Below are 71849 nucleotides of genomic sequence, written 5' to 3' on the forward strand. Positions count from 1 at the left end.
AGGAGGAACCTTTCTTGCGTCTCTAACCGACGGCCAGCCAGTCGTTTTCCCTTCCCAGAGGAGACATCCTAGCGTTAAAAGCATTTCCTCCATGGAGGTGCCCTCCAGCCGTCGGTCACGCTCCCTGGATTGCAGGAAGGCTCTGGCCGAAGCAGCCCCAGGTTGCTGGATGGGGCCTCCCCGGGCCACTCCAGGCCAGGCCTGCAGCTGCGGCTCTAGCTAGCTCTGCCGTGCCGGGAAGCCCAAGAAAGGGGGTGGGGGAGAGGGGACACAAGCCGCGGGGTGGGCCTAGGGACACGGCGGGGGGGGTGGCTTTGAGAGGGCTGGGGATTAGCTATTGGCATGTGACGGTCAAAAACCAAGTGTGTGAGAGAAAAATCAGCCCGCGTGAGGCAGCCAAAGCATTCCGAGGGGCGCGTTAGAAAAGGTAAAAGTTGGCATTTTATCCCGCTACTGTTATCTACAGTACGACTGCGGCCCACAGCCTCACTCAAGAGGTTAGGGGGCAAATCTTTTCCCTGAGCAACATGAGCATTTTTTTTCCCTTTTTTAAATTTTAAATTAAAAAAAAATTTTTTTCCCTTTTATACTCATTTTAAAAAGTATTCTAAATTTCTAGTCTTAATTGTTTTTAAAAGATTTTATTTATTCATTCATGAGAGACAGAGAGAGCGAGGCAGAGACCCAGGCAGAGGGAGAAGCAGGCCCCATGCAGGGAGCCCGACGCAGGACTCGATCCCGGGACTCCACGATCAGGCCCTGGGCCCAAGACAGGCTCTCAACTGCTGAGCCACCCAGGGATCCCACTACTCTTAATTTTCTAACTGAACACACTTCTCATTCCTTCAATTAAAAATGGGGGTATGTCAACTGAATTGAAATTGCCATATTTTGGGGGGGGGGTTCAAATTATAAACTATAAAAAGTGTTAAAGTATCAAGGGCAATACAGGCTAAGTGCTTTGAGCTTCACCTGCAATAAAACATTAAAATATTAGCTGATCCACTTCAAGACAAATACAAAAGGTAGACAGAACAATGATAAATTTTACTTTAATCAAATTAAAGTCAGGAATATAAAGACTCTGGCTCAATTTTTCTTTAATTTCCCAAATATCACTTATTTTCCTACTGTCATAGCTTAATTGTAATAGGCATACTATAATACATTTGTTCCAGAAAAAAAAAATTGATTACAAATAAAAAATGCATCCAAAAATCCTTATACACCATTTAATATACCAAAATGTCAATGCCAAATTTCTGATTTTAATGAAGAAAAGTCTTATCATTAAAGGAACATTGCTTCATTTATACTGTGGACTTTTAAAAGATATCTGAATATGAAAAGTAGTATAATTATTGCTTCCAAAGTTGGCACAATCTATACAAGACAGAACTGAAAGAGGAGCAAACTGCACCGAAGCTGCCACGGGATCCGTCCTTATCCCTTCTGACATTTTGTACAGCTTCACAAAGCTATCGTTTTGTAGTTTTTACCTTGAAAGGGATGTCTTGCCATCTGGATACTTAAATTCTATACATGTTAAGATATATCCTGAGGATATTAGTGTGTTTAAACACAGGAATGTCTTAAATTTTCCATATTAACCAGTACAATAAATGCTAGACAGACGTTACTGTGAAGTTCCGTAGGTATATTACTTTGCCAGACAATACAAAACAATTCGCAATGCAAAACCGAGAGTATTTTAATCATTAAAAAAAAAAATGCAAAAAAAAGCAACATTTATTTCACCATCCCTGGAACTGGAAAATAGCTATTCTTTTAATTTACAGAATCTAGGGAAGTATTTTAAATGTCAAAATGCACGCGCGGAATGTGGGTTAGCATATAAGCACCAGGAGTCTGAAAAGTTCACAAAAATTCTTTTAAATGTGTAAGGTGCATTTATCCTTGAATTACATTCAGTTTGAGAGAAGAACCAGTACCCCAAAGTTCATTAATATTTAAGAAATAGCTGAACAGCTTCCAAGTTGGTTTACAGCAAAATAAAAATACTGCCTTTAGGTTTTTTTATACAAGTTTTCTAAAATTTAGATTCAAAATTTAAGTGCTGCCTTTTATGGTGAGTAGTTTGATCATTAATTTATGTTCCAGTTTAAGATACTTCATACACCGTAGGTATTTAATGCCCCAACAATAAAACAAAACAAAAACAAAATAAACTAGAGTCATTTAGTGAACATCTCAAATGAACAAAATTTTATGCAGAACTGGGTATGAAGTCATCTGGAGTCAAACAAAATCACTTTTTTAAATGTTATCAGACCACTCAGTAATGAAGACTTTCCTACATACGTCGTCGTATCTTCAGGCAAAAACTATTACGAAATTAGATGAAGTAACTACAGAATTGTGTTTCTTGGTTTACCATCAAAATGATGGTGATATTAAAGCATGCCTCTTTCCAAACCGCTTGGCCAATGCTGATAACAAGCAGGCAAGGAGACATCTGCCAGCGTTGCCCCACGGCCCCCACCGCGACTGTCCCCCAGCAGCCGGTCCGGGCGGGGAAGCCAGGCGGCCGCTTCCCGGGGGGGTCCTGGGGGCCGCGCGCTACGCAGGTCTGTAAAATCCAGTTACTCACGCTGCCCACTCAAAACCCAGACTGCGCCAGCCCTGAACACCAGCTACCTCTACAGAGTTCCTTTTTTACTGGGTACGTTAAAAAAAAAAAAAAAAGAAAAGAAAAACAACAACAAAAAAAACATGTTGTTGTGCTTTTCACACATCTGATACAGGTTTTCATATCATTTACTCTTAGGTTTTTGGGAAGAGAAGAGAAACACTAAGAAAATAGGTATGCCAGAGAGTCAGACTGCAAAATAACGCCGCACACACGCAACTAGCCAAGCATCTTTTTAATTTAAAAGATACTATCATTAAAAGGCAACATACATATATATATATATACATATCTATACACGAACGTATATATATATATACATATAGAAAAGAAAGTCTCCTCCTCAAAATCCTTATTACTCGACGATAGGTTTTCACAGCAACCAGTCTATGTATCAGTATGTTTTTCACCCTCTGTTCAGGTGGCACCGGGTACGCCTCCAGAATAAAGGCCGTCGTTCCTGCAGGCGTCTAACACTCTACTATTATTAGGGAAATGTGCTTAGAAATGGTTCAGTGATTTGCTCATTATGATGACTATTTACAAAGGCATCTATTTACGTCAGCAATAAATAATCCTGATATCAAAAGGGATGATGCTCATGCACACATCGAGATGGCTGCATGCTCCGGGAGTATTTACACGTGGCTTCTCCGTCTCAGCTCTGCCAGGAATAGTGAAAGTGCGTTTCCCTCAGCGTCCCCGGCGTTAGTCTTGCTTCTGGGGGATGCATCCTTCCATTTCGACCACCTCGGGCCATCCTTCGTATTTGTTTGTGTCCTTGTTGTTCTTTATGTGCTGTTGGAATACAGTAATACACACGGTTTAAAAATTTTTTTTTAATTTTTATTTATTTATGATAGTCACACACAGAGAGAGAGAGAGAGGCAGAGACATAGGCAGAGGGAGAAGCGGGCTCCATGCACCGGGAGCCCCATGTGGGATTCGATCCCGGGTCTCCAGGATCGCGCCCTGGGCCAAAGGCAGGCGCTAAACCGCTGCACCACCCAGGGTTCCCAATACACACGGTTTAAAGGAAGAAAACGCTTTATGAACAGTTTGCCTCCTGTCACCGGCTTTGGTGAACTCGCTTCTGCGACACCCGTGGCCGCGAGGAGGCCACACATGTTACGGCGCCAGACAGGCAACGAGAACCCTCGGGCCGGGCAGGCTTCCGAGGAACAGCCCAAAGAACAACACAGCGGTCAGGCCTACATTCGACCGCATTCTGGAATATTTCTAAACTTAGCAGATTATAGAGTCAAAAGCCTGATTGGACTCGTTAGTGACGAACGCTTCCTAAATGGCCCGTGACAGCAGCAAACATATATGCCGGGAACTGTGTCACAGAAGGGAAAAATTTCCCATGCAGAACAGAATCGGACTATTTTTCAGGTTTGATTTTAAAACAGGGCCATGGGCATTCCAAATACCTGATTACCAGGAGCTTCCGAAAAATACGTGAACACACTTAATGGCTGCTTTGTCAAAGGGCCAAATAACCAGGAGAGGAATATACACGCCACACGGTTTCACGCAATTTCCTTTTGTCCGTTAATTGTGAAAGTCTAAGAGAAGACACTAACCTGTTCAAAGGGGCTCTTTGTCTTGATGCCTTTCCCACCACAGAAGACCCAGTTGTCTCTAAAACCAAGGTTAGTAATAGACGTACTCCCCAACTCAGCAATGAGCCGTCGTGCCTCATCGTTGAGTCTTGAAGAGGAAGAAAAAAAAATCATCAACACAGAGCACTGTATATTATCTAAGTAATACTGACGCACCAGTAGGTTAACATGCACCATGAGATAAAATGAGAAAATACCAGCTTAAATAAAGAAGAGAACATTAAAAAATACGGAATTTCTTTTCAGAGCACCATTCCTATTTGAGTTCTCTACTGACAAAAGACGTGAAATCGAGCATTTCCTTTTAAGTTTATTCTATCAGGAAACACCTTTTGGATGTCTTTGTCTTACAATGATTCACTTTCATCTACATCCACCAAAAGATAAGGGATGCCGCAGCTAGTAGGTGCCTACCTCGGCGAATACAAGGTCTTAAAGCCACCACTGCCTTCTTCATGACATTAAAAATCACTTTGAATTTCCACTAATCCCTTGGTAAGTTACATTTGAATAAAGGTAGACGCTGGCAGAAATACAGGTGTTTCTAATACTATGTTTTATTTACATGAGCCTTGAGAATAGGTATATAAATTATACTTCAGTAATAACTGTCGAGTGGTTACTTAATAAAAATGAACGGAAACCAGACAGCGGTGAGGTACCTGCCAACGAGGAAGGGCAGTGGCTAAAGTCATGTGGTGAGGAAAGAGCTAATGAAAAATGGCATGAAGACATTTTGTGGGGACGCCTGGGGGGCTCAGCGGTTGAGCACCTGCCGTTGGCTCAGGTCATGACCCCGGGGTCCTGGGATCGAGTCCCACATCGGGCTCCCTGCATGGAGCCTGCTTCTCCCTCTGCCTGTGTCTCTGCCTCTCTCTCTGTCTCTCTCATGAATCAATCAATAAAATTTAAAAAAGAAAAAAAAAAGAAATCTGCGTCGGTTATTATCCTAATGCAAGTATTCTCAATCTCCCCTCTGTGTCACTCACAAAAGAGAAGTTCAGCAGATACATGCTAGATGGAGAGGGGGGAAAAAAAAGGCAGTAAATCCTATGTATCTCCCAAAAGACGGCAGTTACAGGTCACTTAGGTTTATTCTGCTAAAATCTGAGGCAAGGTAAGTTTTATATTTGCAAACAGCTGGGGGATCGTTAAATGCAAACAGCACGAGGGTCGGCGAGGCAGGCGCTCCTTATCTGAGACAGCTCACGCTAACGTCAGTCTGCTCCCTTCCTCGTGAAAGAAAGAAATGCTACACGTAAGAGTTCTCATTTAAGCAACTTAAAGATGAACAAAATAATTTATATTTAAAAAAAAAAAAAACTTCATAAAGCAAGAAAGAACAGGCTACGTGGTAGACTTCCACAATTCATGCGAATCACATCCACAGGCAGTGGAGCTGCTTTTGAAAAGTCTTTTAATTTTAATTCCAGTACAGATACCATACAGTGTTCTAGTAGTTTCGGGTGTAGATATAGTGATTAACACTCCCTACGCCCCCCCCCCCCCGCGCCTCCTCCATCCTCATCGTCCAGCTCCCCATGGAGCCGCCCCTCTGGTGACCAGTGGCTTGTTCTCTATAGTGAAGACTCTGTTTCTTGGTGTCTCTGTCTCTCCCCTTCCTGCGTGTGTCTCCTAAATTCCACCTGAGTGAGATCATACAGCACTTGTCACCTCGACTGACTTAGCACTGTACTCTCTAGCTCCACCGACGTCGTTGCAAATGGCCAGATTTCATTCTTTTTTTCTGGCTGAGCACTATTCCAGCGCGTGCGTGTGCACACACAGATACACCACCTCTTCTTTATCCGTCCATCGCCGGATGGACACGCGGGCGGCCTCCGTGGCTTGGCTATTGCAAATAGTGCCGCAGTTATAACCACAGGGGTGCGCGTGCCCCTTTGAATTAGCGTTTCTGTGTTTTCGAGGGTAAGCACCCGGTCACGGAGCTGCTGTAACCCCAGCCGGGCGCTGCTGTCCTCCTGGACCAAACTCCCTAGGATCGCTGAGAAAACCAGCTCCAACCCTAGAACACTTAGACCTGACTCAGACTCAAGTCTATATAAAGTGATGCACTTATGACCTGGTGAAATAAAAAGAAACAAAATGGTTGTGCAAAAGGACCCTTGAAGTCCTGGCCTCTGAAGATTTTGAGTCCCCCGAGAGTCCCGTGTACCCGCTTCCCGCGCTCTCCCCGCAGTCGGGGGCAGGGTTTCCCCGCGCCGCGCTCACACGCAGTAGCCACCACTCTGCACCTGTCGGCTCACTCGGTAAGCGACCTGGGTGTGAGAGGGACACCCCTGAACGCGCTGCCTGGCCCGACTTGTTGTTTCCAAACGGTGTTTGCACGTCGAGGATCTGGAAGGTGGTCAAATCCCAGTCTTCAGTTGATCCAAATGTTCTGTTTCCTGGATACGTTCTTACAATATTTTATTTGCATCATCAACACTACCAGGTGAGTCACGCTGCTATCAGGGGAGTAAAGCCAAAGCGCCATCCAGGTGGGCGGCAGGGTCACCAGGCAGCAGGCCGAGGCTCTGCGGCTCCGAGGGGAGGGGAGCAGGGCTGCAGGCTGCGTGCGTCCCGAAGTCCTAGCGAACCGTCAGACCTGGGGTGGTGTGGGGCACCCCGCCTCCTGGCCCTAGGTGCATCTCACTACAGTTTTATAACAAGACAAGTTTCTCAACACTTTCTACAGTTGTCTGCTCCGCTTATGTAGAATTTGGAGGATTTCATTATTCCTTTTCGACATCGTTAAGTAAAAAAACGATTTGCTTCAAAAAGAGGTTTAGAATCATGCAACGCGGCCAGTACTTTCAATATTTTCATCATTCAATACACATTCGATATCAAAATATCCTCCTTTCTTTAAAAGCCAGTGTAACTAATGTACACAGGGTATAAATTCTAAAGACACAAGCTTTTATTCTACATAGGAGCACGTTAAGTTTGTTACATATACTTTAATCTCTATTAACGGTCTTAACTAGCTGAGATGCTGGGGCGCCTGGGTGGCTTAGTTAGTTAAATGTCCGACTCTTGATTTCAGCTCAGGTCGGCCCTCGGGCTCCACACTGGGCCGTGCAGCCTGCTTAAGACTCTCTCACTCCCTCTGCCCATCACCCCCGCCTTGTGTGCACTCGCTCACTCTCAAATAAATAAATAAATAAACAAATAAATAAAATGCTATTTATAAACTAGCTGAGACGATAAAAATTTCTATGGAATAAATTCTTTTAGCTAAGAATTTTCTTTAAAACGAATCAAAAATTATCCTGTGACAAACAAGAAAGCAGACAGGGACCAAGTCTTCCTAGAAGAGATTCTACAACTGCACGGAGGCCATCTGCAGCAGCGACGGGGGACGTGGGAGCGGGAGGGGGGTGGGGGGCGAGTCAGAGATCTGCCTCCATCTTTGCGGCGGAAGGTGCAGCATCTGAGAGCCCCACCGCCACGCCACCACGACGGGCCGATGCTCCCTTTCTTGAAAGCCAACACGGGAGGATTAATAGTCTGATTAACAGGGGAGGACCGCTTGGGGAGTAGAAGCAGAGGTGTCAACAGCTTTGGAAGGAAACTGCCTTATTAATTACTCCAGGACACTGAAGAATAAGCAACGCTAGGCACAGGTGACCATGTAGCCTAGACCTTAACGAGAGCACATTACAGATAGTTCAGGTTAGAAACTGAGAATAGGACTCTTAAAAAACAACCCAAAACCCCTAATAAGTCTCACTATGCAATTGCTAACGACCCCAGGAAAGAGGAGGATAGGTTCTGAACCAGCGCTGCTGGAGGAGTGCTCTGTGTCGGGCTCCAACTGAGAAAAGTGTCCAAAGATCTACAGCAAATCAGATTACTCGCGAGGAAACTCTGACTACTACTACCGGCGGGGCTCAGGGTAACACGAGACTCCCTAAAACTAGTACAGGCCACACAGGGAACTTTCGCTGCTACGCGGAAACGGCGAAGGGAGCCGCTGTTTCACAAGGACGGTCTGAGATCAGAGCACGCCTGCCTTTTCCAGGGAGGCAAACACTCTGATGGACATAAAAAGGGAAGAGTAGCTCAGGAACGTCCACACAACCGCTTGCAAGTAAACCGAAGCCTCCGGGCCCACACACATCACACAGTGAAATTCTAAGGAACTCTAGTAAAATCTTCAAGGTGGTGTCTGCTAGTTTAGAAACATGGAAAATGAAGAGGATGCTAAGTCATTAAACGGAATAGTCCACGCTCCAAAAACGTCAAGGAAATTTTTAGAAACGTTGGGTCGATAAAGCTACCTCCAGTTCTCAGCGAATTCTAGAACGGATCACACCACGGAGATCCTGTGAACAACAACGACCACCACGGGTGGGAGGAGGAAAAGAGGAGGAAAGGGAGGGAGTAGTGAGAAGGAGGGAGGAATGAATCACGCCACGTTGCGGTCATGTCAGCTACTTCAGCATCTGGAGAGGTCTGCGGGCAGGACATCGGGGCACTGCAATTAGCAGAGCCCATGGATTTCTTTTTTTTTTTTTTTTTAATAAATTAATTTTTTATTGGTGTTCAATTTACCAACATACAGAATAACACCCAGTAGAGCCCATGGACTTCAAGTGAGCATCTGAGAGTCTCAGAAAACAGCCTCCATGAATAAAATAATGCCACCGCAGCTGGACGGCATGCCTATCAGGGAACGTTGGCAGCTGTTTAAAAAAACAGTTTCCGTAGTTGATTAATAGAGGACTCCCTTGGAAGAGGCTCCTGGTGAGGGTGGCACGCTGCCCCGGGGGAACATTTTTATCAATGTCTTCGATTTGGACACAAGAGAGACTTTGGAGACACTACAAAGCCTGGATCATGGAAATCTTGTAGGACGAATGTCAGAATCATGACCTAATGGGCCCAAATCAGCAAAATTAAATTTAACGAGGATAACAAGGATAAATGACTATAAAGTCCTTCATTTAGATTAGACAAAATCAAGTCCTGAAAGAGGAGGAAGACCTGACTTGGCAGTGGTTAAAAACAAAAGGGAGGGGGGGGGGAAGAAAAAAAAAAAAGTCTGAGATCAAACGCAACGATCTGAGAATCTAACTCAACCAAAAATTCAAGAGCCAAAAACGTGATGTCACCTTTTAAAGAAAACTAATACAATACCAGTCTGTATAAATGTCTAGAGAAGCGTGTCTCCAAGCTGCCTAAGAGCTCGCGTCCGCACTGCACCGTGACGTGGCCAGGCCGCCTCGGGAGCCCTGCGGGCCACTGGGCACTCACGTTAGGAGCCGACGGTCAGCCAGGGAAGCAGGGGCCAAGAGGTGCGGCCGGGAGGGTGCGCGCACCCACAAGCTGACCGCCGCCGAGGGTGACGGAGCCCTGCGTACTGGCAGGGAGGGGGAAAGAAGGAGAAATGCTACTTCTTAGTTCCAAACACGTCGAGCATCACCTGCCCCGGGGAGCGGATCCATGGTTCCCGCTAAGACGATGAGGCCTGGCAGGTGGCGGGGGGGGGGGGGGGGGGGGGGGGGAGGGGGAACCAGCGGAGAACAGGGGGTTCACCTGAGGATGGCTCTGGCCCTGTGCCGTGTCACCCGGAGAAACGGCGAGCCACTGGCGCCCTGCGAGGTGGCACATATGCGACATTCCGTGCACTTCTGCCCCTGGCAGGCGTCCGGGATGCCTCACCTGGGGCCACCCGCCCTCCCACCTGTCCGCAGCCCGAGGCGACCCGCCCACCGTGCTGTGACCAGAGGCAGGACACTGGAGCAAGGTGGCCGGCTCGCTTGGTGATCATCCTCCCGCCTTGGGGGAACGACAACCAACTTCCTTAGCAGGCTCTGGCTGGAAGGGAGGCACCGTCGGACACCTGCCCTCTCCAATACGTAGGTTCTCTTCAATACAGTTTGTGGTTTTGTTTCTAGAACAGGTTTTCAGGGGCACCTGGGCGGCACAGCTGGTAAGCATCAGACTCCTGACTTCAGCTCAGATCCTGAGATCCTGAGATACTCGTCGGGCTCCACACTCCACGGGGAGTCTCTTCTCTCCTCCTCCCTCTCCCTCTGGCCCTCCCCCTGCGTGCTTGCTCGCTCACTCTCAAATAACTATATTTCAAAAATAATACATTAAAATGGGCTTCCTTGTTAAGATCAAGAAGTCCTGGAATAAACAAAGGTAAAGAGGTTTCCCAAGAACCAAACTTCAGGGCCGTGCGCTGTGAATCCCCGGAAGAGGCGAAACGCAAGGTGCCGTCTCCAAACTTCTTCACCCAGCACAGGCCCGAAGGACTGGCATCCCCCAGAACACACGGAGACCAATCCCAGACACCCGCTGAGGGTCAGAGCACAGCCAAGGGGCTCACTGCAGGCAGCAGTGACCGGGACCAGACCGAGTAACTCCGGGGAGCCCATACCAGCTCCCTGTCAAGGAGAAAGCAGGCGCATGCGTTTCGTATTCTAAACTCTCCTGGGTGTAAGTGGGAGGACAAACCACTCCTTAGGAGGTGAGCAGCCTTATGTAAAGAAACCCCCAATGCATCAGTCGCAGCAGAGCTTCTGTTCCCCTATAAGCCTACGTCTCCCGCAGCTGAGGCGTCCTTTCAAACGTTCCACGACCAGATACCTGCCAAGGTGTACGCTTATATTTTGTCACATTTGATAGATGCCGATGGCCGTTTATAATGACCGTTTGTCCATTTTGTATAAAGGATATGACACAATTTATTTCACGAGTGTTTAGATGAAGGAAGCATTCGACATACAAATCTGTGTGCCCCAAACTGAAAAATGCAGACAACTGAATTCGTTTTAAATGCACAGAAATTGAAACACATACTGACCAAGTGTAAAGACGTTGAAGTTTAGGGTTTCTATTTTGCCTTACAGGTTGGACATCTTCTGAAGCTACTTTTGGTATATGTGATGGGCACTAACACACAGCAGTTAAAGGATAAACATCTTGCCTTAGTTCTTAGATTTGGTCACAATCTATTATTAGAAGAAGGGAAACAGGGGTGAAGCCAAGAAGGTATAATAATGAAACAACATGATGCAAAAAAGAGGTCCTGTGTGTCTATTCAGAAAAGCAGGGTGCTTTAAAATTTTAAAACCTCAAATTATACATGTAATATCCTATTCTATCAGCAAAAGCAAATAGCAAGTTACTTGTTTTTTTTGAAAATGAAAGCCTAATTACCCTGTTTAGTTCTACCCAGCTAAACGGCAATGGATGCCTTTGCCAGTCTTATTTAACCCCAATCTGTGGATTCAACACATCCTTAGCTGAACCAGGTAAAATGCATGTCAAAGAAAATACTTCACTTTAAAACATTTACAAAATAGCACTGTTTTCTTAGTGCAAATCTGCAATAAGGTAGTTACACATTAAATATGTGTGGGAAAAAAATCAATAAATAGAAAGACATGCCATATTCCTAGGTGGAACTTCAAGCCTTTTCAATTAAAATCTGTAGAGAATGCTTTCATTCTTGATAAAAGTATCAAACGTTTCATCTGGATAAAATATCATAGAAAGGATTTGAGAAACACTACAAAGGGGGTCTTAGCCACCCCAGAAAGATAGTAAACTTAATTTTTATAAAATACTTATAAAAAATTGTAATAGTGTCTTGTTGGGGCTGGAAAAAAATCGATGAATGGAACAAAACTTTTAAAAACAAAGTCAAATATACTTAAAAATTGGCATTATAAATCACTGAAGAAAAAATGAATGTATTTTTTAAAATACATGAAAACAGTAAAATCACTGGAAGAGTAAAATCAACTAAGTATTCAATTTGGAGATGAGAAAATACTTCTCAGGTACAGAAGTAGAAAAAACTAAAATGAAATACATAAATAAGAATTAGTCTAAACTTGTAAAAGTCAAAAAGCACCAGAAATTAACAAAAATAAATGCAAAATAAGGTATTTTTACGTGAGAAATGATTAATATCCTTAACAAACCAAGGGCCCTTCCTTACACATTGTCCTCTGTTGAGTCAACCTAGGAGTCAACCTAAATGGTCAAAAGACACTTTACAAGAGAAAGAGCCAAGAACACTTGTGAAAAGAAATGCAATCTCACCAGTAACCAAACAAAGGCACATTAATAAAATCCCTTTCCAAAATCTTTAGAATTAGTAAACTTCTTAACAACAGTCAGCGTCCTGGAACTTCTGAGAGTCATGTTAAATTGGTACAAACTTAAAAAATCCTTTTTAAAAAAACATACACATCCTTTAATTAAAATAAAATTGTCCTAAGGAAACAGAGACGATTGTTCAAAAACTTTTAAGACAGTACATTTTTGCTAAGTATGAAAATTTGGAAATAGCCTGAGGGTCCAGCAGTAGGTATTAAGTAAATTTTAAATTATGACACATGTTTGAGAACTATACGAGGCAGACATGAACAATTTTGTTATGAAAACTATTTATTGTTATGGGAAAATATTCACCACATAAATAAGTAAAAGAAACGCTATAAATACTAGTATTCCAAATGTTTAAGATGAAGAAAATACGTGTATTAAGAAAACCGGAGATGGAAACCAAATTATCAATGGTTATCACTGAGTAGATGAACTATAACTGGTCGTCTTCTTTGTGCTTTTCTCTATTTTCCAAATTTTACAACATAGACAATTTGAAGAAAAAAAGTTTTAAATTACCGTGTATTAAATATTATGAACAACATATCACTTATTCTTTCACAGTTAACTCCACTTCTAGGAACTTACCTACCCTAAGGACATAAGCAAAAGTGCTAAAACATCCATGGAAAAGGCTGTTTATCGAAATGTTATTTATAATACAAAACATGCGGCAATAATAGGGAACTGTTAAATAATGGGGGGGGGCATACGGTCAACTGTTGGTGGGCCATGAAAAATGCTACTGAAGAATAGCAATGTCAGAGAAAACAAGGTTGTTAAAAACAGAAGAGTATAACAAACTTTAGGTACGTGGCTCTAATTTTATGACAAGAGATGTATGATAACTAGAAGGAAGCAAATTAAAAAAATTTTAATAGTGTGTATCTGGAATGTGATTACTTGGCTCTATTTTATAAATTTTTTCATTGAAAGTGAATTGCTTTTATAATTAATCATAGTTCCAAGAATAATACAAGCTTTTAAGTTTACGTACTTGGTCGCTCCATCATCATATGTTCCCATTAAGACTATTGTTCCATCTTGTATGGACTTGAGAAACTCAATGAACGGGGCCACATCTGGAAAAAAAGAAAGGATTGATGGGTTTGGGGATAACTAAATAGCTGTCATGATAATTTTTTACAGGTTCATATTAATGAAAATAGAAAGTATTTGCAAATCAGTAATGATTTACTGATCAGTAATCAGTAAAAGGAGACAAATCTTATAAATAGGTCAAGAATGAAGTTTGTCCCTTACTAGGATCCCATCATCAACTTAGAACTTCCCAATCCTTTCATCCTACATGTCTTTTGTCCTGATACTGCAGGGGCTAAGGGAAAAAACCATAGCAAAGCTGTATTACAAGTAGGACTTAATGATGTGAAGAATGAAACTTGACAGGGATGGGGAAGGGGGCAGAAGAAAGGCTCACGGAGTCTCTGAGCGGATGTAAAATTGTTTGTGTGGGTACTTATCTAAGAGGAGGAGACAGAGCCTTTAATTCATAAAAGGTTCTGTAAATTCTTAAAAAGTTAAATATATACACGCGCGCACACACACACACACGTATACACTCTGATTTAAGGGATCCGGCGGGCACGTCTAATCACTGTAACCTGGGGGAAGGAATGGAGGTTCTTCTCTAATTACGGCAAACCCGGCTCTGTGCGCTTCACCTGGTGAACCAAGACGCACAGGAGCTGACAAGAGACCACTGCGGGGACTACGGGCTGGCACTGCCAGAGGCACGCACGTGTCACCCATTATTTGACGTCTCGGAGTCTGACATCAGGTCTGCCTGTAGTCCCCACATCTAACCACTGCAGAGCTGGATCACTTCGAATTTACTCAGGTTCTTTCCACAGCAAAAATTCCAAAGCTGTCCCCAACTGAATTCTGTTTTACGCAAATAGCACTTCCAATTCTGAGAAAAACGCAACAGAGCAGCTAATGAGTCTCCTCCTTCCCAACGCAAAGAGGGACGTCAGCTGCAACGCTCTTCACTGGAGGAGACTTTTGGCCTAATTAATCAACCGGTGATGAGGCAACAGAGCTTCTGGTCACGTGGCTGATTTCCACAAGGGTTGTGCGAGAGTATTTCCACGTAACAGGTGCTGGGAGGGCCGCCGACGCCGCTACAGTCTCAGGGCGACGGCAGCATTTAAGTTTACGCTGTCTGACCGCCACGAGAAGTCCTCCGAGCCTCAGGTGAAAACTAAATAAAACACTGCATCTCATTACAAGCTGAAGAAATATTAGAAAAGCTGAATGGTCTGAAAACTTGGGCAGCCTGGGTGGCTCAGCGGTTTAGTGCCGCCTTCCGCCCAGGGCCTGATCCCGGAGACCCCGGATCGAGTCCCACGTCGGGCTCACTGCATGGAGCCTGCTTCTGCCTGTCTCTCTCTCTGTATCTCTCATGAATAACTTAATAAAATCTTAAAAAAAAAGAGGAATATAAAAAGAAAAATGAATGGTCTGAAAACTTGACAAAAATTTCAAGAACAGCAGCTATTGGCTTCCAGGAACTATATAAAGGGGATGGAAATGGGGAGGTGCAGGGGACAGCCTCATGCTGATAAATATCCCCAACCGGCAACTGAGAAAAGAACCCAAAGATAAATCAGTGTTGGCCTTGCTCAGATTTGAGGAAGGAATTTTTTCCAGACACACTCTTGTTTAAGATGCTAGGTCCTTGTTTCTGTCTGTGGGCGACGGACTCACATCTGTTCCTCCAGGAACATCACATGAGGAAGAGACCTGCGAATTGCTCTAAGTGCCCTAAACTATAAAGAAAACTCCTTCTCTCAAATATTCATGTATTTTAATATTAATCCTAGTTATATTTTACTTTTGAGATGAACAAATCATATGCAAAAAAATCATTTAAGTTAAAAATGCTTAAATGGCTTACATCCTTCTCCAAATGACTTATTTATTTTTATTTATTTATTTATTTATTTATTTATTTTTTACAAAATTTCAGTTAATGACTTAAAGGATCCAAGGCTTTCAATTAGTTGTCCTGCAGAAAACAGGACTTGGATTTTTAAGATCTCAATTTTGATATTATTGCTCTTAATTACACACAAAATTTCTACAATAAAGCAAAGCACATGCAATATGACCAATGACTTAAATATAGCTGGATGTTCAGTGGAAAAGAGAAAATGAACTAACACAAATACACTATCGATCTCTCATTAATGGGCCACATTATATTGAAGAGGCTTAAAAAGTAAGTTGGCGCTGGCAACAGAACAGTTATGAGTTATTCACACTTACCTCCTCCCCACATGTCAAAATATTTGGTGTCCAATACTTCTCCTGTTTTTCCTGAAAGGGATGGAATTCATGTCAGAATATGCAATTGAAATATACAGCGTATATGACAAGTGATCTTATCCAATGATGGATGTAGATCCCTTAGCAGAGAATTATTTTAAGACTTAAAATCTGAATTGTATAAAATCTAAAATATATTTCTAAGAGTAATTTTTAGAAAAATTAAAATTTTTGACTTTCTCACAAATCTTTGAATCTTAAAACTGAGTGTAGACCACTCAAATTCAGTTAGGTTTCATCCTTTCATGTTACCACGTTTTCTAATTTAAGAATTACCAAAAAACACGTAAACCTTTTACAGAAAGATGAACTGATCTTTTTTTTTGAATTGATCTTTTAAAATGTTTTCACTTACTTCTCTTTTAAAATGTATTTTTTTGCTATCAATTAGAAAAATATGTAAAGAACCTTTTACTTAAGAAAACAAAGAAAGCAAAAATGCGGAAGCTTATTTTTTGTTGTGAAAGAAATAAAACACATTTTCCTACACTGTGAACTGGGTAAGGTGGCTGTGGTCCCTAATCGCACTATACAGCCTTACAGGGTTATTGTACCAGGAGGAAAAGACAAGCATGCATGCAGTTAGGCCTTATTTCACGGGTTCATATGTTCAGATTTGATTCTGCAAGAATACTTGAGACCTTCAGGATTTGATAAACTTATTTTCACTAATGAACTTGGGTGACAAATGCAGACGATACTGAAAAGTTACAATTAATTCTTATCCTTTAATCCTCTCCCTACTCCTTTCATAGTCTATCACCCTTTGTCATTTACACACCCTTATGTCATTCTATCTTTCTATTGTTAGACTCTAACATCTTCAGAATTCATCAATTTAATGTTAGGCTGGTTTTATCCTCACGACCTCATGGGAAACTCTCCACACACTACACACGTGGGAGGCTTTCAAGAAAGGATGCTATAATATGTAGACACCCAAGTTTCCACCTCCAGTTAGTTTTTAGGAGGATGTGAAGAAGTTGGACAGAGGGGTTTAGTGTCAAGCATAGCACTTTCTGACCTGATCCCTTGATATCAGAGTGCATTTTACTTTGGGCCACATGAGTATCCACTGACCACATCTGTAAGCTAAAATAATTATTCTTACCATTTACCAAGGCAACATTGATCCCTCTTCCAACATTATTCTTAACTCCACTCATTAAACTGAAAGGGAAAAGTCAAGACAAATTTAGAATTAGATTTTGTGCATATACATGTATCAGACCAATAAAGCTATGCCCCCCCCCCCCAAAAAAGTTGGGAATATTATATATACACACGATTGTTTAAGAACTGCAGTGGAGATTAAAAGATTTGTACCACATCACAGAAGACAGTCTACTATTAAATAACTTTAAAGCAATGTCCTTAAGTAAGATTTCACAAATCAATATATTTAAAAACATCAGGGCCCAAACGTCAGACTATTTTTAGCTACTCCTCTGTGTCAGGTTATAAAATACCATTTTAGAAAATCCGTAAAACATGTAGACATTATGCACATATACCGTCTGCACTGTTCTCAAAGGATCAAACAACTGATCATCTCTTTTACTTTCTGTGATATCCATCTGACATGAAACAGAAGTGAGACGCTCTTATAATCTGAAAGCAAGAAACGTCTCACCTACTTCACCTGTGAACATTCTCTCAGTGATTATCAATGTAAAATTCCTCTATACTCAGAAAAAGGAATCTTGTATTCATTTAATTGCTGCATCTAAGCACCATCACTTGTACTGTTACACCTGAGGTAATCACCATCCAGTGGCAGCTTACAGACCACTATGATTCTGTGAAATAGAAGGTATGAGGGGAATATTTGCTTCTTTCGGTTCAGTTTGTTGAACCAGAATTGTAGGTACCTGCAATTCTAAAAATGCAAGGTCAGTAAAGTTCTTCTATAAAGAGTCAGATGAATGAATAACATCAAGAGCAACCACCAAAGAAAGCTATACACGAAATACACTCAAAAAACAATATGAATAAATCAAAAAAGAATTTTTTTTCTTTAAAGATTTATTTGAAAGAGAGAGAACGAGTCAGGGGGAAAAGGGGAAGGGCAGAGGGAGAGGAAGAAGCAGATTCCGTACCGAGTGGGGAGCAGGATGAGGGACTCAAAACAAGAACCCCGAGATCATGGCCTGAGCCAAAGTCAGATGTTTTAATGGACTGAGCCACCCAGGTATCCTCAAAAATAAATTGTTAGAAATGTTCATGAACTCACAGATGCCAGTAAAAGAAAACGGGGGGGAAAAACAAAAACAGAAAGAACAAAAAATAATAAAATGGCAGGCTTAAGCCCTACCATATCAATAATTACAACAAATGTAAATAGTGTAAACATATCAAATAAAGACAGAAATTGACACAGTGGATTAAAATATGACCCAACTATGTGGTGTCTACAAGACATTCTTTCTTTTATTGAGGATATTAACATATAGGTACACTAAAGTGTATCTTTAATCACAAAATCTGTATATATTTAAGTGTATATTTGATAGACATTGTGAAACAATCACAAACTAATTAACACATTAGTTACTTATATTGTGTGTTTTTATAGTAAGAGCATTAAGAGCTACCCTCTTAGCAAGTTTCAAGTATATAATAAAGTACTGTAATACAGTCAAATCATCACATATTAGATTTCAAGAATATAATCATCTTGTGTAACTAATATTTAGCACCCAGTCACCTGTATCTTCTCCATCTACTCCTCCCCTAAGCCCCTGGGACCCACTGTTCTACTCTCTGTTTCTATGAATTTGAATATATAAGATTCCACATAAGTGAAATCATGTAGTATTTGTTTTTCTACAGGTGGCTTATTTCACTTGGCCTAACACCTTCCAGGTTCACCCATGTTGTCCAGATGGCAGTCTCCTTTTAGTTGGCTCAATCATATCCCACTGCACATATATATACACATATACCACGTTTTCTTTATCCATTCATCCACTGATGGACATTTAAATTGTTTCCATCTTATCTACTGTGAATAATGCTACAATATACATGGGAGTAGATAGTTCTGTAAGATCCTGGTTTTAATTCCTTTGGATATACACCCAGAAGTGGGATTACTGGATACGATAGTTTTATTTCTCATTTTTTGAATAAACTCCACACTGTTTTTCATAACGGCTGTATCAATTTATAGGCCCACCAACAGTGTATAAGGGCTCCCTTGTCTCCACATCTTCAACACTTGTTCTCTTTCATCTCTCTGAACACTGCCATTCTACCAGGTGTGATGTGAGGGGATTATCTTATGGTGGCTTTGATTTGCATTTCTCCAGTGATTAATGACATTGAGAACCTCTTCATATACCTGTTGGTCATTTGTATTTCTCTTTTGAGAAATGTCTGTTTAGGCTTTCTTCTCAGTTTTTAGTCAGGTTATTTTATTTTATATTTTTTTTGCTAGAGTTGAAGGAGGTTCCTTATCTATTCTGGATATTAATCTATCACATACATGGTTTGAAAATTTTTTTCCCCATTCAGTAGGTTGACTTTCCATTCTCTTGATTGTTTCCTTTCCTGTGCAAAAGCTTTCTAGTTTGATGTAATTCCATTTTTCTACCTTTACTTTTGTTGTCTTGGTTTTGGTGTCTTATCCAAAAAATCTATTGCCTAGACCAATGTCACAAAGCTTTTTTCCCTAGATTTTCTTGTGGTTTTATGGTTTCAGGTCAAGAAACTCACTTTAAATATAATGATATAGGTAGGTGAAAAGTAAAAGAGTAGAAAGAGACAAATCCTGTAAACAATCAGAAGAACACAGGATTACTACTCAATAATAAAGAAACAATCCAATTTAAAAATGGGCAGGATTTGAATAGACATTTCTCTGAAGAAGATACACAAATAGCCAATAAGCAAATGAAAAGATGTTAAATATCATTAACCATCAGTGAAATGAAAATTAAAACCACAATGAGATACCACTCAACACCCACTAGGATGGCTGTCACCAATAAGTCAAATAACAAGTGTTACGTGGAAAAACTGGAACCCTCATACACTGCTGTTGAAAGATAAATTGATGCAGCCACTTCAGAAAATAATCCGGCAGCTCCTCAGGTAGCTATACACAGAATTACTATATGAACCCAAATCCACCCCTAAGTATGTATACAAGAAATATAAAAACATGTCCATACAAAACCTATATACAAGTGTTTATAGGAACATTATTCATAATAGCCAAAAAGTGGAAACAAATCAAATGTCCATCAACTGACGAGTAAATAAACAAAATGGGATCTATCTCAATGGAGGATTACTCTGTCAGGAAAAGGAATGAAGTACTGATACATGCTACACGGATGAACTTTGAAAACACTATACTAAGTGAAGAAGCTGATGACAGAAGAACCCCTACATACTACATAACACCTTATATATGATATGTCCAAAATAGGCAAACGTCTAGAGAAAGTAAAATAGTGGTTACTTTGGGCTGGTTGGGTGGGAGGGGCAGGGGAGAAGGGAGTGGGATGGGATGGGAATGGGGTAGTAGGGTAACAGCTAAAGGACACAATTTCCTTTTGAGATCTAAAAATGTTCCACAACTGACTGTAGAGATGGTTGCACATATTTGTGGACATACTAAAAACCACTGACTGTATATGGTAAATGAGTGAACTGTATGGCATGTGAATTAGATCTCAATAAAGCTGTTTAAACAAAAAGAAGTAGGAGGGGCTATATTAACACCAATTAAATAGACTTCAGAGCAAAGAAAGTTACAAGAGGGAGATTACATAATAATGATCAAAGGGTCACTTCAGCAAGATGGAGTAAACCGAAATGTGTGCAGATCAAGTAACTGAAGTATAAACCATGTGAATCAAAACCAGATAGAACTGACAGGAGAAACAGACGAATGTACGATCACAGCTGGTTATGTCAACAGCCCCCTCTCAACAACTGATAGACAGAAAATTACCAAATGTACAAAAGAACTCAACAACCATAATAAACAACAAGGTCTAACTGACATTTAAAAAACATTCCACCCAACAACAGCAGAATACACATCCTTTTCAAGTGTCCATGGAGCATACACTAAGGGCAGACCATGTCATGAGGTATGATAATAAACCTCAACCTTTTTAAAAAATTGAAATCACACGAAGTGTATTATTCTCCAACCACAATGAAATCAGTAACAGAAGGATAATAGGAAAATCTCCAAACACTTGGAAACCAAACAATATACTTCTCAATAATCCATGGGTCAAAGAGGAAATCAGAAGGGAAATTTAAAAACACACTGAAATGAACAAAAATACAACTGATTAAAATGTATGAGGCACAGCTAAAAGAGTACCGAGAGAGGAATTTATAGCATTAAGTACTTACGTTAAAAAATAAACTTAAAAAAAATGCCATAACCTTAAAGTAAGCAGAAGGAAAGAAAAACAGAAATCAATTAAACAAAAAGCTGGCTCTTTAAAAAGGTCAGTAAAATCAACAAACCTTTAGTAAGACTGACAGAGATAAAAGAGAAGACACAAATCACCAATATCAAGAGTGAAATGGGTTATCACTATAGACCCTACAGACATCAAAAAGATAAAGGAATATTATGAACAATTTACACATGTAGATTTGATAACTGATTAATTAGACCAATTCCTCAAGAAGTACAAACTAACACGACTCATCCATTATGGAACAGATCATTTAGGTAGTCCTGTAACTACTAAAGATACTGAATTCATAGTTTATAAACTTACCTCACCAGAAAATCTCCAAGCCTAGACAGTTTCACTGGAGATGCCTACCAAATGTTTAAAAAAAGAAATAACAGTACTTCTACACAAACTCTTTCAGAAGACAAAATACCTCCAACTTTATTTTATAAAGTCAATATTATAAAAATACAAAAACCAGAATTAAGGCTTCACGAGAAAACTACAAACCAATAGGCCTCATCAGTGTACAGTCAAAAATCATCCTGAACAAAACATTAGTAAATAGAATTCAGCATTATATTAAAAGAAAGTCATAAACCATGACCGAGTCAGGTTTAGCCTACAGACACATGGTTGTTTTAATATTTGAACAGTTACTGTAATCCACTGTATTAACAGGTTTAAGAAACATCACATGATCATCTCAATACAGAACATTGTTTGACAAAATTCAACGCGCATGATGAAAAGTCTCAGGAAACTAGTAATAGAGAATTTCCTCAACTTGATGAAGAACATCTACAAAAATCTACACCTAACATCCTACTGGATGGTGAAGGAAAACACTTTCCCCATAAGATCAGGAACAAGTCAAGGGCGTCCATTCTCATCATTACTATTCAACACAGTATTGGACATCCTAGCCAACACGGTAAGGCAAGAGAAGGAAATAAAGGAACAAAAATTGGAAAGGAAAAAATAAAGCTGTCTTTATCTGCAGAGGACATGTTTGTACAGATAATCTCAAGGAATTTACAAAAACAAAACAAAAAAAACTCCTAGGAGTAATAAATTAATTTAGCAAAGTTATAAGATACAAGACGAACACACAAAAATCAATTGTGTGGCTATGTACTAACACTATAAAAACTGAAACTAAAAATACAATGTCACCTACAATTGCTCAAAAAAACGGGATACTTAGGTATAAATCTAATAAAGCACGTATAGGACCTATAAGCTGAAACCCACAAAGGTTAAGGGAAGATCATGAAGAATATATAAAGAGAGAGAAGAAAAGAGCCATATTCATCAACTGAACAGTAAAGATGGCCAATTCTCTCTAAATTAATATACAGTTTTCACACAATTCCTAATAAAATCCCAGGAAGATTTTTCTAGAGATGGAGGCAAGGTTATCTAAAATGTATACGGAAAGGCAAAGAAACTAGAGTAGTTAATTCTGAAAAAAAAAAAAAAGGGGGGGGGGGAGGACTCATTCTACCCCCATTTGAAGACTTACTCCATAACTAGCATAATCAAGAACATGTGGTATTAGTGGACAGATCAATGGAATGAATAGAGAACCCAAAGCCAAGTGGAACCAAAAAATGCACCAGTTGGAAGTATAGCCAACTTATTTTTTTAACAAAAGAGCAAAAGCAATTTGATGGAGGGAGGACAGTCATTCCAACAAGTGGTGTTGAAGCAACTAGATACTCACAGGCCAAAACTAAACCTCAACCTATGTCTCATACTTTATTCAAAAATTAACGTGGGATGAATCATAGATTTAAATATGAAACATAAAACTATAGAGATTTTAGAAGATCATGCAGAGGAAAATCTTTGAAATCTACAAACAAAAAAACCAGACCCACACTAAAAGACGTTCAACATCGCAAGCAATAAAATGGGAGTATCACCGCACATCTGAACAGCTAAAACAAAAAATGGTAACATCGCCAAGCTCTGACACATACACAGAGAAACTGGATCTCTCATATGTTGCTGGTAGAAATGTAAGACGGTACGGTCACGCTGGAAAATGTTTGGCAGGTTTCTTACAAAATTAAACACATGCTTACCACACAACCCAGAATGCCCGAGGATTTTACTGCGGAGAAATACAGACGTAGGTCCATACAAAAACCTGTACACGGTTGCTCACAGTAGTTTTATTGGTTAGCAGCTAAAAACTGGAAACAACCAAACTGTCTGGTTGAGGACAACAGATGATGGATAAAGTGTGGTATGGCCATAACACAGACTATTTACTCAGCCAAAAACATAAAAGAAAAAAGAAAAAAAGAAAGCAGCAATTATTAGGCATCAGTATTTCAAGAGCATTATGCTGAGATGCTGAGTGAAAAAAAAGCCAATCTCATATGGGTCATATGTTGCATGATTCTGTTAATCTAACATTCTCAAAACATCAAAATGATAGAAATGATGGAGACGGGTGGGTGGTTGCCCGGGGTCAGGGATGGCAGGGGTGACCAGTAACGGGGTAGTGTGAAAGATCTTTGCGGCGACACAATGATTTCGCATCCCAACTGCTGGACGGGCTACATGTCTCCACACTTGTGATAAAATGACACAGAACCACACACACACACACGTTGTACCAACACCAATTTCCTGGCTTTGGTGTCGTTCTCTGAAAGATACAGTCAAGGCAAAACCAGGTACAGAGTGCACAGGGCTCCTCTGTACGGTCTTTTCAACTGCCTGTGATTTCTATAATTATTTCCAAATAAAGAGTCAAAAAAAAAAAAAAAACACCTGTTTTCGAAGGTCCACTAAAAGAGGAAAAGGATAAAAATCTGATTTTGAAGCTCAGTAGCGTTTGATCATCTACCCACCCATATGGGTTGCACTATCTGCCCTCAACATCTCGCTTATCCTTCTCTAAAATTTACACGTGATAAAGCGCAGGCTTTTTTCATGTGTGTTCAAGAGTAGTTCTGGAAGGTGACCCGTTAGGAAACCAACTCAAGTGCTACTACTCCAAAGAGGGGAGCTTCAGAGCGCATCTGCTCTGCTCCTACGCTAGCGAGCTCCGTCATTAATGCCTCGAAGCAACAGCTACGGGAGCCCGTTCCCTAAGACCACGGCTCTAATCCTTAAGGCCTCACGGTGGCTCCTCAGGGACGGAAAGGCAATCCGGAGGCCCCGTGGCACAGGCTTCCCACAAGAGGGCAGCAGCTAATCGGTGTTTAAAACCTGGATTTCCAGCAAGGAAACCTGTAACCAGCAAACGACAAACTACTCCACACGTTTAAGTAGATCATGAACCAGTCTCATTAACACAAGTGAAATGTTTGATCTTTCGTGAAAATGAAGGTTCCCTCACGACCCTGCCACACCTCCAGACAAAAACCCAAATGTCACATAATCTAGACAGATTACGTAATACGTCTTTGATCGAAGTTTTGTTTCAAATACCTGTGCCGCTCGCCACACGTGTTAACTACCAACATCTTCAAACGATTCGTGTAGAGCAGGGTTTCACACACTACAGCCCGTGGGACAAATCTAGCCAACTGCCTGTTTTTTCTGGTTTTATTATTTATAAGCTTACAGTGGTCTTTATATTTTTAAATGGTTAATTTTTTTTTAGGATTTTTATTTATTTATTCATGACAGACACGGAGAGAGAGAGAGAGGCAGAGACACAGGCAGAGGGAGAAGCAGGCTCCATGCAGGGAGCCTGACGTGGGACTTGATCCCGGGTCTCCGGGACCACGCCCTGGGCTGAAGGCAGGTGCTAAACCACTGAGCCCCCGGGGCTGCCCAAATGGTTACATTTTAAATGGTTCTAGAAGTACTTATACACTCTCCTTTACCTCTTGACCCTCAGAGTCAAAGATACTGTAATAAATGAATAAATCCCTCAAAATAGTTTGCCATATATTCCTATACCAAACATTAAGATTATAATAAAAGGTGAAGTATCACCCTAATAGCAAGTGCATATAAACGGAAAGCAAGCGCACACATGCGTACAAGAAAAGGCATGTGTTGAACATAGGTAAATTCTAGTGGGTGCTCTAATGCAAAATAAAAAGAAGCCACAGTTCCACACTGTGTGACACTTGATGTGTATACCCAGGATTTTTTTTTCTCCCCCCCCCCCCTGGATTTTCTATCCCAAACTAATGAGAGGTTTGAAATCCACATTAGTCTGGCACAATATACCTCGAGGCATCTGACCTGTCCTTAAAACCATAACCACCACCCTAATCTTAACCATCATCTTTTGTCCGTATTGGGGTTTCTCAAACTCCATCTACGACGACATTATGGGCCCGCTAACTCCCGTGGAAGGGCTGCCCTCCGCGGGGGGACACGCAGGAGCATCCTAGCTCTTCTAAGTTGTGCCATGACAGCTGGGACACTACATGCCGGTGGCCCTCGGTCAGTGTGCCCGGGGAGCAAGGTCCCACCCGCTGACAAGCACTGATGTGGGCCGGCAGTTGCCAAAACGAGGGTGCATGTACTCAGAGCATGTGTGGGAAAATATTGAAATTTCTACTCACATATTTCTAGTATCCACTCCTACATTTAGTGAATGCACATGAAACAACCCGTTGGGACCGTGGAGAGGGGCAGCGTCGAGGAGCCTTGGCAGCAACTGGTGGCGGCCTTCCAACGCTTCTATCCCGCTCCTCTCATCATTTTAAACATCCGATGATTTTTTTCGACATAAATGAAATCACAACATGCCCGAATCTGAAACCCTTCGGTGACTTCCTCGCTCAGAAAACGATCTCACCCCTCTGTGCTCAGGGCCCGTCAGCTCGTCCTGGCCTGGCCCTTAGCCCCATCTCATGTCACCACCCCCGGCGCCTTCATCACACCTGCTGCCTGCACAGCTCCTGCGTCTGATTTTCCGGGGCAGAGCACATGAAAGGCAACCGACTAAAGGTGCAGCTTGCGACCTCCACACACCAACCGCACGTCCACGTGATAGTCAGCTCGGGGTAGGAGGCTGCAACCTCAAAAATTGTCCTTGGGGGGATCCCTGGGTGGCTCAGCGGTTTAGCATCGCCTCCGGCCCAGGGCGTGGTCCTGGGGTCCCGCGATCGAGTCCCATGTTGGGCTCCCTGCATGGAGCCTGCTTCTCCCTCTGCCTGGGTCTCTGCCTCTCTCTCTCTCTCTCTCTCTCTGTGTGTGTCTCCCATGAATAAATAAATAAAATCTTTAAAAAAAACTGTCCTTGGCAGAGCATCTCGGGATAGAAAACCACTCGGCTTCGTGGCAAACGGTTCCGCAGCACAGCAGGGGGAGGCTCCTGCTGGATCACTGCACAGGTCACCAAGCAGCATGGAGACACCGAGAACGAGCTGCCTGCAGGGTAAAGCATTCATTACCTAGGGCGCTGCTGTCGATGGGACTTCGTGCAACGGCGGGCACACCCGCGGTGCTCGGCTGGGCGGGCACAGCCACGGGCAGCTACTGGGCACGGGAAACGCGCTGGTGTGACCGAAGAACGGAACTTTCAGTTTCAGTTAACTTACATGAATTAACGTCTCTCCTATTATTTAAGAATCAGAATTAAATCGCCGCACGGGTCCACGGCTACCAGGTGGGATATCACACACCAGGAGGATTCGCGAAGCTGGATAAGTGCTGTGCTCTTCGGTCACTCTAATGTGAAATTTCAGAATTGTAAGGCTCTTTAAATGCATGGGAGAAGATAACTGAGTAATGAAAACTGAGATCGCTCTTTTTTAATAAAACATGCCCAATACATTTTCAAAAGATCCATTAAAACTCAGGGTCAATTTGCTATAATTTAATAGCACACCATATACTTCCAAACTGATAAAATACTTACACATTGTCTTCCAGACAGATTTTGGGTCCCACCACATTGGCTGCTCCACTTGCCATTTTAAAAGCAAAATGCTTCTCAGGGCAAGCTTTTGAGATTCCACATTTATATCTGGGAGGTTTTGTAGCTTTGGGGAGAAATTTTTAAAAAATATTAGTAGACTCTATAATCAGTTTCATACCTTAAACCAGAAAGAGCATTATGTAAAAACACACACATATATATATATATATATATCTCAAAATACATGCCTTTTTCCCCCCTGAGGGTTTCATAGAACCTCAAAATAAAACACAGAACCTCCTAGGAAACAAGCTAATAATTGACATAAATGGATCAAGTAGTTGATTTTGATGAGGCTATATATATATATATATATATATATATATATATAATATATTCTATTTTATTTTTTAGTTTTTTAGTAAACTAGATTACATTACATTAGATCCAGGCGTGTAACGCAGTGATTCAACGACTCTCCGTGTTATTACACTATGCTCACCACAAGTGTCACCATGTAACACTATTAAAACACAACCGATTATTTTTTTTTTAACACAACTGATTATATTCTTTATGTGATAGCTTTTATTCCTATTACTTGTTAATTTTTAAACTGGGAGCTTACTTCTCCTACCCCCCCTTCCCCATTTGGCCCATCCCTCAACCATCTACCTTCTAATTATTTTTAAGTTTATTTTTAAAATTCAGGATGGAGGAGGGGCGCCAGGGTGGCGGCGACAGACTCTTGGTTTCAGTTCAAGTCCTGATCTCAGGGCTGTGAGATCGAGCCCTGCGTAGGGCTCTGTACTCAGCCCGGAGCCCACTTAAGATTCTCTCTCCTTCTCCTTCTGGCCCTCCTGCTCATGCTCGCTCTCACTCTCTCTCTTTCTCTAAAATAAGTACATACATCTTTTTTAAAAAAATTCAGGATGGCAGAGGTTTTGAATTGCTACTTTACATTTCTAGTCCATATGCACACAGCACATGGTTAACTCTAGAATGAGTAAAAAGCCTAACACATCACTGAATATCTGCTCACATTCTAGTTTTCACAAGGAATTCTTCTTTTACACGTGTTCTGTACTTAAACTACTGAAGCCAAAACAAAATATCCATTATGAATACTGTTATATACCAAGAATATTGACCTGTCCAGTCAAAGAGCATCCTTTTACCTTAAAAAGTTCTAAATCAATTTTGCTCATGTTGAAATCTCTCCATTGTTTGAATGTAAGTGCTCATATGCCTAAGATAAAACAGAATAAACCATCTGCAAAATATTGAGATGAAATACTTACAACGGGCAGCTGTGTCCAATGCTGACCTTGCTAGGAAAAACAAGAAAAGGTCATCTTTGTTAGAAGGAATAAAGCTACTGGCAAGTATCTACTTTTTAAAACATATTTGAAACTTAAACATTAAATATATTTGGAACTAATAGGCCTATAAATACTATACAATAAAAAAACCCAGAATATGGCTCTAGAGAAAAAGTACAAAATAACTTTAGGCTACAAAACTCACTATAAACAATTACATAATTATGGAAGGTAGCATTTTATTACCGGTAGAACATTTTATTCTTTACATTTTATATATATTTCTAGTTTTTATTTTTTTATTATTATCTAGTTTTTTTTATTTCATTAATAAATCTCAATCAGAAAGATACTCTACAAATTTAATTTCTTTTTATACTTATTTTTCAATGTTTCCAGCCTTCTTAAGACATAGTTGATATATAACATTGTGTAAGTTTAGGTGTATAACATGTTGACTTGATACAACTATTAAATTGCAAAATGATAACCAGTATAGTATTAGCTACCACTGCCACCCCACCACATAGTTATCATTTCTTTTTTGTGGTGAGAACATTTAAGATCTACTCTCTAATCAACATTCAAGTATACGATACAGTATTATCAGCTATAATCACCATGTTACATTAGATCCCCAAACTTGTTAATCTTATAACTGGGAATCTAGACCCTATGAGCGAAGTCTTCCCCGTACCTACCTCCTCAACCCCTGGTATCTACCATTTTACTGTTTCTCTGAGTTTGTCCTTTTTAGATTTCACATACAACCGATTTCATGCACTATTTCAAATTTTAAATCACTTTAAATATATATTCGGTGACTATTATGATGTTTCAAAGTTGATGCTGCTATACGGCGTTGTGTACACACACATATAAAGTCTTGGAGATTATAAATAAACGTATCTTGGTGGTTAGGCTAGGAGGTTGTGGGGGGGATACAAGAGGGATGACAGTGGTGAGGAGTTTAATTTCTCTAAAACAGAAATGTATTGAGTGTAATAAAAAACCATAAGGTCAATTACAAAGACTTTTATAATTTATCAGTTCACGGAAGCCAGAATCTTATGATCGAATCTTAACTTCAATGCAGATCTCAACCTGGCCATCTACACGGAGAGCTTTATAAAAGCACTAACATCTGACCCCAGCCTAGGGGATTACAGTTCAGATCATTGACAGTGTTGTGGGTAGCCATTTCCTGATTTGGCTAATAAGTTTGCCAGCTGTTGGACTATAAATAGTCACCGGGTTTTTAGTTCTGTTCTATTTTAGATAATTGAGAATTTCCTGTAAGTCCAGAACTCAAACTGGAGAACAGAAAGTTAAAGTTGAAAAACAATATGTAAATGTTTAAAAAGAGGAAAATGACCAAGTAAGTGAACTCTCATGAACTCTATAAAATACTCAGAATATTATGCAATATTGTCATAAAGGTAATGGAGTAACATGGAGAAAGTCTACTGCATGAAATATAAGCAAAACAAAAAAAAACAAGCTTTATCTAGAAGTACGAAAAATATTCATGGATAACAACAAAAACCTGACGGAAACAAAAGAATGACTACTTAGTAAATCAGAGTGCTGGGACTACTGGGCTCATTCTTTTAATTTCCTTAATCATGTTATAAAAGGGAAACATCAATTCTAGAGATCATCTGGTCCAATGCTCTCACTTTTGTAAATGAGAAAATGAAAGCCCAGGGAGTGATTAGCAGCATACACACCAGACCTTCTCAACACCACTTTGCCCTGAACAAACACAGACCATCAGACGCAGCTGTTATGTACAGAAAAACATTGTTCAAATCAGGAATTTGGTAACAAGGTATGGAGAAGACAGTGGGATCAGAACGGAGGTGATATAATACAGCTCATTCACACATGCTGGGTACACTATCAAGTAATCTTACATGTATTACTGATTTAATCATCATCCCTGTTTCAAAGAGCAACTGGGAACTGAGAGGTTTACTGATTTGATTTGTTCCAAGTCACAATTAATCACTGGCAGAGCTAGTTTTCAAGGTCATATCTAGCGCCCAAACTCATATTGCCTTGCAAAATGGGAAATGTCTGTGGTCTTCTGATCACATGTATAAACACTGCTCAAGAGCACGAAGCCAGAATAGGGAGCTTTTAGAATAACCCCTCTGAGGGTTCAAGACTCAAAACAGGGAGTCCACAAGGCAAGGATGCTGCTAAAGCAATCCAGGTTAAAAAAACAAAAGGAGGTAGCAGCCGGAGAAAAGGGTGTGGGTCTGAAACAAGTAGGCCAGTTCAGAACATCTAAGGAAGCGACACTGATGGGACCGGGAATGGACCAGATGCAGGGTCAATGGAAAGGGAGGAGTCAGGTTTACCTCTTGGAATCAAGTTTACCTTTGGCTTTAGAAGCCTTCATTTATTCATTCACATGAACCAATGAACAAAAACACCGTGCCTGTACTCAGATGCTCATAATCAAGTGAGGAGATAGGGGCCGGGGATGGGTGATGAGTTCTATACGCTGGACCTGTGAATTTTAGATACTTGGAGAAGATCCAAGCGGGAAGATCTAAAAGCCAGCTCTAAGTGAGATCTGGGATGAAGACATAAACGGGACAGTTCACAAAAGATGAGGCCACCAGAGAGAGGTTTCGTCAGGGGGCCGATGAGGGACTCTTAGAGACATCAATAATCAGCTAATGGTCAGAGAGGAGTGTGGCTGAGCAAAGGGAGGTAGAGGCAAAGCCAGGTAGGAGCCTATAGCATGGTCAAACTAGTTTGCTTGTAAAACTTAAGAGACTTAAAAAAAAATGGTAAATGCTATTCAATTCAAAAAATGTTACTGGGATAGGATTTGGGAAAACCAGTTTCTGAATCATCAGGCTTTTAAATACATAACGTCACCTCCATTTACTTTGTATAAGAATAAGGAGAGAAGACACTAAAGCTTTAAAAACAAACAAACAAGGGAGACTGGGTGGCTCAGTCAGCTCAGTATCCAACTCTTTGGTTTCAGCTCAAGGTATGCATGACCCCAGGTCGTGAGATGGAGCCCCACGTAGGACTCCACACTTAGCTCAGAGTCCGCTTGAGATTCTCTCTGTCCCTCTGCGCCTCCCCCGCCTCAATGCTCTCTCTCAATAAATAATCTTTAAGCATCATCATCATCAACAACAAACAAGAAAACTCTTGGAAAGACTTTTCTTTCCAGACGAGATGAATACTCCTTTTTATTTAATGTTTATTAAAACCAAAAGCCCTCTACTAAGCCCTCAATTCTGAGAGGATTTTAACACCTGGAAGCCAAATAGGTAAATTTTCACAAATAAAACAGGATTTTCCCACACATAAAGTGTGGGCACAGCATATCAGCAAAAATCCCTCCTTCCCTGCAACTTGTCTTCCTCCAACTAGCTTCTTTAATTCTTAATTTATTTCTATATGCATACAACTTTTCACTTTAAGGAGCAATAATAAACATTTTTGATTCAGTTGGTATTTTTTTTAATTTTTAAACTTTTTATTCTAAGAAAATTAACCGCCAGGCATCATTTTATTTTTACTGTGGAAAAATTATCATGAATTACTCAAGATTTAATTGCATCAAGATAAATTGTGCTTTGGTATGATTTAGATATAACCTATCTTTGCTGAATCTTTTATATTTACTGAGTTCAATTTTCAAATCACCAGTTGTTTTTATGGCTTATATAATCACTGAACAATTTTTTAAAAATCATTTAAAGTGACTGGAAAACAAAGGTCTCTAGTATCTATGAAATAAGTAACATCAGATAGAGTTAAAACATTCACCTTCCTCAAGGAAAAGGTTAATGCCTTAATCATTATTATCTATTTTTATACTGAGTTAAGAAAATGAATTCACTTGGAATTTTTTTTTCAGACTTGGGTTTCATCAATGAACGCCGTTAAACAAGCCAAGCGACAGAAATCAGAGCTGTTTCATACTCTAGTTTGTAATAACGTCAAGTAATCTATGTATATTCTATTTCAATGGTATAAATCCGAAAGGCTAAAAATAAATCCACTCAACAGAACAGTAAGTACTTACTGCAGCCAAATTATGCAAAAATAATTCAGATTGTGTTTTAGTACGTTCACCAGTTGCTAAGTATCCACGCTGAAAACTAATACTGTGTTAAAATGCAATCATAACTAAAACTCACAGATTATATCCACATTAATATCCTGGTTGTGATAGTTTTGTAAGATGTAGGTGGTTTTTTGCAAGATGTTACCCCTATGAGGAACTGTGTAAAGGGTACACGGGACCTTTCCATATTACTTCTCACAGAAGCATGTGCATCTACAATCATCTCAAAAAGTTGCGTTGAGAAACTTGTTTTTAAAAAAAATCACAATGTATTTTAGCAATTTCATCTAACTGTGGGCAAAATTTTTCATTCTTCTATTCTAGAAATAAGTTCATTTTGTTTTCCTACAACAGTAGTATATAATCGGTCTAAAATCTAAATGTATAGAATCTAAAAGTAAGCTAATATATCAACAAGTAGGGAAAAAGGAAAAATTCACCACCAACAGAACTATATAGTTCACCTAATATACTAATTATAGAAGTAATTCTAATGTAGAGTTAAACTTACCACCCTTTGGTAAATTGAATTAGAGGCGAATAAATAAATAAATAAATAAATAAATAAATAAATAAAGTTAGAGGCTAAGCAGATGGCAAACACAACTATATCCATCTTTGCTCAATTATTCTGAAATGAGAATTAAAATATAACAAACAAATTTTCACCAATGCAATAAACTGGAATCCACTAAGGCTTTGTAGATACAGAGTATGACTTCAGTTACGACAACAAAATACGCCATCAGCCCTACGAACGTGTAAATCAATAACTAAAAACAACAGAGCTTTGCAGATTCCCAACACTGGGATAAGTCAACACGAAAATTAAGAGACAATAACCCTAAAGTAGCTCAGCGTTTGTTCATGGTTGACTACCAGTGGCTTTTCAACTAGCACAGCTTTAAATGAACCCCACTAATCCTAATCCTCAGCCACCGGCATTCATTTTCCGTCCGGTCAGCACGTACTGTCCACGCGGACAGCCCGGCCCCAGAGCCCCGTGAGGCACCGAGGTGTGGCCGCCCCTCGGATTCGTTCTCCAGTAAGGGGAATGAATAAAAGACCTTACAGGACGGAAGGCAGGACGGCCAGTGCCCGACTGACACACAGGTACCATGGGGGAAGCACCACGCTCTAAGAGGAAAGGGGAGGTTCAAACAGTTTCTGGCACGAAGGGGCACTTATGCACTTCTGAAAAGTGAGGCGCATTAACGGAGGAGGGGGGCTGAGGAGACGCGCCCCGGAGGAGCCAGCACGAGCAGAGGCGGGCGGTGTGTCTGCAGACGCTGTGTGGACGGCCCGGCGAGCGGAGGGGCAGGGAACAGGTGTGGGGCAGGGGGCAGGGGGCAGAGGCCGGCGCGGCCTGGAGGGCGCCCCGACGCAGGGCCGTGATCTACTGGGCCGCCGTCAGAGGCACCAAAAGCCCAGGAGGGTTAAGAGCGCTGCTCAGCCACGGGGGAGGAGAACCCGACCCGGACATCCCTGAGCCGTTCACACGCGGCCGGCCTGGGACGAAGGCCCAAACCGGGGCAAGCGCGGGCTGCGGCTTCACCCAGGCCCCTTCTCTCCGCAAACACCGGGCCTCTTCCCAAAGTCGTTATTTTACGTGTACCAAGGGTCCCATCGTCTCCCTTCTACCAAGGACCCTGCTTTTCCTGTTGGTTCAGTCTCGTCCCATGGACTCGTAATTCCCCAAATCTTTGCTCAGAGGCTACAGACAAGTGAGTCTATATCCTTCAAAAAAGAAAAAAATACTCCACTTGCTTCCGCCTCAAGCTACTATCCCGTAATCGTCCCTCACCATCAACCTTTCGTAGCTGACCTGCTCATACACATTGCTCCCCCAGGACAGTGAGCGCGTCCTCAACGCCTTCACCGCTTTCCTGTTCCATTATCCCACTGGCAACCGGCTGTACTCTCAAAGGACACCAAGCTGGCCCCGTCGTAGTACCAGAAGTAGGTAGAAGTCAAACGTCCCTTACTTTGTAAGGTCTACACTAGGCTGGATCCTGGATACTTTTTTTTTTCTTTATGGGGAAGGGCAGAGGGAAAGAAAGAAATATAAGCAGACTCTGGCCCCAGTACGGAGCCCAACAGGGGGCTCGATCTCACAACCCTGAGATCATGACCTGAGCCAAAATCAAGAGTCAAACGCTGACCACCCAGGATACTTGGTTTGTTTGATTGATTGATTGATTGATTATTTTTTTTGATACTTGGTTTTAAAATGGATGCTGAAGAGACGCCTGGGGGGGCGCTCAGGGGTTGAGCATCTGCCTTTGGCTCAGGGCATGGCCCCGGGGTCCTGGGATCGAGTCCCCCATCAGACTCCCCACGGGGAACCTGCTTCTCCCTCTGCCTGGGTCTCTGCCTCTCTCATGAATAAATAAAATCTTAAAAAAAAAAAAAATGTAAGAAAAGAAAAATGGATGCTGAAAACCAGATGGTTCAGGAGGAAAGTGGCCAGGACGTTGAGTGGAATGGTTGAAAGGGGGGAATTCCATAACTGGAGAAGATGAAAACTTATAAAAAGGATGGCCTGAAAGAATCTGACTGCAGTTTATTTGAGAAATCATTGGCGTGAAAGAGAACTCGACCAGATAGAAGATCAGTGGGTTGATACTACTCGGGAGTATAAAAGAATTCAGTGCAATAGAAAGGCTAGTTATTAAGGCAGTTCCTGCAAGAAGAATCACCTGAAAACGTCTAGACAGAAATTGATGATTACACATCAGAATTGTCTAAACCTCGATACTCAGTATGTGGGGAGTAGAAACGTGTGCATCACCTGGGAGTTTGTTAGAAACGCGGACTCTCAGGCTCCCTCCCAGACCCTGGATCCCAATCTGCACACCCAGATTCCAGGGGGATTCCTCTGAGGACCGCCGGTGTAACCCAGTCTTGAAACTACATGTGAGAAGAAGTGAATGAGGTCTTGGGATCCCTTCCAAACGTGGAAAGCAAAACTCGCTGCTCCGGAGATCTCAAGGTTGTTCCGTCCGACTTCTGTCTCATGCGTCAAAATACTGTGTCTAGGTTTCATGCTCTCACTTTTCACGCGTCATTTTTTAATACCTTAATGCTTCATTCAGCCAAAGCTTATTCAAACATTTCAGAAGTTAACTTATTAACTCAAGAATTTTGTTAAAAGGCCGAGTTAAGGAAGTTACAATGGTATGTTTATAATACGGCATTAAATAAATCGGTAAGGAGAAAAATGGTGAAGAAGGAAATAACGGTAAGAAAGGAAGATGGATTTTTGTGGCTGGTATTTAAAATGCATTATTATGACTCCACTTGCTAACCGGGGCTAGATTTGGTTCCGAGTTTTCTAGCTGCCAACTCAAATAGTGTGTGATAGCTTCCAGAATGTTCCTTCAGGATGCCACGATGAATGTCCCAGGCATCAATGAAATGGACCCCATTAAATCTATTCAGAAGGTTGAACAGAAGAGTCATGCTTTATACTGTATTGATTTTAAGCCTTCCTGCTGTATATTTTAGGATATTCTAATGGATCGCACTTATTGACATAATTACATTTTCCTTTCTAGGCAGACTAAACAGCAGAGTGACTCGGGGCTGATAACTGGTAAAAATGTATTGACAATCAATCAAAGGTAAGATTTAAGAAAGGGGGAAAAAAAATGGAACTTACCAAATAGATTTCCTAAACTTGCATCCATTTTTATTTCAAATACTTGAGAAATAACATAAAATGTCAGTAGAAATACTGCCACAGCTACCACCAACTTTGCAGCACCTAGATGAAGGGCAGAAGTAATTCGGCATGAGTGTGAGACCACAGAACTTTTATGAATGCATTTTCATGAAAAATTGAAGTTTATAAAAAAAAATCTCTCAAAACTAATATATTTTATCTATTGGATCTTAATTTTACTTGAATTGCAATAAAAACTGTATCAACAATCCATCAAAATAAGGGATTTTCCTGATTGAAGACGTATCAGACCGGTTAGCAACCCAAACACGGGACTGCTTGATGCATCTGCCTCATTTTCTCATGAAAAAAAAACAAAATGAAAACAACAACAACAACAAACCTGCAATCAAGGGCTGGCGGGCTACACAAAAGTACCATGGCTAGTGGGACACCATCACGAGGATGCTGGGTAGCCCATTCCTAATCCTTTCCCGGTATAAAGGGTAATACCACCCGGGGCTACCAACACGCTGGACCTCATGGAGACACTAAGGCAACCACCATGACGCTCACTAAGGAGGTGTGAGCGTCGCCAGTGAGATTTTAACAGGTCTACTGTCCTTCCACCGACCAACCTCTCAGACAGAGCACGCAAGCGCTCCCGGCGTGGCGAACAGCAGAGCATTCACCCTCATACTTGATGCCACTTTAAGACGGGCCCCTGGAGTCTAGAGGACTTAATTAGGCACCAGCACGTACACCCCACAATGCAGTCACATAATAGCTCCATCAAGACACACTTGTAGACTTTCACACCTTTCCGTCTCCAACCATTCCTGAGCGCCTTCCAAAGCCAGTGCTGCCAACTACTAGCTAACTAACGGCTTAACAGGAATCAAGGACTTGTCTTTTTTTTTCTCCGTAGCTAGGCAAATCTAGGAAAGGGAAAAAAGTGCAAGACACAAAAAGAAATGGAAAATGGTAAGGAAAAGACATCCTCCTCTTTCCTCTAGGATCTCAGAGCATCTCATTACGTTATTCAGGAACAATACCAGTATTGGCCCGTACCGTCTCCATTCCCCGCTCTTACCAAAAGCTGAATGTACATTGATCTAAAACAGGTAGATGGGATCAGCAGGCAAGACTCTAACCTTAGGGAAGCAGAAGCCCAGAGGTCAGGCAACTGCCCAAGATTACAAATAACTGAGCAGGAGAAGGCCCAGAAACCAGGGATCCTGACAGGCCCCCGTGCTTCCTACGGTACCCCGTTCTAACACCAATCACCACGTTCTCCTCAAACGCTACCAAATCTCCACCAGTAGGTAAGGAGGAGTGAAAAAGAACTACGTTCATTCTAATTTCCTAAACCTAAAGACCCAGGACCACATCCTTTACGGAGAAGGACTAGAATGAACTGCTGATGCTTGGGAAGGGCCAGTGCTGCTTGGGAAGGGCCGGGGATGCTGAAAAGTGCTCTATAAACACAGAAATGAGAGAGCAGTGAGCAAGCCTCGCGACTAACCTAATTGATCTCCCCACATCCTGTTTCTGACATCTCCCCTCCAAAAATTACTTATTTGCAAGCAACTAAGTTGCCTACGTGTTTAGTGCGTAAGAGAGCAAAATTCCAACAGGCTTTGACCTTTGCCCCCAAGGATCTAGCAAAGTGCCTGGACACGGTCACGCTCTCAACAAGTGTTGGCTAAACAGATGGATGGTTAAGAGGTGACACATTCCTTCTTGATCACTTAAGACCGAGGACTTGAAGACTGTGTATCACAAACATCTTGATGACTCATCTTCTAGTAATCATGGGCACTGCACAACCAGAGCTAACCTTTCCCTGCCCCTTACAGCAGATACACAAAACCTTTACAGCTTCAGGTTAGAATACTAAAATGAGTAAAATATCAAGGTTACAATGCAGGAACGTTCCAGACTAGATGCAATACCAAGTTAGACCTGAGGCCACACTAAACAAGCTATGCACATTACACCCCCACATGTCCACACAGACACCTGTGTACACGGTACACACACACACCGTTCACTGAGTGCCTGCTATAGAGCTAAATATTTTACAAGCATAATCACATTTGCACAGCTTTCCAAGGTGTTATTTTTTTTTTCAAGGTGTTATTTTCATTTTACAGACCAGAAATCAAAGCTGAACATTTTTACATCACTTGCCTAACATCGCTCGCCACTAGTCAGTGGCAGAAAGTAAGTCTTCAACCGAAAGCTTCCCTGACACTGGACCAAGGAGGAACTTGGGGGAAATAAAAGCTCTAGGGCAGAGGACACTTAGAGATGAGAGACGTGAACTAGTGACAGACTAAACAGATGGCCTCAGAGAGACGCAGGCAGGTGCAGACTAGTGCAGCCTCCATCACGGTAGAGTTCTAGGGCTTCCATTATGGATGGGTCTCCCCCAGAGCCGGTCACCACCCGACTCTGGACAGGACACGGGGGCGGGGGGCGGGTCTCCCCCAGAGCCAGTCACCACCCGACTCTGGATAGGACATGGGGGGGGGTCTCCCCCAGAGCCGGTCACCACCCGACTCTGGACTCTGACCGTACCACACTGCAGTCCCCATTCTTAACTTTCCGTGAGATTCTCTCTTCCTTCTAGCCATGGGGCTGCACTAATCTGAATGCGACCCTATTTTTCACAACCAAAAAGCATACACTTTAGACACTGTTGCCTTGCTGTAAGAATAAAGGCTGTAAGAGTATTTCAAAGCAACCAGATTTTCTTAAATTGGAAGGGATTAATCACATGGAAGGCAATAAATTAACAGCTAATCTTCCTTCTTTGCTCATCAAAGCCAATCCCTTTAAGACCTACACTAGGAACAGTGCCAAAAACACAGTTAAGTACTCAATGAATAATTACTTATCAATTAACCTTGGAATTAATCGTCCGAATCAGAGAAATGAGCTAAATGAAAATTTAATTTCAAGTCGAATGAATGGAGAATTATGTGAGGAAGAAACTTGATTATTTCAATCACTATGTTCAATTAATGTATTTTTAGAATCATGCGGAAACATGTGATTACCAATAGGCAGTCCTACCATATTCAAAGAGCATTTGGGAAAAAAAAAAAAAAAAAGACATCGTAATATGTTTTTTACACCACAAACAAGCTCTAAGTTTCTGGGAATATTTTCCTTCAATAATTAAATAGCTGCTCCATAAAGGATAATTTCGTCAGTTCACAACCAAAGGGTCCAGATTTTTCACATTTCCACAAGGGCAGCTGTGGACAACCCTGGTGTCTCTGCTGCATGAGCAAGATGCTTCATCACCTGTACCCGATTCTACAGAAGGATGATGACTGAGGCACAGACTTGTCTGTTCGCCCACCTTGACTCTAGGCCCTTCTAAGAGATGCCCCGTAGGAAAACACGTTGTGCGCTGGTGAGAAGATGATAATTACAAGAACGACTACCTCGATTTTGAGGAATTACAAGGTATCTTCTATAATCTTTCGGGAAAACATGCTGATTTTTGGGATAAAGGCAGCAAGATATTCTTCTATAATCTTCCGGGAAAACACACTGATTTTTGGGATAAAGGCAGCAAGAGGTCATCCATCTCTCCCGTTACTTACACACCTTTTTTTAATGTTTAAAGATAGTTACCTTAATGCTATGAACATCGCTGTGCTTTGCAATTTCCTCCATATGCTGCCAAAGGAACAGATGTTCTTACACGTAACCTCACCTACGCAGACCAAACTCAAACAAGCCAATAGTCCCTTAAGCAAACCCACATTTTACTGATCCGTCACATACACTAGTTTCCATTTAAGTACACAGACAGGAAAGAGAGAAGCTCTTAAACTTTACAGCCTATTTTTCTCAAAAAGCTAGAATTTAGCCAAAAGAGAAGTCTCCCTAGGCGATCAAAACGGTTCTTTACACGGGCATTTGATGTGTATTAGGTAAATAAGCTTAATGTAGAAGGGCAAAACATTACAGGAACTTTAAAAACTCTAGTAATAAATAATCCCAACAAAAGTTTGTTCAATCTGTGATTTGCCAACTATACAAAAGAGCAGACAAAGCAGTGATTTAGCTTGTTATATACATCAGCTCTGTTCTTAATATAGAAAGAGATTATTTGGCCTCCCCTTTAGCCACTTAAATAACCAACTTACACAAAAAGTAAAATTATTTCTACTGAATTAAATATCTTACCTGCTACCCTCATGTTTCGTGTTTCAGTCTCTGTCACTTTTCATTAAATAATCTCCTAAAATCAAAAGAAAAGGCAAACATTAGGTCTAGAACGAGCATTCCTGCCTAGACGGAGTTTGACTTGGAGTATACATGATAGACTAAAGCAACAAATGTCATGACATCTCTAAGAATTCTACTAATATGGACACTGAATGAAGAAATTCTTATCACTGGGACATAAGGCTCTTGAGAGGAGGGTCTGTGTTCGATCCTGTTGTGTCTCTAGCTCCCTAACTTCGGTGAGCAGAGGCACGAAATTCCGCCATCAAGGGTGTGAATGGAAGATCCCGCCCCTCGTTATTCTCGGTGACTCTGCATTTATTGGCACCTTTGGGTACTGAGTTCCAGACTTCCGGTGTGCCGGGGAGGTCCAGAGAGGGGAGGCTGCTTGTCCAGTCGTGAATCAGATGATTTGCAGAAACGGGGCTAGGATGCAGGTGCTGGCTGCTACTCGAGGGCTCACGCCAGGCTGCGATGCTACTTCGTTTTTAGTAGGATCTAATTCAGGTGTCGCTATGACAAGCCCTTAGAGCAAAGACTTATTTTGATACCAGCATCCTCTTCCTCTTCATGTTTTATTTTTTTTTTTTAAGATTTTATTTATTGGGATCCCTGGGTGCTGCAGCGGTTTGGCGCCTGCCTTTGGCCAAGGGCGCGATCCTGGAGACCCGGGATCGAATCCCACGTGGGGCTCCCGGTGTGTGGAGCCTGCTTCTCCCTCTGCCTGTGTCTCTGCCTCTCTCTCTCTCCTCTCTCTCTGTGTGACTATCATAAATAAAAATTAAAAAAAAAGATTTTATTTATTTATTCATGAGAGACAGAGAGAGAGAGAGAGAGGCAGAGACACAGGCAGAGGGAGAAGCAGGCTCCATGCAGGGAGCCCGACGTGGGACTCGATCCCAGGACCCTGGGTCATGCCCTGGGCTGAAGGCGGCACTAAACCACTGAGCCATCCGGGCTGCCCCATGTTTTCAATTTGTTCGTAAAAGAATATATTCAAAAGTATGGAATTGCAATTTTAAATATTACACTAATTATCATTACGGGCAGTATGTATTATCAAATATACATCAAATAAAGAAACTGATCTTGAGGGGCTGGGGTGGCTCAGTCGGTTAAGCATCTGCCTCTGGCTCAGGTCATGAACCTGATGTGGGATGTGGGATGGAGCCCCGCATTGGGCTCGCTGCTCGGCGGGGGGGGGAGGGGGTCTGCTTCTCCCTCTGCCTCCCTTGGTTATGCTCTCTCTCATAAATAAATAAAATCTGAAAGAAAGAAAAAGAAAGAAAGAAAAAGAAAGAAGAAAGAAAGAAAGAAAGAAAGAAAGAAAGAAAGAAAGAAAGAAAGAAAGAAAAAAGAAGATCTTAAAAGGAAGAAAGAAAGAAAAAGAAAAAAAGAAAAGAAAGAAAAAAAGAAAGAAAGAAAGAAAACTATTCCCTGATATTATTCTAAGAACAAGAACAAATAGATGCAAGAAAAACGATTTCACAGATGTGTGTTTCCCCCCTAGGAAATAACTCTAGCTAGGTGAAATATTAAAACGAAAGTGAAAAAGCAAGTAAATGAGCTGCAGAGGAAATTCATGCACAAGTCTAGCGAGACAGCTGTCCCGGTCCACTCAATCTGTGGTGCAGGAGAGGAATTCGAAAGAAAATTTTGATTAACGAATCACATGGATAACTGATGCATTAGTTTCCCGGTTCTGACGTTCCACTGTTGACGTCTGATCTGGTAATTCCCAGAATGTTTTAAATAAAAACAGCTGCACACCCCTGAAGGACAGACAGGGAGCGAGACGTGCCGGTGTCTCATTCAGCGGCCACGCCACGGGCCGGGGGGGGCGGTGAGCATCCGAGCACCGGAGCTGAGGCGGCCCCTTCCTGCTGCCCAACTCTCCCCGAAGGAAACATCAACATTTAGGCTAACAGTGATCTGAGCATTACCGATGCCTTCTCCTCTGTTATCTGAGCACCTCGCACGTAAGACGAACATCCGGTGTTACCATCTACTTACGCCACTTACCCACAGGCCACCAAAATACTAAAAGGAAACAACGGATGATACTAAGGGCTCCACAGGCCATCCCGTAAAAGCAGGGGGAAAAAATCCTTAGCTCTTCAAACGACATCCCTGACTCGTTGGTTAAATCCTCTTTGGACTTCCTGCAAAATGGAACACGATGCTCACCCCCCCCCACACACACACACACGCCCTCCTCCCCGTTAATATTCCAGAATAACCTCACTCTTCTCTGAACGTGGCCTGGAAAGTCCCGTCGGAGGTGGGGTAGCAGCGGGGCAGACGCCTGCGGGCCCATCAGCTGCTTCCACCACCTGCGGAGGAGGCGCCCCTGGTCCACCTCGCGCACCTGCCACCTGGCTGCACCCTACCCCACCCCCGGCTTCCAGACAGGTACCCCGAGGACCACGGCACAGCCGCCGGCGATGTCTCCAGGCCTTCGGGTTTCCCGTTAGGTCTCCGGGAGAACATTTCATAAAATCTCTAAATTAAAATCTCATCAAATCTCAGCCATAACGTATGTTTAATTAGTTTGCTTACGACAAACTAATGACGCAAGAGCATCGATCAGCATAAGGAGAAAGCACTGGATGTACCTGAGCGCAAATCAAGGAACGTGTTTACAACGTGCGTTATAACTGCAAGGCGCTCCTAACTTGTCTTCTTAGGATGACGTTTAAAAAAAAGAAAAAATAAATAAAAATAAAAATAAAAAAAATAAAAAACAGGGAAAATCATTACATATACTCGCCTCAGGGAGAAAAAAAAGCAAAAAAAGCAGAAATTTAGTGGAATGCACCTGGCATAAGCCTCAGGCTGAGCCTCCAGTGGTCAGGCGGGGGTGAAACGGCTTCACAGAAAATTCACAACGGTAAAAGGGTTAAAAAAAAAAAAAAGGTACAAATTCACCGCTCTCAATCTGGGAGCAACAGGTGAATTTATGGTTTTCCTTACACATTCGTTAAAAAGGTAGAGATACAGAAATTAGGGCTATTTAGCAAAACTAGATTACTGGTGGTAGGAAGAGGAGTTGAGGATCCACTAAAAAGGAACAAAATCAGAAAAGCCTCTGCTAGCACATTTGCTCCCCAAAAGGTTGGGAGAAGTCAGAGCCAGTTCCACCGTCCTAAATGAGCACGGAGACGCAGGGGGGCTGGGAACGCGAGATGCGCACACCCCAGAGCCTGCGGCAGGGAGAGCCCCGCGCTGCCCGGCAGTGAACCCCAGGGCGTGGTGCCGGCCGAAGAGGGGAGCCCCAGCTAGGGGCAGGGGCTGTAGGATCGCGGGCTGGCACGGCCAGTGCCTCGGATACCCTGCAAGTCAGACACTTCCTTTAACCCAACTACCTCCTTTGGTCTCAGGCGGTGAAGCTTCATTCAAAGCAGAGCCGAGTCCGGAAGCCTCGACGTGGGATCAACCACCATCAGGACAAGAGGGAGACACAGGCCGATGGGGACTTCCACGGTGTCCTCGAGAAGGCGACTCGAGCTGGGACAGGCGAGTGACAGGAGCACTGTCCTACACCAACAGATGAGCCGGGACAACGACTTCCCGGGCGGGGGGGGGCCGCCAGCAGGAAGAAAGCAGGCAGGAGAGGGCCGCAGCGCGACGGCGCGGCCGACGGGGGGCAGGTGTCCAGCGCGAGGAGTGGAGGCGCCAGGCTCACGCTGCGAACCTCCCTGTCACCTCGGTGGCTCCCGACGCGCTCGCAGGAGCGGCCACGGGCCAGGGTCCACGCCGGCCCATGCAGGGCTCGCAGGCTGCTCGGGGCTCTGCTCGCCTGTGCTGCCCACGCCCACTCCAGGCCCCGATGGCCGCGGGACAAGGCACCCGGGTCACAGCCCCCTGGAAAGCACGGGACACGACCAGGCTGCGGGGACACCCACGCGCGGCCAACACCTCACACTCCGTAAACCAGACGAAACGCCTGGGTCACTCTCCTCAGCTGCGAAGGGGCATCGCTGGTTCAGTGCAGCTGCAGCTCGGGGGGGCCAACGGCAAGGTCACGCCAACCACGGCTGCCAGACGGGTCCCTGCGGGCCCTGCATGAGGAGGCAGGTGGACGCCAGACGGGTCCCCGCGGGCCCTTCGCAAGGACAGCAGGTGGATGTGAGACAGGTCCCCACGGTTCCTGCACAAGGAGGCAGGTGGACCAAGACGGGTCCCTGCGGGCCCTCCGCAAGGACAGCAGGTGGATGTGAGACGAGTCCCCATGGGCCCTGCACGAGGAGGCAGGTGGACATGAGACGGGTCCCCACGGACCCTACACGAGGACAGCCAGTGGCCGCGAGCCCGGAGAGGCCTGTGACGGCTGCGTCGGGTCTGCGCCACTCCTGCGCGGCTCCACAAGGCTGTTGCCGAGGAGCCCGAGCACCGCCGATTCCCATCGCCCGCCCGCGGCCTCGCCCCGGAGCATCCGCTCGCCGCCCCAGAACCTGGCCTGAACCCCCAGCCGCGGCTCCCCTGGCCCCAGGCCTCTGATCGGAGGAGCCGCCCCTGGTGCGGCCACGGCCCGGGCCTCTCGGCCTCCCCGACCCCGCGGGCCGGCTCGTGGGGACACCCCACGCATCTCAAGCTCATCCCCTCGCAGCCGCGGTCTCTGGAGCCCCCGGGCCAGGACGTGAGGCTTTCGGACTTAGAGCCGTGACCAGGGAAATGAGCTAAAGCTGAAAACAGGAGGCCACGGACACCTGAGAGTCATGGGGTGACTTGTTCCCGAGTCATTTACAAACAGACGTGAGGCGCTGCCAACCATCTGCAGGGGCACCGGGGGGCTCAGTGTCTGAGCAGCTGCCTCGGGCCCAGGCCGTGACCCTGGGGTCCTGGGATCGAGTCCTGCATCGGGCTCCCCGCAGGCAGCCTGCTTCTCCCTCTGCCTGGGTCTCTGCCTCTTTCTCCGTGTCTCATGGATAAATAAAAATCTTTAAAATAAATAAAAATAAAAACAATTTGCAAAAGATACCTACACTTATGTGAAGAAAACAGAGCAAACGTCAGCAAATTTTCTCTGTAAAAGAGCCAGATGGTAAATATCCTTGGTTTCGTGGCCCATACACAGAGTCCCCATAGCAACCACTCTGCTCTGCAGTCGTAGCTGGAAACTTGCCGTAGACAGGACGTAAACAGACGGGCCCAGTTGTGTTGTGATAAAACTTTATGAACACTGAAACCTGAATTTCATAAAAGTTTTCATGTAACCAAACATTACTTTTGATTTTTTTTTTTTCCCAATCACTTAAAAACACAAAAACCTGTCTTGGCTCCTGGGCCACCCTGACCCATGGGTCATAAGAGAGAAATCAAAAATAAAATTTAAACTACAGACGCCCGGGTGGCTCAGGGGTTGAGCATCTGCCTTTGGATCGTGAGGTCGTGACCCCAGGTCCCGGGATGGAGTCCCACGTCGGGCTCCCTGCATGGAGCCTGCTTCTCCCTCTACCTGTGTCTCTGCCTCTCTCTCTGTGTCTCTCATGAATAAATAAATAAAAATCTAAATAAAAAATCTTAACCTAAAAAAAAAGACTTAAAGTAGACCAGTCTCCAATACTCCAACACTTCTTGCAGGGTAACTTGCAGGACACACGTTCTGCAAGGCTGCTATTGTCCTCGGGGAAGTACGACTACAGATGTAGGACAGTCGAGCAGCCCTGAATTCCACGTGCAGTACGTGTCCGTCACACGTTTCCATACTCAGCTGCTCTCCGTGGGATGAGGCATAGACTCCACAATGAACAACACAATGGGTCCTCTTCAAAAGGAAGGAAAAACCTTCCCTTCCCATAGATGAGGCGGTCCATCTATGGCAAAGACAGATCTAATCTAGACTTTGGAATGTTTTCCAAAGCAATCCCAGCAGGTAGACAGACATGAATAAATATTAATATTATTACAATCCACTTCATTAATTGTAAATTATGTTGGTGAAGAGACACGCTTCTGTTTTCCTTACATGGGTATTTAAAAGTGATTCTTTTTGTGATAGCTCAAGGGAGGGTTATCTGGTGTTTGATCATTTTTATTTATTTTTAAAGATTTTATTATTTATTTATTCATAAGAGATACACAGAGAGAGAGAGAGGCAGAGACACAGGCAGAGGGAGAAGCAGGCTCCATGCAGGGAGCCCGACGTGGGACTCAATCCCGGGACCCGGAGTCACGCCCTGGGCTGAAGGCAGGTGCTGAACCCCTGAGCCATCCAGGCGTCCCACAATATTACAAATTGAAGCTTTCAAAGATCTTTACTTTAAAAAAGAAACAAAAAACAAACCAAAAAAACCATACAGTAGCTGCCAACTGCTATCGGGTACCCCGTCTCACCCAGATGCTACTGCACGCTCACCCCTGCCGGGCTGGATACGTTTTTGAAATAACAAAATGAAGAGAGGTGAGAGAGGGCTGCATTCATTTGAAAGAATCAGAACATTTAAAAACAAATTATGATACCTGAGCGGCTCACTGTGTCATAAATATTATGCACCTAATAGAATTTGGCGTTATTAACACTAAATGCTTAATAGAAAAAAAATCAATTGCTAACTTCGGAGAGCATCGGAGTACGCACGGGCCACTCTGATGGTCAATCATAGAACATGCATCTGTTTAAAAAAATCTAACGCTTGAACAAACACACGTTACACATCTTTAAAAACTGGGTATATAACCTGGTAATAATTAAATGAAAAAAAAAATCTGTTTTTTCTTTTATAGAAAAAAGAGCGCATACAAGCAGAGGGAGAGGGAGAATTTGAAGCAGGCTCCAAGCTCGGCGCGGAGACCGACGCGGGGCTCGATCCCATGACCCTGAGATCATGACCTGAGCCAAGGTCACGAGTCAGACGCTCGGCCACCTGAGCCACCCAGGTGCCCCTAAAGGGGAAAACTTAAGTGACCACCTAACAGAAGAGTATCCCGGGTCTCTAAGGGACTGGACTAACCTTCCTTAGACTAGAAGAAAAAAGGAGCAAAGAAACGAGGTCTTGCTTGCTTTGAGGAGTGGGATCTGCGTGGAGTGTGCATCGCCAAGGCCCACAAGTGCTTCAGGTGGTCGCGGGAAGGACACGGGCGGGCGGGACCACCCGACCCGCAAGGCGGCTTCCAAGGGGAGGCTGGGCAGCAACGGCCGACACTGAAATCTGAGTCCCAGAGCCAGGACGACGGTCGGAGGATAGAATCTTAGTTCGCAGGGACCCGGAGCCCCGCCTGCCGGCACGTCCTCCCCAAACTACCCTGGACAGAGGCCCGCGCCCTGTCGGTGGCCAAGGAACAAAGAGAATGGGAAGCACCGGATGGAGGAGCCAGAGGCTGCTTCTGACTCCGCGCGGGACCCGAACCTGCCGCTCGCCCCTAAGCACCTGCACCCTGCTCCCGTTTGGCTCTCCAGGCAGGGGCCGGGGCAGCAGCGACACCCTGGGAAACTCCTCCGTGGCCTCCACCTGCCAGGATGTGACAAAGTCTGGGACACGGAGCTGCCAGTCACGTGCCTGCCCCTCCTGCACCGGCTCTGCCCCCACAGACGCCACGCAGGGAGCTGCAACCCCACCCTGCCAGGAGCCAGGATACCTCGCATTTCTGGGGGAAGCCCCATCCCCCTGGTGACCAGCTTGGGAGCTCCAGTCCCTGCTTCTTTGGGACCCTGAGGTATCAGGCTTGGGAAGGATTTCAGTTGGTCGACAAGCTCTCCAGCCACGTTTCCTGCAAATACTTCAGGTGATTAAAAACGAAATGGACACGTGCTCTGCTTCCTCTCCCAAGTCTAACAGGGCGAGACAACGTCTTCCTGAGGAGATTTCATTTTTTCTTTTTTTCTTTTTTTAAAGATGTTATTTATTCATTCATGAGAGACCCAGAGAGAGAGAGAGAGGCAGAGACACAGGCGGAGGGAGAAGCAGGCTCCATGCAGGGAGCCCGACGTGGGACTCCATCCCGGGACCTGGGGTCACGACCTCACGATCCAAAGGCAGATGCTCAACCCCTGAGCCACCCGGGGCGTCCCGAATGTTTCATTTTCTAAGATGACACCACCCGAGGCAGGTGGGATTGCTCTTCGTTGAATCCTCATTAGGCCAAAAGACGTGCTCCGACCCCCGGGCACCGTGTCACTCGGTCCCTGCTATGCCACCAAGGCCCGGCCCGAGCTGGAGCCGGGGTCCGGGGCGGCTCAGCCACAGTGCTGTCACCTGTCTCCTGCAGCTGCTCCAGCAGCAGGGAGAGGAGCGGGCTGGTGCACACGCACAGCGGCAGCGCCCGGCATCCATGAGGGGAGAGGCTACCGGGAAACACGGGACCGACGACGAAGCCGTCCGCGAGGCCACCGTGGCGTTACGTCAATAGCTCGGTGAACTGTAATCGCAAAATGGAAATCACTCAAGTACAAAGAAGCTAGAAGTAAGACTTCTGAACTCTCAACACGTACACGCCCGGGGACTGAGGATGAAGGTGACGCGGGGCCCCACTGGAGGCCGGTACGCCCTGCCAGCTTGTGTTTTACAACAAGTCATCGGTAGAAACCTCGTCACCAATCGACACCAGTGAGGACACCCGGCACCGAAGCCATGGTAGACAAATAGTTTACGTGGCGAGAGGTCTGAAGAAATGCTACACTGTGGTTCTTGTACCTCGTGGCTTCTAGGATTCCTAGACCACTGACCCTAAGAGGGGCTGTGGCTCCTCGGGCACCTGGGACAACTTCCCGATTCCTCGGTGCACACTACTCTCCTCGTTTTAACAGGTCTCAAACCGAGACGAGATTTACAACCACGTTCTTCCCCCAGAGCAGAATACGAAATAGCGGCCGAGGCCTACGCTACCAACAGCCCCAACAGCCCCGATGCCCTGAGACAGCAGATCCGGTCCTCTGAAGCTCTAGCTGGAGGGGACCCACAGCAGGGCCACGGCAATTACTGGTGGGCTTTTTAAAATGCAAATTCCTGAGCCCAGAATCCCTCAGGAGGATTAAAACCCCGCATGTTTAATGGGCTCCCCATGTGGTTCTCACCCTCCTTCAGATCTGAGAACTTCAGAACTCCCGCACAGCGGAGATCCAGGCGCATGGAGAAGTCTGGAGAGGCGAGGGGGAGGCCTGGCCGATCTAGGCCAGAAAAGCCCAAAGGTAAAACTCATAAAACAAGAATTTCATTCTTTCCTTAACAATGAATGGAAATCAGCCTGACTCGGGGCCAGGTCTGCAGCAGGGGAGAGGAGGGAAAGGCGGCCAGTCGATCCGTCTGGAGACTTGGGATCGAGGAACAGCATAGAGCAAGCTCCTGTTTGCAAAGGTTATAGGAGTATTCGCCTCAAAATCACCCCCACGCTCTCTTGCAGTTTTTCCTCACCTACCAAAGCAGAATTTCGCGTAAAAAGCTATAATCCGGCGGAAGACATTAAATGATCAGGTTTCTGTAACTGAGAGCACCAGCAGGCCAAACACAGAGGCCAAAGTGACATCGAGCTCTGCAAGCCCCGTCGGACTTCTACAGCCGTGCGCGCAACAGGTGTGCTGGGAGCCACTCACTCCCCCGCTGTCCCTCCAGGAAACCAAAGAAGGACACGCAGAGCAGAAGTCGGGATCGCTGAGAACCACGGCAAAAATAAAATTAAGTACGCTGTAAACGTAAGAAACTCAGTAGGGCACGCAAGTGTCCAGTTCACAAACTGCAACAACCAAAAAAGGATTAGAGAAAGGCTCACACTTACAATCAAACCATCTTCCTGTCCTACAGCTAAGTTACGTGGGGCCAGAGGAGCACCTACAAGTTCTTGCTCCAGATGAAGGTTTAAGGATTCCCCTACAGGGCTCGTCGGCTGAGCCTGAACCTACTAAGTAGTGTGCAGAATTTAACTGAGCCAGAGCGGACGTCATTCTGTTGGTCACACCTCCCACGTGAGGAAATGCAGGAGCAGAGCCGTCTGCGTGCCCCGGAAGGCACACCGCTTCCACCCCAAAGGCCTAGCGAGGCTTAGCAGCTGTTTGCAAAGCACAGGTAGCAAGAAGCTGCTCGCGTCAACTGTTCTGAGCCCGTGGAGAAATCCGTCTTCGCCGACCACAGGACACGTCCAGCAATCCCTTCGCTGCAGGTGGTGAATGGCAGTGATGACAGTCCTGATGCCCTACTGGGCCTGGAGTTGGCTAGAACCTAGGATGAAGTTCGCCTCAGGACCCGACTGCGGCAGTGATGTCCACGGAGCTGCTTCCCCCAGCACACAAACACCACCAGGGCGTCATCGGCGGGGGGAGGCCTAGACAAGACGCGGAATGCATCGGTCCCTGGACTATCACTTAGTCACAAAGTGATCTCAGTGCTCTTACGCGCTGTCGCGGGTGACCTTCTAAAACACCGTGCACAGTGGAAGCGGCCAGACGTAAGCGATCACCTCTTGTAGGACCCATTTGTATGGAACACCCAGAACGGGGAGACCAACAGGGCCACAAGGAATAGCGGTTGCCAGGGGCTCAAGGAACGGGGAGAGGAGAGTGACTGTTTAACGGACAAGAGCTCTCCTTCTGGAAATGATGAAAACGTCTCAGGATTACACAGCGGTGACGGCTGCACACCACCGTGAATGTGCTACACGCTACTGAGCCGCACACTTAAAACTGGTAAATGCTGATGTGAAATGAATTTAATTTCCTAAAGAAGGAAATTAAAAAAAAAATCAGAGTAAAACTGTAAAAATCGTAAACAGTAGAGTAAAACTGTAAATATAAACGGTAGATGAAAAAAGTGATTGGATTAGAAATCAGGGAGATGTTAAGTCATCTCAGAATCGCTTCAATCAAATGGAAGAGGCCACGGAAAAAGAGATTGAAAGAACACCAGTGGGGTAAGCGGTGGAAACGGAATTTCCTCCTCTGAAAGAAGGTCAGCTGACTGTATTTTAGGAGCTGAATAAAAATCACAAAAACCTCCTAAAGCTTAAATATCTTGAGGATCTTGCTCAATCTCCCCAAATTAAGAGGGGGAAAAAAAGGCACTGCACGGGATTCAAGAATTCAGTCAATGCCATTCATGAAGCACCTAATAAAGAATTACTGCTTAAACCCAGGCTCTGTGATCCCAAGGAGGGAACCCTCCTGGACTAAGTACAAAACAAATGTTTGCTACTGTGTGAAGCTCTGAGCCAAATGGATTTCTGTGCGACCTCGGGGCAAAATTTGTTGGTTCTTGGGTCTTGCATCTTTCAGCTTTAAGAAATGGGTATAAAAATGAAAAAAAAAAAAAAAAGAGAAAGACTCACTGCCTCAAAGAAAACAGCTTTGTGCAGGCCCAGGCTGTCTTATATCTTAGCATCCGTGATTCCTATAATAATCGGCACATACTGGGCACTTGAATATTTTTAAATGAATATAGAAATTTTTGAACAGGGACACCGTATACGATTAAAATATGTGTGTGGGGGAGGAAAAACCAAAAGGTAAAACTCTGATGATCCAAAACTGACAATACTACTTTTTGCCATTCAATAATCTCTTAGCCCTTAGCCCCTTCTCTGCAATCACCTTCGTTTTTAATGTATCTTCATTCATTATGAAATATTAGTTACTAATGCTTAAGGTAGCAATCCAAAGTTGGTGATTGTAACAAAGTATCTTCTAAGTCCATTCTGAAAGTCGCTTTTGCACAGTCTCATTGTGATTCCCTTTTGAAACCCAAGTCCCCCTACCATGGGGATTCTGAAGGAATGTGGCCTGTGTCTTTTTTAAAAAGCCTCATTCGTGTTTGATTCTAAGAGATCCCCAGGTTGAGAATCACTCCATCGAACACTTTTTATTTCTCACTGTCAAGAAATGCTAGTCTTGGGTGAGCTGGGAAGACATTACATGGAAATTTGTGAAACAAAGCTTGTAACACCTGCATAAGATTGGGGAGGGGTGTGTGTGTGTGTGGGGAGGTAACCTCACTCAAGAGACTGGCAGCCTTTAGAAAGAGGTACAATTAACGATATGACCCAACGGACTCTGATTCTGCCCATTTCTTGTTGAAGAGCCTAAGCTAGCAACTTTATTTTCTAACTTAAATGGAGCTCCCTTTGCACCCCGTACAATGCACAACATGAATATCAGTGATGTTTCCCAAACCCTGTAGCATCTAACAGTATATCACGGGCGCCCCAAGGCCGGGAAGGGCCCAAGGGGGTCCCGCATCGACTGTCACCATCGACCTTCACTTAACCTCTAGAGCAGCCCCCCCATTTTCACCTGCAAAAATAAGAAAGATAAAAGGACTAACTCTTTGGCTTGTTGGGAAACCAACAGGTATGAAAGCATTCGGCACAGCGCCCAGGAAGCAACCTGGTACTACAGTGTCCTACCTTGTATCCCTAGATTCCTGGGAAAGGGAGAGAAAAAGGTTCTGTGGGTTAGACAGCAGCTCTGTATGACACGGAACTGGGGCGGGGGGTGGGGGGGGTGGTGGGGGGGGTGGGGATGGTGACACGCAGGGGTAGGTCGCTACCTGGAGTCCTCGGTTGGACACGTGTGCTATTTGGGTGTAAGGTCCCTAACCCTGGCCCCCTGGGAATTCTGCGGGCAGCAGCCGAGGAAGGAGCAGCACGTTCCTGGGTGGCACCGGGTGTCCACGAGCTCGTGCCGGAGAGAAGTGCCTCCAGGTCGGGAGACCTCAAACTTTGCAAGGGAGCCAAGCCCCCCCTTCCCCTCCTCCCGGGGGCCGGGCCGGGCCGGGGCAGCAGCAGGTCCACCCTCGCCGCCCAGCAGTGGCCCGGCCCGCGCTCCCTCCCCCTCCTCGAGCCGAGCCGGCCTCCAGCACCCCCCCACCTCCCAGGCCCCCAGGCGGGGGCGCCCACCGAGGGCCAGGTGCAGGCCCGGGCAGGGGGAGGTGCAGCGGGGGTGCAGGGGGGGAGCAGGGGGGAGGGTGCAGCGGGGGTGCAGGGGGAGGGTGCAGCGGGCCGGGAGCAGGGGAGAGCAGGAGGGAGGGTGGAGCGGGGGGGGAGCAGGGAGGGAGCAGGGGGGGAGCAGGGAGGGAGCAGGGGGAGAGCAGGGAGGAGCAGGGGGGAGAGCAGGGGGTGCAGAGGGAGGTTGCAGCGGGGGAGCAGGGGAGGGTGCAAGGGGGAGCAGGGGGTGCAGCGGGGAGAGCGGGGGGTGATGGGGGGTGCAGCGGGGGAGCAGCGGCCTCCACCCCCCGCCCCCCCACCCCCCCCCGCGGGATGCGCCACGACGCCCCGGGCGAGCGCCCCGCCCCCGCCTCCCCCTCCTCACCCGCCGCGACTCGCCCTCCGGCGGGGCCTTCCGGCCTCTGAGCGCCGAGTCCTGCCGGAGGCCGCCCGCACCGCCGCCGCTCGGCCGCCGCTTCCTCCCGGGCTCCTCCGCGCCCCCGCCCCGCCCCGCCCCGCCCCGCCCCGAGGAAGCCCGCCCGCCGCCCCCCCGCCCCCGCCGCCTCCGCGCCCCGCGCCGGGGAGCCGCGCCCGCCCCCTGGCGGTGGAGGACCGCGCGGCCCGCGGGAAGGGAGGGCGGGAGGGCGCGGGGAGGGGAGGGGAGGGGGCGGGGCTGCGCGGGCGGGGGGAGGGGGGAGGAGGGGGGCCTGCACCTGCCGCCTCGGGGGACCCTCCGCCCTTGCTAACCCCCGGGGGGGGGGGTGCCCTGCCCTTGCCTCCCTGCAGGCCTCCTGCCCTTACTGCCCCGGAGGGGGGTGCCCTGACCTTGCCTCCCCGGGGGGGGGGGGGGGGCCTGCACTTGCTGCAGGAGGGGGGTGTCTGCCCTTGCCTCCCCGGGGTGCCCTGGCCTTGCTGCTGGGGGATGCCCTGCCCTTGCTGCCCCAGGGGGGACCCCTGCCCTTGCTGCCCCAGGGGGGTGCCCCTGCACTTGCGGCAAGAGGGGGGCCCCTGCCCTTGCTGCACGGGGGTCCCTGCACGTGCCGCCTGGGGGCTGCGGGGCCCGGGGAGGGGCAGTGCGAGGCCAGGTCCACCGTCCTCCCCGTCCTCCCAGTCACCGCATCCCGACCCTAAAGGCCGGAGTCTGCAGAGAAGCGGTGAGGGCGACGGCGTGCCGGGCAGGTGCCAGGGGACCCGGGCCCGGGGGAAGGCGGCGCGGTGTGCGGGGCCTGCAAGGACGGAGCCCCGGCTCCCCGGGTCAGGCCCCAGGGTCGGGCCCCAGGGTCGGGGCTGGGTGAGCCCCAGGCCCCGGCCCTTGGGTGGGGCCCGCACATCCCCTCCTGCCGAGGCCCAGGCCCAGGCCTTGCAGTGCCGGGGAGCGGGGTGACTGTGAAGGCCCCTCGGCCATCAGGACAGCACGTGGCCGGGGAGACCACACTGCATTGGGCTTAACAGGGCTTCACAGTGCTTAGTGTCCCACGAAGCCTTAGCTTTTCTCCAAAAGTATAAAACACGGAACCTAAACAATAGCTGGGAACCTGCAGGGGGAGGCGACCAGGCCCTCTGGAGCCCCGCTGGTGCCCAGGACTTTGCACGCCTCTTAAGGGCGTGTTCTCCCTTAAGGCTCACGACTCAGGCAAAATAGACATTATCTGCGTGTCACTCTTAACAAGTTAAAAAAAAAAAATCACAACTCCAAAACCCAGTTTGAATCACTTGCTCGCAAGTAGGAGGCAGTGAGCTGTGCAGCTAGAGCTCCAGCCTGGGTCCCTCCAGCTCCAAACAATGAGGCGCTTTGTTTCTTTTTTAAAGATTTATTTATTTGAGAGAAAGAGAGAGAGCAGGGTAGGGGGAGAGGGAGAGAGAGGGAATCCTCAAGCTGATGGCCAGCTGAGTGGGGAACCCCATGGGGTACAGGCCCAGGGCCCTGAGATCAGGACCTGAGCGGCAACCGGGAGTCCAGTGCTTAACCGACTGAGCCCCCCAGGCTCCCCGAGACGTTTTATTTCTTACGGTGCCTAAACCCACAACATGTACTGTACACGTGTTTCCCCCCAGACACCCCCCGCCCCCGTCCCACCGAAAGAATTTCTGAAACCTCTTGAAAAGGATGTCAGGCCTTATTTATGCAGCAGCTTTCCCATCCTTAGCTGAATTGGCCCGTGTAGACGTGACCCGGGCCGTATTCTTACAGCAACCGTACTTGGAACAATTTGTGGTTTGAAATTGCATTTAATAGGCTACGTGCCCGTGGCCACGATATACAGATTAGAGCCCTTCAGTAGGTAATGAAAATAATACTAGTGGATCACAACCAATATTCTGTTGTCAAATTGAACGGAATAGGACAAAAGCTTCAGCATTCACAGCACAAGGTGACGCTAAGTGTCGGTTCATGAAACATTTGTTCGTTTGTATCAAGTGTGGGTGAGTGTCTGGGTGACAGTGTCCTGTGTTGCAATGTAAACTATATTTCTTCACATGAGCTGCAATGGTTAAAAGTTGGTGTTTTTTTTTTGTTTTTGTTTTTGTTTTTGTTTTTTTGGGTTTTTTTTTGGAACACCTGTTCAGCAACCCGGTGTTTCACCTACCTTTTTTACTTGGCAAGAGGTAGGAGAGTCAGGAAGTAATGAAGATTAGTGATTAAGTTTAATGAGACTACAGAGAACAGAGTTCTTTGCAGCTCTGGGAGGTTTAATCCAAACAGGTGTTGTTGCTGTGTGACATGATAATACGCATTAATAATTTGTATTTTTACAGCCAATATTTATTACATATTTACCGTGTGCCAGGCTCCTTGCTGAGTAGCACAGCTATGTTAGCTCGTTTAATCCTCAGGACAATCCTATAAGTATAGAGGAGAAAATGTGAGAGGGAAAGGGAAAACTGCCCGAGGTCCCCTTGCTAGTACGTGATAGAGCCGAGATTCGAACCCACATGTTCAGCCTCAGAGCCCAGCCCACCTCATGTGTACTTGGGAAGAAAAGTTCATTTTCTCTTCGATGATGGCAGAGATTTATGTAGAGCCCTAACATACTACACTATTTCCCATATACGGATTACATAATATTGTTAAATATAAAACTTGATGAGGGCAGCCTGGGTGGCTCAGCGGTTAAGTGTCTGCCTTCAGTCCAGGGCGTGCCCCTGAGGTCCCAGGATCGAGTCCCGCGTCGGGCTCCCTGCATGGAGCCTGCTTCTCCCTCTGCCTGTGTCTCTGCCTCTCTCCCTTTCTCTGTCTCTCATGAATAAATAAAATCTTAAAAAAAAAAAAAAAAGAAACTTGATGAAAAGCCTCAGAACTTTAACCGGACCCATCCTCACATCGGACCCATTTTGATTCCCTTGGGCATCAGTCTCGTCTACCTGCACTAGTGCACTGCCCGAGAGTCCAATTCCTCCCATCCCTGCAAATCACGCCACTCTTACCTTCGAGGGGTACAGTCTGCCTGCCTTGCTCTCAAACCTAGGCTGGCCCTGGGACTTTTTTTTGATACACAGAATATGCTGGAAGCAATGCTGTGTGACTGCTGAACCTTGGAACTTCCATTTCCACTGCCTTGGGAGCCAGTCACCATATAGGGACGGTCGGACGAGGCTCCTGGAGAAGGAGAAACCGCAGAGAGAGACCAAGACCTCGTGCGGCACGACCCACCCCAGACACCCTGCCCGAGGTCCTAGGTGTGGGAGTGAAGTCATCGGGCCCGTGGAGCGCGCCCCATGGGTGACCCCACACGGTGCCGCCTGGGAGCCTCCTGGTTGAGACCAGCCAGCACCACAGAATCCTGGGAAATAGCTGTTTGCTGTTGTTTGGAGTTGCTGAATCATGTAGTATTTTTTTTCACATAGCAATAGAAATCTGAAACGTGGAAAGAAATTTTGTTAAAACAACAACAACAACAACAACAACAAAGCTGACCAGCTCAGGGAGTAGGATTACTTTGAAATATTAAGGCATGTTTATACTGGATCATAAAGTCGACCCCGTAGAGAGTCGGCCAGAAACTTGCGTAGCTTTTTGAAAATATCAGAGAGGGGGGGGACGGGAAACAGAGGTAGAATAATAAAAACAAGAATAAAAGCGTCAAATCTGATACCTGTCTGGGTAACATCCCACCCACCCGGGTGCGAGTTGGAGCCCCCTCTTCAGAATGCTCCCAGAAGTGTGCCGCAGGCCTCCCGGGCTGCGTGGGCCTGGTGGTGTAGGCCCCGCACCGCTAGTGTCACCTCGCAGCCCGCCGGCCCCCTCCTGCGCGGCTGGACGGTCGCCAGCTGACCCCGGCTGAGCCCTAGGTGTCTGTCTACGCGGACTCCACGCTTCCCGACGGCGCTTCTCACAGCCTGTGCAGGCCCGGGTTGCCGGCTGGCCCTTTGCTAGATGCCTCGCCCTAAGTGCCCCCCCTTTCCTCTCCCGGGTGTTCCTGCCAAGGACAGGCCCCGGCCCAGGGCCACGTCCCCAGGCCTGTCCCCGCTCTCACTGCCTTTCGTGTTGCAGCCCTGACATTTCTCTGGCTTTACCGACGTTCTCATGAGGAGAAGTATGAATGGATCCCCGAAGGGGGCCCGGCCGTGACGCGCCTGGACACCCGAACTCAAATTCAAGGACGCGATAAAGGCTTTCTTCTGAGGACCCTGGAGACTCCCAGATGATCATTTTTGTATCTTAAATAGTGACTGCCCAGGGGTATCGTGTGCAGGGGTACGTCCGTGAAAAAGAAGTGTAAGAGCTGTGGGGGAAGGAAAAGCATCCTCCTTCTCGTCAGTGAGGGGTTCTCAGCTCGGGGGTCACCGTGCTCTTTTTGGGGGGAAGCTAAAACATAACCCTCTTTGTTCGTCAATAGTTGTGTTTTTTTCTATTTTCTAGGAACCTGTGAGGGCAGAATAGTTAAGTTTTAGAAGACTGGAATACCCACAGATCCCATAGCACAGTTGATGTACATTTACGATTTTAACACACATTTTTGCCATTTTAATCATTTTTAAGAGCACAGCCCAGTCGTATCGAGTACATTCACATTATTGTGCGACCCACACTACCATCCATCTCCAGGACTCTTTTCATCTTGAAAATCTGAAGCTCTGTAGTTATTGAACAATAATTCCCCATTCCGTGGTCCCTCCAGTCCGTGACAGGTACCGTCCTACTTTCTCTTCCTGTGAGTTTGACTTTAGATGACTCATATGAGCAAATCAGTGTACTTTAAAAGCCGGCATTCTCCTAGATTTCATGACACTATATTTGATACATAAGCACACAGTCTATACAAAATAAGTGGGTTTTTACATTATAAAACATATGTAAGATACAGTGAAATCATATCACATGTTTCTGCTTAAAGAAGGACTCTGGTTTTCCATCTATTACTACTTTTTTATGGCAACGTACAAGAAAACTCTAGATACCATAAAAATTTGGGTTTTTAAATATCTTCCTGATTTTACTCCCTAGGAGATTCTGGTTTGGATTAGATCTTTTTAGTAGATCTTCCAGTGTGGCGAAATTTGGCGTTTTCGTCTTGGTGATAAATCATATTAAATGATGCAGTGACTATGGTAACCCACATCTAAAATACGTATTGGAACCATGACTACAAAGTGACTTCCCTTTTCCTGAAATCATGCACAAGTGTGTATTATAAGCAATTATTAAGGTCACTGGTGGTTTCTTCAGAAGAATCGTTTATTACTCTGTTTTATAAAATATTACCTCCTAGGAAAATTTCTGATTCGGCGCCAGAATCTAAAAACTACTTTTTGAAGTCTCCTATGGCAGTGTTACCTGTTTGCAAGGCCAAGGAAAGGTGAAAAAAAAAAAAAAATGATGGATCAGCCAAACACACACACACACACACACACGCACACACGCACGCACATCACATCCCTTGCAGATGCATAACATACACATAGTCCATTAGGTATTTGTAAGGCCAAGCAAAGGTGAAAAAAAAATGATGGATCAGCCCAAATACTTTCTTTTCTAACTGCCACACACTGAATGGGAAAATGTGACTACACCCCTGACATTCATAGAATTCTAAATAAACGAATGAATAAGCCTCACATGAAGTCATCCAAAAACACTTCTTTCCACATCCCATTAAAAAAAAAAAAAAAAAAGAGTCCACCAGAAAGTCCTCCGAGAAGAAGCAACCGAGCATCTATGTGGAGCAAAGTCTGTGTTTCCCTAAAATACGGTCGCTTCCGTCTGCAAGCTCAACTCTGATTAAGAACCGAAGGTGGGAACCCTCTAGGCTAAGCACCAAAGGGTTCACTGCGACGGGTGTTTCTTTTAAACGTTAAGATCTCTGGTTACATCCAACTGGAATGCGGTGTTTGCTTTGAAAAGCAAGGCCTTGGGAACACCAGCGACCAAACTCCGTCCACCTTTGAGGATCCCGTTAACGTCTGTCCTCTGCTGGATCTCACGGCCACTGAGGGTAATCCAGCAACACTCCAAGATTGCAGCCGACCTGAGAAATCCAGGAGTCGCAAAGCAAACTAAAACGAAACGAAACCCATTCCATGCACCGTTGCCATCTTTGTAAGAATTCCGAGGAGCCAGATTGACAACCGTGGAATCCCAGACGAAGCCGTAGCCCGACGGGCCTCGCGGACCCTAGGATTTCTCCAAGGCTGTCCGTGCCGACGGCCGTTCCTTGATGTCCCCGCCGCCTAGGCAGGGAACCAAAATTAACCTACCCACCCAGATTCGTTTCCCCAGCCGTGTTTCCCATTTCAGGCCGATTTCTACTGCCGTTTCCCACTCTCACCCCAGCCCTTCCTAAAGACACCACATCTGAGCTCTTCCGAGATTGTATCCTGATTACATTTGAAAGGTTATTTGTGTGTCCCTAGCTGTTCTTTTCTTTTCTTTCTTTCTTTCTTTCTTTCTTTCTTTCTTTCTTTTTTCATTTGCACTTTTATTTTGAAATGTTTCTTGCAGAACTGTGGCCTCCCTGAGGTTTGGTACATGTTTTTAAGTGTAATTTATTTACCCCGAGAAGTTCTGTTCAAATAGAGCATCTGGTATTTTGTAGAGTTCTATCCAATAGTCAAATTTTCCATCTCTATTCATGAAGCAAAAGCCAGGGAAATTGCTCATTTCGCTTAAAAAAAAAAAAAACCAAGAGTGGGAAATTGAACCTTCAGTTTCTGGAGTTTCCAAAATAATGTCACCTCCCGCCGACTCCGCGTGTCCTCTGTCCCCGTAGGACGGCCCTCCCGACGCCGTCGTTGCTTAAGTCCTGGGCGGGGCCGGTGGGCTGATGAGGAGTCAGGGAGAAAGCTAGGCCCTGGCTCCCGGGGTCACCGGCTGCGGAGGGGCCACCGGCAGGGCTGCGAGGCCGTCGAGGCCACCCTGCGCCCTGGGGTTGGAACGAGAACGATTCCCTCGCAGACTTTTGGGTTTGGTCTGGGTTTTCTTCAGTGGTGGAGTCTCTAGAGGCGGGGCTGAGACCCTCCCACGGTCGGTGGTCCCAGAGAATTCTGAATCCCACCCCCACCCCCCCAGGCCCACAGGCCCCCGTGAGCTCCGGCCTCCTCCCGCGGGCCCACCCGGGCCTCCCCGCGCCGGGCGGCCACCAGCCCAGGGCAACGGCCTTCCTCCCACCTGCAGACCCTCCGAGGGGCTCAGGCTGGTCCCCAGAAGGTCCCCTTACCGGAAACCCAGAGGCCCATGCTTGGTCCCTCCCTGTGGCCTCAGCTAAGCTGCCCACACTCTCGGAGCCTCTCCTGCGTGGCACGTGGCTTGGCCCACCGTGGGGCTTGGGGTGCGGTTACACGTGTAGGGGTCCCCCCCGGCACCCTAGCGCGTCTCCCCAGGCAGCGACCCAGGGTTCCCGGCATCAGGATGGCCCCGGGCTCAAAAACAGATTTCCCCAAACATTTTGCGTGAAAAATTTGACTTCCTGTATAGGACGCCTGCGAGTCCCTTGACTATACGTAGATAAACTCCACCTTGAGGACAGTGCACGGCCCCCGGCAGCCGGGACCTGTTGTCCATCTCCATGATTTTGTCATTTCAAGAATGTTACATAGGATGCCCGGGGGGCTCAGCGGTGGAGCACCCGCCTTCGGCCCGGGGTGTGACCCCGGGGTCCCGGGATCGAGTCCTGCATCGGGTCCCTGCGTGGAGCCTGCTTCTCCCTCTGCCTGGGTCTCTGCCTCTCTCTCTGGGTCTCTCATGGATAAATACATAAAACCTTTAAAAAAAAAAGCATGTTATATAAATGAAATTATATGATATGTAACCTTTGGGGATTGGCTTTTTTCCACATAGCACAATTAATTCCCTTGCGATTCACCGATCTGTTATCCTCAAGGACAAAGGGTGCAGGCGGGGCACAGAAGGAGGTGGACGCGGTTATAAAGACAACACGAAGGACCATCGTGGCGACAGAACAGTCCTGTGCTTGGGCTGTGATGACCGACACGTGAGATGCAGGAACCAACGCAGGTGGTCAAGTGATGTAAACTGACTCCACACGTGCACACGAGCGCAACTAAAACTGGAGACCTTGGACACGGCCCTGTAGGTTCGTAAGGTGTCACCGCGTGGAGACACTGGGTAAAAGGTACACGGGATGTCCCCGTTACCTCTCACCGCTGCAAGTGAATCTACAGTGACCCCAAAATAAATGTCTCAGAATACACGGGAGGCATTTTTGACGGTTGGAGGAGGACAGCGTTCCGGGTTCCCGGGAATCATGCCCGTCAGTCTCTGAAGGGGCGGGAGGAATTTTGCACCTGCCTGGTTTAAAGAACTCAGAGCACATGTCGTGCAGGGAGCCCGGGGCACCTGCCTCTGTGGCTTCCCCTTTGCGTACAGATCGGATAGAAGACGACTCCCTACGAGGGGCCCGAGACCCAGATGGACAGACTAGGTTCCTGGCGCGGCCGTAGCGCCGCTGCGCACCCGGGCTCCGGCCCAGGGCCCTTCTGCTCACTGGTCTAGAGCCAGAACTCTGGGTGCAAGGTGAGGACTGGGGTGTGCCCCTTCGGAGGCTCAGGGGAGAGTCCCCCCCTTTCCGCTTCCAGCTTCTGGGACACATAGGCTTTCCCTGGATGCCTCACTTCAGTCAATGTCTCTGTCCCCACCTGTCCGTTTCCTCTTCTCTCCGTGTCTTCTCCTCTCCCGTGTCTTACACGGACGCTTGTCATTGAGTTTGACCCCACGGGGCAAACCAGTGTCATCTCATCTCAAGGCCCTTAATTACGTCTACGACTTTTCCAAAGGCCACCTTCCTAAGTTCCAAAGGTTAGGGCAGGGGTGTATCTTCTTTTGGGGGGAGGGTGCCATTCAACCTACTACCATGAGCAATAACCAACGTATTCATTCATCCTTTCGGGAACGTTCCCTTGAGCTCCTAGTAGAAACGTAATAGCACGCTGGGGAAACTGAGTCACGCCCCGCGGCGTCTATGAAGGCCTTGGAATCGCATTGTGGGGAAAACACCCGCCAAAGCTTAGAGACTGTAGATACAAGGAATGCCTTGTGAACCTTAAAAACAAAGTCGCTAGTTGTTTAACCATCAAAAAAATGAGTTTATTCACAAACAGCAGGGAACTGACATCCCGGGCAAGCAGGCCACGGCACTAACGGGCGCCTCCACGGAGGGAACGAGGGGAGCACCCTGTAGTGGAGGAGGGCGGGGGCTGGGAGGGCCGTCGCAGACAGCAGGTGCATCGGGGTGAACTAGGAGCTTGAAGTGGGGGGCTCCTTGTTGGCTGAGGTGCGGCAGCGTCCCGTCGGCTTAGCTGCTGCGGGGACAGCGGGAGGCCTCCCTTCCTCCTGCTGACACAGTGAAGTGGTGCCCACGTCCGGGTCCACCTGCCTGCTGGGCTCGCGATGTCAAGGAGTCGTAGGCAGGAAGTCATAGGCCTCCCTCCGCCGGCCCCCGACGTCAGCCTGGAAGAGGTTCCCCTTCGTGAAGTTTTGCAAACATCCGTACAAATGAGGGCACGGGTCACACGTGGGAGATTCCGGAAGGCTGGCCCGTCGTACACCGGCTTTTAGTGGCTGTGTCCGGGGCCTTCCGAAGGAGGGAGAGCGGGAGAGGGCACTGCGGGGTGCGGGTCCCTGAGCCAGGCTCCCACCGGCCACCTACCCACAGGGCCTGTTGCGGTCATGGTGCTCCGGACACTTGGGACCAAGAAGAGGACCCGGGAGCTGGCTCCGGCCGCGCCGGGGCCTGACCCATGCCCGCATCCAGAGGCTGAGCCGCCGAGCCCACAGGGTGCTCGCAGTCGGAAAGCCAGAGGTTGAAAACCCAGCAAGAGTGTGAAGGCAGAAAAGGGGGGGGGGTCTCCCGGTGTGAAGGCTGCGGGCAGGGGGAGCCTCCCCTCCTGAGGCCCTCTGTTGGGCTCCAGCGCCGACCCCGTGGAGGAAGCCCGCCCACCGAGCAAGGGCAATCCACTGATGGAGATGTGAGCTCCATCCTAAAATACCCTCAGAAACACCCGGAATAGCGTCGGACCGCATATGTGGGCCCCTGGCCAAGCTGCACACACAAGTAACCGTCACGGGGCTCCACACGTAGGAGGACCCGGCTGGGGTTCGAGGCCCTGTGCCTACTGTCTTACCTTCTAAAGGATTCTATCTGCATCAGTGTGTTGTGAGCGGAGGCTGATGGGACGATGAAACATGCTTTGGGGGCGCGGAGCCAATGCTCACCTGCAGCCCTAATGGGAGGAGCTGGCTGGACCCTTAGGTAGTCGGGGCCAGGCCGCCGGCAGGAGAACACGGAGTCGGGGCGCCTGGCGTCCTGTTCTGCAGCTCCGACGGACGGCACTGCCATTCTGCTTTGCAGCCTTGGCAACAATGACTTCTGCAAAATGTCCTAAAATGAGGCAGTTAACCAAAAACAATCATCCATATCACGGGCGAGGGGCAGTTAAGACATAAGTTCCTAGATGTCAGGGGGAAGAAAAAGGGAACGGCCATCAGCACGTGGACATTAACCTAAGAGAGACACGGGGGACCAAAGCCCGGATCGGCAGGACCCGGAACACCCCGTCAGCTTGAGATAGTCCCGCTGAAGCGCTCATAGAAACCCTTAAACCCACAAACTCCAGGAGCTGCCCTCTCGGGCCCCCCTCCTCGCTCAGTGACCTTGGCTATGCTGCCCACCACTCTTCAGCGGCTCTACGCCCTCAGCTTGGAAGCAGCGAGACCCGGCACCGGGCACAAGAGGCAGAGGGGTCCCCAACGGCAGCCCCTCCTGCACCCCCTCCCCGCAGCTCCCAGGCCGTCACCTTCCCTAGGCCCTTCCTGCCGGCCTCCTCCCTGCCCCAGCCTCGTGGCCAGCGCCTGCCCTCCACCCCTTGGTGCAGGCCTTGGTGCAGGCCTTGGTGCAGGCCTTGGTGCAGCGCCTGCCCTCTATCCCTTGGTGCAGGCCAGGTGGCGGCTCCTGGGGGGCTGGAGGCGCACCCCAGCCGTCAGGGCCAAGCCGCTGCAGGGAGCCATCCCAGGGGAGTGGGCTTCTTACCCCCCAGGCCAGGCAGCCCCAAGGCTACGATCCTGGGCTCACCGTGGGCAGATCTGGGCAGCGGCTCCCTACTCCAGGCCGCGGCCTGGTGACCCTGCGCCAGGGAGTGAGTGCCGGGCACACGCGCAGGACAGATGGACAGGGAAACGCTTAGTTCCTTTAGCACTAGTGTTCTGGGGGTTGGTTTTGAATATGATTCTGCGTTCTGATCCACACTGGGCCCGCAGTGAAGTGGGGAGTCGGGAAGCGCCCCAAGGGAGAGGCAGCCTGTGCTCTCGAGTGGACGCCACAGGCACGGAAAGACGTGGCAGGGTGATGACCTGGTGGTGGACTCCGGGGAAGCTCTACTGCCAGAAAGTGCCTGTCGGGGGGGCTGGTGTCCGACAAACGTGACCGGTCCCCAGGGCTGTTGGTGGGGTGCCTGAGACCAGACACGTGGGGTCATCACGCTCGGAGGTCTCGCCCTAGGGGACCTGGAGCCCACTGGTCCTGGGCCGTCAGCTGCAGGGGAGGACTCCCCACCCAGGGGACCCAGTGCACCCTGGTCCTGGGCCGTCACCGCGTGGGAGGACTCATCCCAGGGGATCCGGTGTGCCCTGGTCCTGGGCCATCACCGCATGGGAGGACTCGCCCCAGGGGACCCAGTGCTCAGCCGGCCTGGCCATCAGCTGCGGGGCCACCCGGACCGTGCCCAGCCCTCCGCCCGCTGCTGGGCCGCTCCTTGCAGCAGGCACCCAGAGGCCGACTCTCCTTGGCCGGGGCATGTGCAGGTGTCTCAAGGACCAGGGCAACGCTCAAGGGGCCGCCGTGAGGTCGGTGCGTGTCCAGGGAGCCTGGGCGCCCTGCAGAGGCGCGACACGTTGCTCTGGCCTGAGTCAGCTCTAGGCTCCCTGGGTCTCTAACCAGAAAGTCACAACTTGGGCATCCTCTGTTCACATTTACAAAAGGCACCACCCAGGGGGCTCCGTGGGCTCAGTCGGTGGAGCCTGCGACTCTCAATCTTGGGGTTGTGAGTTCCAGCCTTGTGTTGGGTGTAAAGATTACTTTAAAAGAAATAAAAGAGAAAAAATAAGTGGGAAATATCAGAAAGGAAGACAGAACACGAGAGACTCCTAAGTCTGGGAAACGAACTAGGGGTGGGGGAATGGGAGGTGGGCGGGGGGTGGCGGTGACTGGGTGACGGGCACTGAGGGGGGCACTTGATGGGATGAGCACTGGGTGTTATGCTATATGTTGGCAAATTGAACACCAATAAAAAATAAATTTATTAAAAAATAAATAAATAAAAGGAATAAAATCCAAAAAAAAAAATTAATAAAACAAACAACCGCTGCAGCCCCGCGGCAGCTGTAGTGCAAGGGCTACGGATGACCTTTCCATCTCCCGTAACCACAAAAGGTCTCGCTAATCAGCACGGCAGAATTTAGACATGGAGTGTTCACTCGCTGGTGAATGAGTGCTTTTGTGATGGACATATTAGAAAAAAATATTAAAATAAAGCCGACAACTCCCCCTCCCCATTGCAGGAACGAGGGCGGAGAATCCAGTGAGCTTTAATCCTGAAGGTCGGTCCCCGGAGGCTCCGCATCTAGAATGTTCCTACTTCAGACGAGGGGCCGCTGTCCAATGAACCTCCTCTGCCAGTTATGTTCAAACCTCTGCAGGGTACAGAGACCCGGGATTTCAAAGAGTTCACGGAAGAGTTTTATACGAATGGCTTTATTCTGTTTTGTGTCCACTGCTAACAACTATGCTGCTTAATAAATGTCTACGTGGCAGCTCTTGGTCCAAGGCTCACTTTGGGGACAACCTGTGAGAAAACGGGTACATGGTACATAACGTTCAACCCCCTGCATTGGCAACGATCAGTAATCACAAGTAACCCAGACGTGGAGATGAGCAAATGGGCTTGGGAGAGCCTTAGGCCCTTCCCCGACCCCCATCCCGGCTACATCCCGACGCGCCAGGGGCAGATGTTACTCACGCGGGTGCGTTTTGAGTCCAAAGCTAATGGAAATTTGTAAGATGAGTTTCCCAAAGGAGAGGCTGGAAATTCTACCTTTGAAATGTGAAAGAGAAACCTAGGGAAAGCAATGGGTCATCGTAGCTCCGGAAGGATCTTTGCAGCGAGGTCAAAGGACACATATCTAGAAAGAAGAAAAAGGGGACATGCCAAAATGAATCTTCCTTTCCTGGAGATGTTGACATGTCTTTGCAAAACGGAGGCACATGACGATTTCGAAAAAGACAAAAGGAGCCCAGAAAGGTGCAATGCAAAATTACTTTTAAAAATGTCTGGGATCCCTGGGTGGCGCAGCGGTTTGGCGCCTGCCTTTGGCCCAGGGCGCAATCCTGGAGACCGGGGATCCAATCCCACATCGGGCTCTCGGTGCATGGAGCCTGCTTCTCCCTCTGCCTGTGTCTCTGCCTCTCTCTCTCTCTCTCTCTCTGTGACTATCATAAAAAAAATAAAATAAAAAAATAAAAAAAAAAAAGTCCCTTCTCTCTTAGTGTCTTTCCTTTTCAGCTCCTTGGCCCACGTGTGCAGATAATTATCTGGTAAACACCAAGGAATTCTCTTCCCAGGGTAAAAGCGTTGAAGGAAGAACCCAGGCTCCCAGGGAATAAAGGGGCACCTACGGTGTAGCCGCATCGGGCGTTTCCCGAGACCTCCTGGGGTCCTGAACAGTTTCGGCTTCTTTGGAAGGACGTCATAGTTGAGAACACTTTCCCTCTTTGATAGACTCACCGTTCAGGAGGTAGGTGGGCGTCCTGCAGCGCGTCCGGGGACATCACGTTGCAATCACCCGAGCCAGCCCTCCAGATGCCAGAAAGCCGTCAAGCAAACCACCCATTGGCCGGATCCCTTTCTTGCACCATTATTTCCTCTCTGAATACAAAAATAGCCTCCTTAAGGGAAAACGGAGTTAGTGGGCTGCAAGAAAGACGGTTGCTTTTGGAACCCGCTCAAGCACTTCTGCACAACACGTAATGCGATTGAGTCCGGAATTTCACTGTATAGGATCAGCATTTTGTGAGATCCTTTAGAAAGGCCGTATTGCAGAGGCTAAGTGGTGGGCGATTTATGTGCATTTGACCTGACCCGTTTCACTGCTTAATTTAGATGGACTTTAGGATTTTATTTTATTTTTTAATTTTTTTTTTTTATTTATTCATTATAGGCACACAGTGAGAGAGAGAGAGGCAGAGACACAGGCAGAGGGAGAAGCAGGCTCCATGCACCGGGAGCCCGATGTGGGATTCGATCCCGGATCTCCAGGATCGCGCCCTGGGCCAAAGGCAGGCGCCAAACCGCTGCGCCACCCAGGGATCCCGACTTTAGGATTTTAAAAGTCATCCCCTGACACCTCTGTGCATGCTGTGTGGTTCCCTTTCACTGCAAGGTTGCAGTGACCTTAAACAGTCACGTGAATCACGGTTCATGTGCTTTGAGCCTGTCCTGTCGGTGGAAAGGGAAGAGGGTAAACAGGAAGAAAGGACATCATGGAGCAAAAAGTGGCATATTTTAGAGTAAGTAAAATCAAGCTACACGTGGACTTGACTGGAAAAAGTTTTCAGGACAAACATCCAAGCGTGCAAGCCAACAAGGCCCTGAGACACCCGATCTCTGGTATATTCGTGTGGTTCCCTCCGCAGGTACGTGGGTGACTTAGGGGGGGAATCTCTGTCTCTCCCAGGCCTTGCTCTCTAGTTTCCTTTTGGAGTTTATGCTTTTATCCATCACTGGTCCTGGTCTCCGACCGTCCCAAGAGCTCTCCCAAGAGCCCCGTCTGGTTGAGAGAGCCAATACCCCCTGACGTTAGGCTGCCCTGTTTTTGGCTTTTCTCCTTACTTCTAACCACATTTTAGTTTTTTGACCCCTTTCCAGTGATGTCTCCCTCCCCCTTTTCCTACATGCTAAGTAATTCAGAGCCTAAAGAGGGCAGGAGCGCCTACTGAGGAGAACTGCCCTAGATGAACATTAACGTGACCTCACGGTTCTGTGGTCTGACTTTTCCACCACTGGCCAAGGGTGGTATCTTGGCCTGATCTCCGTGGCAACCACGGGGGCTCTGATGGTGATGCCATCTTTTCAAAGGCTGTTTGTCTCATGTCGTGCTCTCTGCCCATCAGAAAAGTACTTTTATTTTCCTTTCCCAAATGCCCGTCTGCTAACGCCCTCACCACTGAGTTCCGGTTTCAGATTTCAGATGTGTAACTTCATCCTGGCAGGTGCGGGAAGATGTCATCGGGCAACGCACCTACACCCAGTAAGGATCCCACCGGCCTTCCCACTTGCTGGCTGATGGCTCCCCTCCCAAAAGTGGTTGGTTATGCGAGTCGGAGAGGATTTTCCATTTCCTTCACCTTCTTTGTCTTTTCCAAGTCAGATCCCTCACGGTCCTGAAGCATAAAGTGACCGGTACAGCAGAAGGAAGTTCATTTCGTTTCTCCAGTAATGCCTGGCAAAATTTATTCTCTGATCACACGTTTATTGAATATACTGTGTACCAAGCACAGTTGTAGGAATTGGGGATTTGGAGAGGACTATGTAAAGTCCATGCCCTCCACGGGTTTACAATAAGGTTAGGGAGGATTTGGGGTACGAGGGAACTTGAGATGGCGAAGGCTCCAGGGCAGGAAACTTTGATCAGCTTTGCCAGCTCACGACCAGAGGCCCAGGCCAATACCCAGAGGAGATCTGATAGAGAATGAAGGAGGAAGGACAACTCAGGGAAAGAGAAGACTTCTGAACACTCAAATAATATGAACTTCTCCTCGACTGGAGTGTATCCTAAGGACAGCGTCAGTACGAATCTCTATCAGCCCGTGGATTCCAAGCCCACCTTGGCTGGCCGCAGAATGTTTAAAAAAGGTGGCGGATTACGTGGACTCCGCGTATCTTTCTAACCAGCATGAATCAAAATCAAGAGGGATTACGCAATATCAGAAAATAATAGTTTTCAGAAACGGAAATGGAAGTTGTTATCTCACAGCATGTGTGTCCTTATAAGAAAGGATGAACTTAAGTTCAAAGCAGAGAACGGATCGGAAGGCCTACCCTAATCCTGCGCTAGGCTACCTACCTCCGCCACTTGAAGTCATGATTTCTACAGCTTTGTCTTCTATTTCACATAGAAAATGGTCCTCCATTTTTAAAAAGAGGAAGAGTAGGAAAGGTCAATGACATCTACATTTTCCTTTTAATTCTTTAATGTCTTTCCATTCGTTATTAAATTAGTTCGGCAGATAAGTTTAACTCCTGATCCTATAATTCATGGGAAGTCAGTGAACAGATCAGATGTGTGACTTCACCTTGGTTGGTTGTGGGAGAGAGGTCATGGGGCAATGCACCTGCACCCAGTAAGGATCCCATCCGTCTTCCCAGAAGCTGACTGATGGCTCCCCTCCCCAAAGTGGTCCCACTTTGTCAGTTCACAGCCTTGGTCAATAATATTCAGCAAATAGATGCATTTGGCCCAATGGCCCTCTCATAAACTCTTAATCAAACATAATTGATATTACTAAGATGGTGAACAAAGCAGGGATATATTTATGTTCCTGGTAAGGTTTCTTACGTTGGCCAATTTTTGCTGTCAATTATTCATGTGAAGTTTAATCATTTAAAAGTTCAACAGAAACGAATGTGGGTAAACTTTTATCCTCGGTCTTAAAAGCTAATTGATTATCACAGGGTTGTGTATTTTTTTTTCCAGTGTGCTAGATTCATCATTATATTTATATAATGTTAGGTCTATTCCTGAAAGCATTTACTTAGAGAAATACTTGGCATTTACTTAAGAAATAAAATAAATCTTACTTTTGTTCCCTTGCCCCGATTTTATATTTATTCACCCCACAGCCTGCAACAATCCAAAGGAACGGAGAGTGTGTGCGATGACCAGTAGCTATTTTTGAGAGCTTGTTTGACTAACCTGGTGCACGAATCCTCTCTAAGAGTGTGGGACCAACACCATTCTCGGAGAAGTGTGCTTCCCCGCGTGGATGTGTATATAGGTGAAATATGCTAAAGAAAGGATAAGCACCAAGGGCAACCCTTAATCTGGAAGAGAAAAAGCAGAACGAGGAAGGGATTATACATTCAAGGGGGTACATGGTCTTGGATCCTGCAGAAGGAATAACCGTGTGTTTTTCAGTTTTGACTGGATACTAAGAGAAGAATTATAGATTACATTTATATATATGAACCTCAGGTCTTTCTTTTTTTAAAAAAAAAAAAAAAAACGCCAACAGTGGGGAAACTGTAACGACAGCCTCCATTTTACTTTACTCTGAGATGGTCTGACCCCGATGACCTGAATGCATTTCCACTCTTTCAAGGTTGAAATAAAAAGCAAAGACTGCACAAAACAATAAAACAAAGTTTAAAAAGTTTCTTTTCTTCCTTTTCATTCACCCTTTAATGAAATTGAAATCCTTCCTGAGAAATACCACCACGAACTTGTTAGTGAGGTCAATTTTTCAGATTTGTTTTATCCCTGTCTTCATAAAACGAGCAAATCTATACTGCGACTGGGAGAGAAGCTCCACGGTGGTGGTGGTGGTGGTCGTGGTGGTGGTCATGGGTTTGAATTAGAGATTCCTGAAAATATTAAGAACTAACCTTTGTAAATTATTGTACACTGAGGCAAGTCTGCTAATAGCGCTATCTGTATCTCGGTAGCTGTGTATGCATTTCCCCTCCTCCCAAGGTCACGGAAGCTGGTCCATTGAAAAGAAAACTGAGGATTATCTTGATATGTACCCGAAAAGGTCCACTGGCTATCCTGGCACACTTAGAGCCCACGTCCTCACCGCCTGTCGCAGTTGTACGTGTCGGTGTGTGTTGCCTTCCTACTCCTAATATTCATTTTTTTGACAGGTATTTGATATATAATCTCTTACATATCTTATATACAATATCTGTTAGGAAAGCCCCTGGAAGTGGCCTTTATACCAATAAAGCGTATTGGCTTCCAGTGACCACCTAACCAAATCACTATAAACTTGATGGTGTAAAGTAACAGTTTAATATGACAAATTTATTTTCTCGTAGTTCCTGAAGCTAAAATCCTGGAAGTCCTAAATCAAGGTGTTGGCTGGACGACAGTTCACCTGGAGGTTTGACGACAGACTCAGTGCTT

At 46.2% G+C, this 71849-nt stretch overlaps 1 protein-coding gene and 2 long non-coding RNA genes across 4 annotated transcripts; 1 reads left to right on the top strand and 2 right to left on the bottom strand.

Annotated features, from left to right (window-relative positions):
• Window positions 1–1036: 1036 nt before the first annotated feature.
• On the bottom strand, window positions 1037–53734 carry FAM3C (FAM3 metabolism regulating signaling molecule C). Of its 2 annotated transcripts, none has more exons than XM_025477144.3 (10): window positions 53607–53734; window positions 40334–40388; window positions 36122–36226; window positions 28335–28364; window positions 27034–27157; window positions 16868–16926; window positions 15697–15747; window positions 13406–13490; window positions 4237–4363; window positions 1037–3448 (listed from the first exon to the last, which is right to left on the bottom strand). In XM_025477144.3, the coding sequence occupies exons 2-10, from the start codon at window positions 40344–40346 to the stop codon at window positions 3359–3361; spliced, it is 684 nt and encodes a 227-aa protein (XP_025332929.1). In that variant the 5' UTR covers window positions 40347–40388; window positions 53607–53734; the 3' UTR covers window positions 1037–3358. The 2 variants fall into 2 exon arrangements, with proteins under 2 accessions (XP_025332929.1, XP_035554276.1); XM_035698383.2 differs by lacking the exon at window positions 53607–53734 and adding an exon at window positions 40704–40892.
• A 12661-nt stretch (window positions 53735–66395) lies between these two features.
• LOC112678072 (uncharacterized) lies at window positions 66396–67823 on the bottom strand. The gene is made up of 3 exons (XR_003147365.3): window positions 67454–67823; window positions 66689–66851; window positions 66396–66514 (listed from the first exon to the last, which is right to left on the bottom strand). It is a non-coding gene; the product is annotated as an uncharacterized LOC112678072 (long non-coding RNA).
• Window positions 67824–68045: 222 nt separating this feature from the next.
• On the top strand, window positions 68046–71100 carry LOC118350564 (uncharacterized). The gene is made up of 2 exons (XR_004804574.2): window positions 68046–68361; window positions 68938–71100. It is a non-coding gene; the product is annotated as an uncharacterized LOC118350564 (long non-coding RNA).
• Window positions 71101–71849: the final 749 nt, after the last annotated feature.

Source organism: Canis lupus, chromosome 14, assembly GCF_003254725.2.
Source record: "Canis lupus dingo isolate Sandy chromosome 14, ASM325472v2, whole genome shotgun sequence".
In the NCBI taxonomy this organism is placed as follows: domain Eukaryota; kingdom Metazoa; phylum Chordata; class Mammalia; order Carnivora; family Canidae; genus Canis; species Canis lupus.

Excerpts from the sequence above, each read along its gene's own strand:
- FAM3C (XM_025477144.3), bottom strand. Across the intron at positions 16,927-27,033 it reads ATCTGTCTGGAAGACAATGT|TTTAATGAGTGGAGTTAAGA; the intron begins GTAAGTATTTTA and ends TTTCCCTTTCAG. Across the intron at positions 15,748-16,867 it reads CAATGTTGCCTTGGTAAATG|GAAAAACAGGAGAAGTATTG; the intron begins GTAAGAATAATT and ends CATCCCTTTCAG.